At 42.0% G+C, this 72,089-nt stretch overlaps 2 protein-coding genes and 1 pseudogene across 3 annotated transcripts in view; 1 reads left to right on the top strand and 2 right to left on the bottom strand.

The window, feature by feature from the left end:
- Positions 1-9,653: 9,653 nt before the first annotated feature.
- LOC126493540 (lamina-associated polypeptide 2, isoforms beta/gamma-like) lies at positions 9,654-37,635 on the bottom strand (annotated as a pseudogene).
- Armcx4 (armadillo repeat containing X-linked 4) lies at positions 35,805-45,841 on the top strand. Of its 2 annotated transcripts, none has more exons than XM_050130550.1 (6): positions 35,805-35,932; positions 36,440-36,517; positions 37,284-37,373; positions 37,664-37,746; positions 38,034-38,103; positions 38,418-45,841. In XM_050130550.1, exon 6 carries the CDS (start codon positions 38,545-38,547, stop codon positions 45,550-45,552), a length of 7,008 nt encoding a protein of 2,335 aa, XP_049986507.1. In that variant the 5' UTR covers positions 35,805-35,932; positions 36,440-36,517; positions 37,284-37,373; positions 37,664-37,746; positions 38,034-38,103; positions 38,418-38,544; the 3' UTR covers positions 45,553-45,841. The 2 variants fall into 2 exon arrangements, with proteins under 2 accessions (XP_049986507.1, XP_049986508.1); XM_050130551.1 differs by having other exon boundaries at positions 37,284-37,361.
- Positions 45,842-61,955: 16,114 nt separating this feature from the next.
- The window catches only part of LOC126493541 (creatine kinase U-type, mitochondrial-like), an 11,739-nt gene continuing 1,605 nt past the window's right edge, over positions 61,956-72,089 (bottom strand). Inside the window, 1 exon segment of the mRNA XM_050130546.1 lies at positions 61,956-62,551. Within this exon segment, the coding sequence (XP_049986503.1) occupies positions 61,956-62,551 (596 nt within the window).

A 72,089-nucleotide genomic window follows, 5' to 3' on the forward strand; every position in this document is an offset into this window, starting at 1 on the left:
TTTTAGAGCCTGTCCTGGAACTAGCTCTTATAGACCAGGCTGGCCTCGAACTCACAGAGATCCGCCTACCTCTGCTCCCCGAGTGCTGGGATTAAAGGCACGCACCACCACCGCCTGGCACATTTCATTTCTTACCTTTATTTACAGAAGAAGCAGTGATTACTTGCAGCTTATGTCAGTGTCATGTATTTAACATTTTCAAATTTATTTTTAGTGTGCACACGCATTTATGTGCACACTCATCGTGCTTATGGTGGTCAGGGGACAACGCTGTGGAGTTGGAGCTCTTTCTATCTTTGCGTCAGTTCCGGGGATTGAATTTGGGTTGCCAGGCTACAGCAGCAGCCTTTCACGCTGCGCCATCCATCACCTCACTGGCTCCTGGAAGTCGCATCCTTTCTGTGGGGGAGGGAGCAGCTTGGGTGAGGCTAGCAGTTGTCCTGCTGGCTGCCAGGCATTCTTTGCAGATTTGCTCTTAACGTTTTCCCCTTACCACTGTGTAGAAGATAAAGGAGGACAGGAAAGCAGGTTTTAGGAATGGGAAATCAAATAAAAATTTTTCTATTCTTTTCTGAAGCCCGGAAGTAATTAATCTCATAGCACTGCTTCATCTCCAGATACCATCTGCACAGGATTTCCTGTTTACTCCTCGCACTGCTATCACAGCGGGCCTGTTTGGCCGCTTTGCATTGTATCAATCACTCAGATGGTTTTTCCCCCACAAAACAGAGTTCTCAGGACATTCAAGGGTGGAAGAAGAGACCTCTACCTCTCAGTTCTGACTCCCCTAGGGTACAGTTTTGGGACAGTGATGGGATTGAGCTGATTTAAAGTGTAAGGGAAAAGTAATCAGAAATGAAGCCATCAGGGGTCTGAACATTTATAATAAGTCTCTTCATGATACTTCACAGGATGCTCATTGAGAAAATGACAGACTTAGCATGATCTGAGGGTGGAGTATTTGAGGTTCTTGGTACCAAAGGTCGCCAGTCCAATGCTAGTGCAGGTCCAAGTGAAGAATCAAGAGTTTTTACAAAAGTGGCTTACAAAGTAATCTAGGAAACTGTTTCTACCATAGCCAATGCTTCTGATGTTTACAATTAGTGCTATCTTCTTTTTCTTTTTAAAAATTTTATTTCTTATGTATACAGTGCACGTTTGCCTGCAAGCCAGAAGAGCACACCATATCTCATCATAGATGGTTGTGAGCCACCAGGTTGTTGCTGAGAATTGAACTTGGTCCTCTGGAAGCACAGTCAGTGCTCTTAACCTCTGAGCCATCTCTCCAGTCCAGAATTAGTGCTATCTTAATCTTTATTTATTCTCTCTCTCTCTCCCCCCACCATGTGTGTGTGTGTGTGTGTGTATGTGTGTGTGTGTGTGCATGCCATGACATACATGCATGTGGGGGTCAGAGGACAACTTGCAAGAGTCAACTCTTTCCTTCTACCCTGTGGTACTCAGGAATCAAACTCTGGCTTGGCAGCAGCAAGCTCCTTTACCTATGAACCATCTCGTCTGCTGCCCAGAATTAGTGATATTTTTATTTTTATTTTTTAAATATTTATTTATTATGTATACAATATTCTCTCTGTATGTCTGAACCAGACCTCATTACAGATGGTTGTGAGCCACCATGTGGTTGCTGGGAATTGAACTCAGGACCTTTGGAAGAATAGGCAATGCTCTTGACCACTGAGCCATCTCTCCAGCCTGAGACAATTCTTTTAATGCTCCAGCTCAAGACAATTTTTTAAAAAATGTTTTATTTGACTTTTTAAAAAAATGTATATTGGTGTTTTCCCTATATATTTGTCTGTGCACCACGTGCTTGAAGTGACTAAGGAGGCCAGAAAAGGGTGTTCTAGATTTCCTAGAACTGCAGTCACAGGTGATTGTAGGCCCATATTTCTATATGGTATGGCAGCCAAGGTATTAAACCATAGGCCACAGCTGAAGTGGTCATGTGACCTTCCAGACAGGCTGTCGCTAACTTAACAAAGGGTCAGGATGTTGCTGTGCTCCTTCTCTGTAATTTGGAGGATGCCTGAAAAGAGATGCTAATTCAGCCTACGTGACAAATCTCGCATACTGACCAGGAAGACATGACAGCAAGCACAGGTAGATGTGGATGTGACTAAAAGGCAGTCATCTGGTTACCTAGGAAACCGAATGCTAATGACTTTCCCTCAGTTTCTGTTTTGGTATAAAAGCTGTTTTGGAGAATAAACGAGAGGAATTCTTCAGCATGTGAACTCAGGATTTCATGAGGGATCATAGAGAATGTCCCTCCCGATAAAGCCTTGTGAGTTGTGTTTTTATACCCGTGCCTCCATGCTGGTCAAGAGAGAGATAGCTTATGTTGGGGTCTGGTCAAGAGAAATAATTTATGGTGTGGGCTGCCACCAGACCCCGGCAGTGATTGAGCCACTTTGGTTGCTGGGAATCAAACCCAGGTCCTCTAGAAGAGCAGCCAGTGCTCTTAACCGCTGAGCCATTGCTCCCTCCCCGGAATTAGTGATTCCTAAAAACCAATGAAAAACAATGAACTGAAAGAAAACAAAGCTATAGGATTTATTTAGTTTTTTATCCTCATTTTAAGTCACTTTAGTGAGGAGAGGAGTTTAACGGTTCTCTGCCAAGGAGACTGAAGCTCAGGAGAGTATAACGTATAAAACTACCAGCCATCAACAGAAGAAGTTCAAATGGCCAAAAGACACCTAAGGTCATGCTCAACTTCCTTAGCGATCAGGGAAATGCAAATCAAGACAACTTTAAGATACCATCTTACACCTGTCAGAATGGCAAAAATAAAAAACACCAATGATAGCCTTTGCTGGAGAGGTTGTGGAGAAAGGGGTACACTCATCCATTGCTGGTGGGAATGCAAACTTGTGCAACCACTCTGGAAAGCAGTGTGGAGGTTTCTCAGGAAATTTGGGATCAACCTACCCATGGACCCAGCAATACCACTCTTGGGAATATACCCAAGAGAGGCCTTATCACACAACAAACGTATATGCTCTACTATGTTTATAGCAGCATTGTTTGTAATAGCCAGAACCTGGAAACAACCTAGATGCCCTTCAATTGAAGAATGGATGAAGAAAGTATGGAATATATACATATTAGAGTACTACTCAGCAGTAAAAAACAAGGACTTCTTGAAGTTTGCAGGCAAATGGATGGAAATAGAAAACACCATCCTGAGTGAGGTAAGCCAGACCCAAAAAGAGGAACATGGGATGTTCTCACTCATATTTGGTTTCTAGCCATAAATAAAGGACATTGAACCTATAATTCGGGTTCTTAGAGAAGCTAAATAAGAAGGAGAACCCAAAGAAAATCATATAGGCATCCTCCTGAATATTAAACTTCATCAGGCGATGAAAGGAGACAGAGACAGAGACCCACATTGGAGCACCGGACTGAAATCTCAAGGTCCAAATCAGGAGCAGAAGGAGAGAGAGCACAAGCAAGGAACTCAGGACCGCGAGGGGTGCACCCATACACTGAGACAATGGGGATGTTCTATCGGGAACTCACCAAGGCCAGCTGGCCTGGGTCTGAAAAAGCCTGGGTCAAAACTGGTCTCGCTGAACATAGCGGACAAGGAGGACTACTGAGACCTCAAGAACAATGGCAACGGGTTTTTGATTCTACTGGACCTATTGGTTTCGTGGGAGCCTAGGCAGTTTCGTGGATGCTCACCTTACTAGACCTGGATGGAGGTGGGTGGTCCTTGGACTTCCCACCGGGCAGAGAACCCTGATTGCTTTTTGGGCTGACGAGGGAGGGGGGCTTGGTTGGGGGAGGGGGAGGGAAAGGGGAGGCGGCGGTGGGGAAGAGACAGAAATGTTTAATAAATAAATAAATTAATTTAAAAAAAAAAACTACCAGCCATTAATTAACAGGAATGGAAGGGCTGGAAGTTCAGCACAAGGCACTTATAGAGCATGGAAGCACCAACTGCTGGCCCTTAGCCTTGGAGCTTCTGATTCAGATGACCTTGGTCAGACCCGAGGACATACATATGGACCCAGAACCACAGTTTAAAAAATCACTGATATGGGCTGAGGAGATAGCTCAATGGTTAAAATCACTAGCTGCTCTTCTGGAGGACCTGGATTTGACCCCCAGCACCAACCATCTATAACTCCAGTCCCAGGGGACCTGACACCTCTTACAGGCACTGCATGGACATGGGGCATAGACATACATGCAGGCAAAACATCCATATACATTCAATAAAAATAAATAGAGACAATGTAAAAATTACTGATATGAATACCAAACAAACCATAGAAACCAGGTGTGGTGGTTGGATAAGAAAGCTCCCTTCCATCCTTCAGAGATTTGAGTGCTTTGTCATCAGGGAGTCACAGTATTAGGAGGTGTGGCCTTGTTAGAATAGATGTGGCCTTGTTGGAGGAAGTGTGTCATTGGGGGTAGGCTTTGAGGTTTCAGAAGCTCAAACCAGCCCCAATGACTCTCTCTTCCTGCTGCCTGACAATCCAGATGTAGTACTTTCAGTTCCTTTTCCAGCACCATGTCCTCCTTTAGGTTGCCATGCTTCCCACTGGGATGATAATGGACTAAACCTTGAAACTGTAAGTCAGCCCCAATTAAACTTTTTCTTTTATAAGAGTTAACCATGGTCTTGGTGTCTTCACAGCAATAGAACTGTAACTACACATCAAGAAAGTAGAAAGTGAACATTCAGGAGAACAAAAAGAGCTCTAAAGAAGATGCTAATAAAACACAAGTGCTATAATAGGAAAAGGGGAAAATAAGGAGGAGACTTAAGTGGAGAGGAGGATGAGAGAGTAAAGCATATCAAAAATGAGTGGGAGAAATAAATAACACTAAAAATGGCTTAATTTGAATTAACACACATTGAGAGCTAATGCTCTCCCCAAAAGCCATAAAAGCCCAGCCCTAGGTGGGGAATAACTCCCCTTAAGTTGTTGGCAAGGAGTAGTCAAGGCTACTGTCACTGCTCTTGGTTGTTGCCTGCTAGAACTTAAGGATAAGACTTTTGTGGAAGACAGCACATAGTTGGGTCACAGGGCTTAGGAAAATCAAGCTGGTACTGACTATAAAGCCTCCTCCTAGATGGCTAGCTTTTATATTGCCAAAACATGCTATACAAACTACTTGTGGAGAAAAGTTATCAGCAGTCCTACTCACCTAAAAATCCTGTGAACTACTATAGTGACTGGTCCAGTGAGATATGTTTGACAGTGCAATAGTGGCACTAATATCTTGGGGGTAACCAATAGCTCTCTGATTGAACTTAAAGACCACTCAATTGGAAGTAACTCATGCTAGATACTGTAAACCTATTTAAGAATCTGTAGCTGGAGAAATCATGGATCCTAGAAGAGAACATACTACTACCATTTTGCTGCCATTTTTGTTTTCAACTGCCTTCTAAATACTTCTTATCCTTATTTGTTCAATACAACTAAGTTATATAACTTGTATTATACTAACTTATATTGAATAATTGCTGTTTTCATCCATCATCAAAGAAGATTCTTTTTGTAGTAGGTGAAGGCTATTACAGGGATATACAACTGGCCAAAATGCAGAGAGTAAGTGACTGTGCAGTTCTCATCCCTAAATGGGACATCTATGACATAACCCCTACATCCAAGGCTCAGGAAACATCTTGGAAGCAAAATTTAAAAGGTTGCAAGAGCAACCAGGGGGAACTTCTATGAACTAATGTCTTCTGAACATGAAAGGAATGTTGTACCTATAAACTCTCAACAATGTGGTTACTTAAGCAAAATCCTAACAGTCAAGGCTTTATCCTGGTTGAAGAGCTATAGGCAGTTGATGGCTGCTGATGGAAGAGAATGTGTGTGTGTGTGTGTGTGTGTGTGTTGATGTGATTGTGCCTCAGTGTATGAGTGTAGAGGTCAGAGAACACCTTGCATGAGTCCCTTCTCTCCTTTCATCCTGTGGGCTGTGCAGGAGGCAAGGAGGTCTTTGTGCTCACAGATAAACACTAGGGGAATCTGAAATGCCAAACACATAGGGTTGTTCCTTCAAAGGAAGGCGTGCACAACCTGTTATCTGCCCAGAAGGCTGAAAGTGGAGTTGACTAATAGTCTGTTGACCTTCACACTGTCTGGGTCACCAAGACCACGTAGAATCCTCCCCCAGACCCTTATTGTAACCTTGTTTTTGCCAGTCAATCCATAGAACTTGTATTTTCAATCAACACTGGTTACTTAGTTGTATTGAACTGAACTGACTTCTTACTTCCCTCAGACCATCACTCTGCTGGCTGTGGTGGTCTCAGAGAATCCCCCAACTCCACATCCTCCCACCCCCCCCACGTCTCAAGGTTCCAGAGAGCAACCTCATGTCATCCTGTCTGGTGGCAATCTTCTTTACTTGCTTAGCCATCTCCCTAGCTTCACATTTCTATCTGGATGTATTTTCCTAATTACAAGTTTTCCAAGAAGACAAAAAGAGCTATATGTGTAAGCTAAAGCCTGTGTGTCTCGTCGGCCTGACTCTCACACCCTGACTCAAATGTATTTACTGAAAATAGATGTGTGCACTCCAGATGTGTTTCTCTGAGTACAGTCAACACACAAAGGGAAGCATTTAGCTAAAATACATACCATCCAAAATTATAATCATTATATACTTACTCTTTTACATTCTGCCTATTTCACTTACCATTATAGCTCAGATTTTCATTGACATTAAACAACTAGTGCTTTATAGGTCAAAATAGGACTTTCTGTTTTAAATACAGGATCTCTTGTAATCCAGGATAGCTATGCTCTTGAAGATGGCCTTGAAATCAGAACCCTCCTGCCTCCGCATCTTGAATAACAAATATGCATCTCCTTGCTCAGGTCCAAATATTGCTTTAGCTCACCTATCTCTTAGTAAGCCAGTTTGCCTAACATACTGCAAATGGAAACTCAATATAGTTTGCAAATATTCTATTGTTCCCTAACTTTTGACTATTTTCCTGCCATTCACAGTACTTACTTATTTTTTATATTTTATTTAAAATTATTACTTTCTCACAGTATCTCATGTAGACCAAACTGATTTTGAACTCACTATGGAGCCACGGAAAACAGTATAGCAGCTCTTGAAAAATTAGACATAGAGCTAACACATAATCCAATAATTCACCTTCTAGACATATATACTGAAAAGAAAGAAGAGCAGAGATCCAAGTGGGGTAGTTTCCCATCTATGGTCATAGTAGCATTATCTATAATAGCCAAATGACAGAAATAACCATGTAAGTGGACAGACAAGCAGAATATCCACAGTGTGGACTGTTATTGGGACTTCAAAATTGAAGAATGTCTGCTAAATGTTATAACCCACGGGTAAGCCATTTGAAAACTTGCTAAGCAAAAGCAGAAAGACAGCAAAGGACAAACACGTGGTGATTCCACTTCTGTTATGTACTCAGCAGCCAAACTCGTATGAAATGGAAAGTAGAATGGTGGATCTCAGGGTCTGTGGGAGGGAAAACAGGAAATGATCTTAATGAATCTAGACTTCCAGAGATGCAGGATAAGCAGTGGAAAAGAATGGTGATGGCAATTTCACAGCACTGTGAATGTGCTTATTTGTATATAGATAGTGAGGATTGAATGCAGGGCTCTGTCCTCCCCACTGACATACCTCTCCGGGACAATGTGAATGCATTTACTTCCACTGAAGGGTGCTCCTGGAAGTGAGTAAAATAGCCATTTCTAAGGTATTTAGAGTTATAAATAAGAAACGAATAAAACTGACCATAGTATCAGAATTTGAGCGTTCCCTGGGGACCATCCTATGCCAGAACCCAGGACCCAAAGGAAAACCTTGACTGATTCCAGCTTCAGTGGCTGGGCATAGCTTCTCCTAGCTCCCAGGTCCTGGGCAGATAGCAGGTTGTGCACGCCTTCCTTTGAAGGAACAACCTTATGTGTTTGGCATTTCAGATTCCTCTAGTGTTTATCTGTGAGCACAAAGACCTCCTTGCCTCCTGCACAGCCCACAGGATGAAAGGAGAGAAGGGACTCATGCAAGGTGTTCTCTGACCTCTACACTCATACACTGAGGCACAATCACATCAACACACACACACACACAGAGTAAATAAATAATAAATGTAAAAATGATTTTAAAATGTAAAAATAAAAACGTTATGGACATCTATTATATTTTGGAAGTGTGTACATAATATATTGATTTGTTGAACAAAGAATATTTAGATTAAAACCATTATTTTGGTGGTTTATCTTTGGGTGTATTGTCTGTCTCAAACTTCTTCCAACAGAATCGTGCAGTTTTCTCTTCGGTTCAGATAAAAAGCGAAAATCTAGTTTGGGGCTTAGAGGCTGTAGAAAATCTTGTGTTTAGAGCACCGCTAGCAGTGGATTGTAAATTCTAGAAAGATCTGGCTTCAGTCACGAGTCTAAGCCCCCCCTTTTCCCCATTTCAGGATCTGAGCCTTTCAGAACTGCAATTTTTATTTTGACCACCAGGTGGCAGCTATCGTCATTGTCCTTAATTAAAAGACAGGATTGTGTGTGTGATTCAAAAGCAAATATTTATTATTTTTTAAATCAAATCACATCAGAAAGCATATGGTTAAAACAAACAAAAATCTCAACACCACTTCCCAACCCAAAACAAAAAATACATATATTGAGGGATATTTATATTACTAGGAGATGATGCAATAAGGAGTCCAAGTGGAACAGAGGACCCGTGTTCAGTTTCTAACTTTTAAACAAGCTCACCTCACACTTATTTATCAAAACATTTTGATAATAACATGTATTGAAAGGGTATAAATCCCTTACTGTAAATAAAAATACAAAATTCCAAAGACAATCTTAAAGCTGGTTAATAGTGCTCTCAAATCTGGACAGCCAGCTATAATTCTCTAAAACAGGTCTATGTTTTAGAAATCCCTGCTAAAAATCTAGTGTACTTAAGTGGGTCTTCATGAAGTAGGACTTCATTATATGAGAACCATTTTAGGACATAGTATGCCAGGGCTACAGCAGCAATACCGCCTTTGTCAGGGGTAACAGAAGTGCGTACAGCTGTTCCTTCCATGAACAACAGAGCAGCTGTGGTCCGGGAAACGCAACCACGTGACCGACTGCACTTCATTCACATCTGTAACATCTTTCCTCAGCAGAGAATACGCCATCAATCTTTTCTGTAAGAATTCCAAGTCTTGGATGTGCAGCTTTGCATTACGTCACCATGTTTTGCCTTATTTTGCAAGTACACGGAGCAATGTATAAAACCTCCAGAGAAGCTCCAGAGCTAGAGACAGTCGCTCACGAGGCGCAACGTGCTCTCCAAAGGACAAACTGTTGAAATGAAGTCCACCGAGGCATCCCGTTTGCTTTTCAATGCCACACTAACTTTATCCAGGTAAAACCTCAATTTCAGTTCTTCAGCCAGGAAGGGAACACATATGTTTTCCTACACAGTTACTAAAAAGAGCAGGTCAAGTTGAATGTGCCGAAATAACTTTTCTAGGCAGCTATTTTAGCATCTTGAAGAAAATTAGAGAAGGGATTTCCTTGGTTATTTCCCACAGCTTGATAGGCTTAAAATGAAACAAACAAACAAAGAAACAAAAAAACCCCACTTCTTTAAGAACAAACAAACAACAACACTCGTATCCACCGGGCAATGGAGCATCCCTTTTCTATCCTTTCTGACCTGACAGCCGCCAAGGGAGGAAATACTTAGGGACATGTTTAGATGGGAATGATTTTCCCACCGTGCTGTCATCTGCGGCTGCAGTTAGAGCTGCTGTTTTGCAGCCCCTTTGGTAGGTGGTAGGTCTGCAGTCAGTGAGCATGAATTCCTGGGGCATAGATGCTTCACAGGGGAGCCGAATATCCACTTCTGCTCTTCTTTCCTTGGTCTTGTTTTCTCCTCCCTCAGCTCTCCTCAGTGGTTCCTTTGTCTTCCTTCTGGGTGTGTATGAGAATTCAGGGACGGACAACATTGCAACTGCTTGCTTGAAATTTCCTGTCCCCCTCCCCCCCCCCCCCCAAACTGAGACCCTGTTACTAGAAGGCAGTAGAGATTCAGCCATGGGAGTTCTCTCTGAAATCACGGCACCGTCTACAGGAAAGTGTTGTGAGGTTTCTGCCCCTTTCCTGGCAGTTCTTCCGGACCCTCTGGTAGATTCTTTAGGTAATGTCTGCCGAGGTCCCCATTCTGAACATCCATGTGTCCAATTCAGTCTCACTTACTCCAGCTTGAGACCAGCTGTGGCTGTGACCTTCCCTGCTTGAATGTCACCACCATCTTTGCTCAGCCCTGAAGTGGGTCTCCCTTCACAGGCTCGGGCTCTATTAGAGTCTTCATCACCGTCACTGGACCTGACAGGGTCCTTACTTCCGTTCTGTCTCGTATTTTCTGCGAAAGAGGAAAGTTGGTAGAGGATGAGAAAAGTGGGATTCTATTCCTTGTTCCTTGAGTTTCAACAACTTTTTGTTTTTCATACAGTTTCCTAGTCATTCTCATAATAGGGTCAGGATTCACCCTGTATTTCACAAGCTAATCCAGAAGGACTTCCTGCGAATCTCCGTGAGTTCAAGGCCAGCCTGCTTCTACATAGCGAATTCAAAGACAGTGAAGGGTACACAGTGAAAATTTGTTCCAATTTTTTTTTAAACGGAATGCATAGCAAATTTGCATATGCATGACGGCCATGCTAATCTTCTCGGTATTGCTTCAGTTTTAGTGGTGCCGAAGGGAGCTTAGGGCTTAGATCTGTTTTTTGAACAGAACCTAATGCTCTATTTAAAGCTGCTATGATCTTCTCCATGCGCAGACCTTGTTCAGGTAAAGGTAGCTGGTACTTCAGACTAAGCTGGGCGGAAAAGTCCTTTGTAATTTGTAACAAAGACATTCTGCTCATAAAGCTTGACAGCATTTAAATGAATAGGAGAAATGTGTAGATTTTATGATCCGATTGAACACATATTTTTCTATGTTCATTTGAAATGTATGTGAATTTTGCCACTCTCAGTGTTACTAGTCTTCAAGGATTTGTTCCCGACATTGAATTAAAAGGCATGGAACGACACTTACTAAATATGATACATAGATGCCATGCTGGGAACTAAGGCATCCTGTTCTCAGTGTTTTCTATGATATTATCAACACGGACAGCTTCAGGAAACAGAAAAGGGAGCCTGGAGAGATGGTTTAGCATTTAAGAGCACATACTGCTCTCCCAGAAGATCAGAATTCAGTTCCACACACGCACACTGGGTGACTGGCCCACAGCCAGCTGCAAGTTCAGGTCCAGGATCTAAGTCCTCTGGCCACCACAGATACCTATAGGAACATGTGCACAAATCCACAATAGACCCCCCACGTGGTTTAAAGACAAAGAAACAAAAAGTGGATTATGAGGAAAAAAAATCACATGTAAGTTGATATGTATACACGGCAGAATTTTATACAGTTATAAATAAAAACAAAATTATGATGCTTTTCAGTAAAGTGAATGGAGCTGGAAATTATTACATCTGGGCTGGACATAGTGGCACACATCTTTAATCTCAGCAGTCTGGAAGTGAAGGCAGGAGGATGTCTGTGAGTTCAAGGACAGTCTGACCTACGTAGTGAGTTCCAGGCCAGCCAGGGCTACATAGAGAAACTCTGTGTGCCACCTCCAACCCCAAAGAAGATTAAGGACAAAATCCTATTTTCTCTGGATTGTAATTTTTATGTACGTGTGTGTGCCTGTCTGTCATGAAAAAAGAAAGGGGATGGTGGAAAGAGAAGGGGTGGGGGCCTAGGGAGAATTGAGGAGGAGAGGAAAGAAGGCCCAAGTTTACCTGCAACAAAAAAGCAGAAGTGGGGTCTGGGAACAGGAATAGGAAGAGAGGAGGGTCGGGGATGTGTGTGAGTGCGTGGGAAACAAAGATCAACAAAAACAAAAGTATTCATATAAATGTCATAAGGAAACTTGCTACTTCATCAGGTTTGTTAAAAAATGAATAAAAAAGACCAACAGAAAATGATGCTGCAGTCTGTACTTGTCTAGCATGCATGAATCAATCCATAGAACCAAAATGAAAAATGGAAGATGCTACAAAGTGTATTTGGCTATTGGAAATGCTGGAAAGCCTCTCAGGTGTTAGATCAGTACCCTGAAGTCACGTCCTCTGCCAGACAGAACGTTTGCTTCATTATGTATCAGGGTTTCATTCCGTTGCAGTGCGGTCCTGGAACTCCTTCTGTAGACCAGGCTGGCCTCAGACTCACAGAACTCCACCTGCCTCTGCCTCCCGAGGGCTGGAATTAAAGGCGTGCGCCACCATGCCTGGCTGATTGTTTTGAGACAGATCCCCATTAGGTGCTTCAGGCTTGCCTCAAACTCCTATCTGCCTCTGCTTCCCGAATGCTTCCACCTGCTACCTGTTCTCAGACGGGGTTGGATCTCAGGGGAAAACACAGGGGGAGATGCCCATGTGCCATTGCCCTTCTCAAGCTTCAGTTACCTCTTAAGAAGAGAAGACGATTTTTGCCTGGCAATCTTGTTTCCTTCCAATATCAGGAGGATAACTTTATGTTTTTCTTTGGGTTCACCTTCTTATTTAGCTTCTCTAGGATCTCATATTATAGGCTAAATATCCTTTATTTATGGCTAGACTTGGGGGTGGGGATAGGATGGGGGTAAGAGGAAATGGGGAGAAAAAAGTGAGAAGGCGAGGATGGGGAGAGCTTGGGGGAATGGGATGGTTGGGATGGAGGAGGAGTGGATATGGGAGTAGAGAAGTATATATCTTAATTAAGGGAGCCATTTTAGGGTTGGCAAGAGACTTGACTCTAGAGGTGTTCCCAGGTGTCCATGGAGATGTCCCCAGCTAGATCCTTGGGCAGCTGAGGAGAGGGAGCCTGAAATGGCCATATACTATAGCCATACTGATGAATATTTTGCATATCACCATAGAACCTTCATCTGGCGATGGATGGAGATAGAGACAGAGACCCACACTGGAACACTGAACTGAGCTCCCAAGGTCCAAATGAGGAGCAGATGGAGGGAGAACATGAGCAAGGAAGTCAGGACCGCGAGGGGTGCATCCACCCACTGAGACAATGGGGCTGATCTAATGGGAGCTCACCAAGGCCAGCTGGACTGGGACTGATGGAGCATGGGATAAAACCGGACTCTCTGAACATGGTGGGCAAATAGGGCTGATGAGAAGCCAAGGACAGTGGCACTGGGTTTTGATCCTACTTCATGTTCTGGCTTGGTGGGAGCCTAGCCAGTTTGGATGCTCACCTTCCTATACCTGGATGAAGGGGGGAGGACCTTGGACTTTCCACAGGGAAGGGAACCCTGACTGCTCTTAGGACTGGAGAGGGAGGGGAAGAGGGAATGGGGGGAGGAGGAGGAAAATGAGAGGAGGGAAGGAGGTGAAAATTTTAATTAAATAAAAAAAAAGAGAGAAGACTGGGGCGTCCTAGCTCAATTAAGTTACAATGTTGTTATTAGATACTGGGAAAATATTTTTAAAAAGATCATTTTAACTCGCAGCTTCAAGCAGTGTCATCAAAGCAAAGAAATGGAAGAAAATTAGCCGATCTATATTTCTTTCTTGATGAACGTTATGGATTGAGGTCACATCACATTCTGGTTATAGAAGAAACCAACCAAGAAGTAGCTGAAAGCTCTTTGACTAGCCTCCTAGCCCAGGCCACCACTGCCAGCTTCTCTGTGGCCTGCTTCTCTGCTTGTGCACACTCAAGTCACATCCAGTGCAAACAGCCTGTGTTCACCTCCCCCAAATTTTATTATAGAACCTTCCAGACCCTTGGGTCCGGAAGACACTATTTTTCGATTGCTAACTGGCCATGCTGCTAGTGTCTTAAGGAATCTTTTCCAAGAGCAGACCTTTACCCTTGGCCTGCAATCCGTACAGCTCAGAAATCCTTCTATTTGCAGAGACCGCTATATAGCATTGATCTGATTTAACTCTGTCTCCCTCTGCCCCTCCTCCTTCCTCTTGTCCTCTCGCCCTCCCCATTCTCTTCCTTGTTGTTTTAGTCGCAGCAGAGAGTAGATTTTCCCTGGAGAGAATGTGTGAGTCCACCCGCTGTCTCCCTAGTACCATGATCTCTGTAAGGCCTTCTAACCCGTAATTTCCCAGGGCAGTTTCTCTGAAGCTAACTCTGCCATCATTGCATAAACACTCTCAGAGGAAATCTCCTACCTAACAAGGGACTCCAAAATTTTCCCCATGAGCATTCAAGACACTTGAACACACGGATTCAGGTTATGTTTGACGCCCCATCTCCCAAGTGCTCTGGGCTATTGGAAAACCGCATTTTGCCCTGCTTGCTTAAGAGACTCTTGCATTCCTTGTGTACCTCTTTAGCAGGCTGGGGATTAAATGGACGGATTCTAGTCCTTTGTACATGTGTGATGGAAGTATTCATTCAGTGAACTCTTTAAAGGATTATACTGTCGCCATCTCTTTAAAGATGTAGAAACTGAATCTCAGGAAGTATGAGGACCAGTTTTTCTCTTTGGGAATGACACTAGGCTTATAGAGTCAAGATACCTGATGACAACTTGGTAATGATCATGAGTGATATTATTTTGTTTTATGACAATGAGAAATGGATAAGGATCTCTCTTACTATGTGTGGTATTATTTCATCCCCCTCTCCCCCGAGATTGAAATGACACAGGTGCTTTGTAGAACTCTCGGAAAATCCACATAAACAAAAAGAGGCAGAAATAAACAAACACCTACGAGCCTACCCCTTTCTGAGATTTGCTGACACCTAAGAATGATGCAGGAAAGATGCAGGAATAAAAAGACCCAGGAGCCTACCCCTTTCTGGGATTTGCTGACACCTAGTGGTGGGTAGATTAAAATAGGTTGAGATAGGGCAAAAAGAAAAAAGGGGAAAAAGGGAAGGAAGAAAGAAAGAAAGAAAGGAAGGAAGGAAGGAAGAAAGAAAGAAAGAAAGAAAGAAAGAAAGAAAGAAAGAAAGAAAGAAAGAAGAGAAAACCCGGTTCCATCTTACTCTGGCTTCAGAGGGCAACTCCAGCCTCAGCCCCCAGGGCTAGGATTATAGGCATGTGTTACTATGTCTGGAATGACGTTTAGAACGTCACTAAAAGTACACAAGTTATAAATATACACCTTGATAACTCGCCTCAAAATAAACACATTTGTATGGCTAGAGACCAAACTAGGAAAGACAACATTACTAGCATCCTATACACCACACAGATGTCCTCTTCCCCAGCCAGGTGCAGTCATTGTTGGGACTTATAGAAACATAGGTAAATTTTGTCTATTTTTTGAATTTTACTTAAATAGACTCATCCAGAAAGTACTCTTTGTGTCTGCCTCTTTCCCATTCAACATTATCAGTTCATTAATCATCTATCTGGTTGCATGAGGATGTAATTTATTCGCTATTATTGCTGTATGGTGATTTATTGCCTAAATATAATGGGGAATAAAAATTCACCATTGGTAAAATAATAAAACAAAATTAGTGAGAATATAAAATTCTTGACTAGCATAATTCATCATGTTAATATGACTAATGAATACACAAGCCTACACTCTAAAAGTAAATTTTAAAAATGAAAAAAGAATCTACAAAATTGACTGCGCAAAGAATGTAAAACAAGTCTCAACAAACTGCAAAGATTAAAATAGCTCAGAGTATATTCTCTGACCATCATGAAAAAAAGTTAGAAATTAAGCAAAAAGCTAGAACTCACTGTATCTTTTGAAATTAAAAGGTATATTTTTATTTTAGTTTTCTATGGCGTGTTTTGCCTCTGTTGTACGTTTGTGTACTACATGCATACCTGGTACACAAAGAGGGCAGAAGAGGGCATCAGATCCCCTGGGACTGGAGTTATAGATGGCTGTGAGCCGCCAGGTGGGTGCTGGGAAGCAAACCTGGGTCTTTTGGAAGAGCAGTATGTGCTCTTAACCTTTGAGCCCCAAGAAGTATATTTCTAAATAGTGTACTATTCAAAGAAGAAATAAAATAGATATTTGAAAACAGTTTGAGCTGAGTGATAAGTAAAATCATAACATAAGAAAATTTGTGGGATATGAAATTCAAGCAGGCCCTTTTTTTTTTTTGTGGGGTAGAAATTGACAGGCTCATTCTAAGATAGCCTTGAATAGCCAAAAGCATGTAGGGAAAGAACAAGATTGAAGAACTCACAGGATCTGCTTTTGAGACTTATTGTAAAGCACAGGCATGAAGAATGTGATTTGGAGGATGGACGAGATAGGCATACAGATCAATAAGCCAGAATAAAAAGTACAGAATTAGATCCACACATTTGGTCAACTGATTTTCAATAAAGGCATCAAGATAACTCAGCAGCAAGAGAAGAAAAATCGTTTCAACAAATTTGTGGTGGGGACAGAGATGTGGAAATGAATCAGCCTTGATTCATAGCTTATATGAAAATTAACTCAAAATGTGTCACCAACCTAAATGTAAAAGCTTAAATGACAAATGACGCAGAGAGCCTAAGCCATGAATATCCAATAAACTGGATTTATCCAAATTAAAATCTTCTTCTCAAGATACTATTAAGAAAATGAAAAACAAAACCATAGGCTTGGGTAAGGTACTTGTAAAGCAGCAGAGTTAATGAAGGACCCATGTGCACAATATCTAAATGAATGGGGCCTGGGGATGGGAGTTGAGCTGCGATAGCACTTGCAGAGCCCCGCTTGCTTCTGTCCCCTTCCGCGCTGCCTGCACCGGGTGTGCTGGTCCCTGCCTGTAAACCCAGGACGATGACCCGGAGTCAGGAAGCTCAGAAATTCAGGCTTATCCTCAGGTACACGAGGAGATGGAGGCCAACTTGGGTTACTTGAGACCCAGTCTCAACAATAATAATAAATCCCAGTGCAAAATAAGATTGGATAAAGCAAAACTCTTGTATAATTCCGATGGGAACGGAAGATTGTAAGACACGTTAAAAGCAGCTTTTAAATCAGGATTAAATACATCCTTTTCATTGCCTAACAATCCAAATCTTATGTAATTTACACACCAGAAATGAAAATATAAATGAATTCAAAGACTTGTATGCAAATATGCTTAAAGCTTTGTTGGTAATTGGCTAAAACTGGAAAAGATCCAAATGTCCATTAACTGATAATGAATTGGCAAAATTTGCTATCTATACATATATAATAAAGACAAATTAATCTATTCAATCAGTCCCTGATGTGAATGCAACTCAAAAGCATAATATCGAATGAAACATGGGTCATAAATGACGGGCATCATTTATATGATATTTTGAAAACATCAAAATTCAGACCACTAGTTTCCAGGTTGGGGAGATAGGATTGACTCCATGCGACGACATGAAGGAACTGTGTGGGGGTGATTAAATTATTGTGTATCCTGGCTGTGGTAGGAGTTACATGACTTTATACAGTTGTCAGTATTTGCATAACTTAGATGTGGAGGTGAATGCTTATAATCCTAGCTCTCTGGAGGCTGTGGCTGGAATATCACCAGCTGTGCCCATGGGCTACATGGTGAAAGTATGCCTCAAAAACAGAAACCAAAGACCCCAAACTATAAATCAAATATACAAAACAAAAGCTCATAGAATGTTACTATTAAAATGAATTTTAAGGCTTGGGAAAGCTATACCTCAATAAACCCAATTTGAAGACAAGGTTAGCTAGGGAGTAAGCCTTCAAAACATGTCTTTTTTTTTCATTTTTTTTTATTTTTTGAAAAATTCTGCCTGCTCCCGTTTCCCATTTACCTCCCCCTCCTCCCACACATCTCCCCCTACCCCTACTCCCCTACCCCTCTCCCCCTCCCCCCACCCCATTCCCCCTCCCTCTCGAGAATGATGAGCAGTCCAGATTCCCTGCCCTGCGGGAAGTCCAAGGTCCTCCCACTTCTATCCAGGACCAGGAAGGTGAGCATCCAAACAGGCTAGGCTCCCACACAGCCAGTTTATGTATTAGGATCGAAACCTAGTGCCATTGTCCTTGGCTTCTCATCAGCCTTCATTGTCTGCCACGTTCAGAAAATCCGGTTTTATCCCATGCTTATTCAGTCCCAGTCCCGCTGGCCTTGGTGAGCTCCCAATAGATCAGTTCCACTGTCACAGTGGGTGGGTGCACCCCTCGTGGACCTGACTTCCTTGCTCATGTTCTCCCTCAGAAGTTGGAAAGAGATGGCTAGAGAGATGGCTCAGTGGTTAAGAGCACTGACTACTCTTCTAGAGGTCCTGAGTTCAAAACATGGTGGCTCACAGCCACCTGGCGTCCCCTTCTGGCATGCGGTCATACAAGGAAGGAATGCTGTACACACAATAAATAAATAAATCTTAAAAAAAAAGAAGTTGGAAAGAGAACAGCACTTGTTGCTCTTGCAGAGGACCTAGGTTCTGTTTCCAGTTTCCACACAGTGGCTCACAACCACCAGTAGCTCCAGTTTCAGTCTTCAATTCTCTCTCTCTCTCTCTCTCTCTCTCTCTCTCTCTCTCTCTCTCTCTCTCTCTCTCTCGACTTCTATGAGCATTATTCATGCATGTGGTGCACACACATACTTTCAGGCAAAACATTATTAAACACAAATTAATAAATCTAAACTTTTAAAGAAACTAGACCCTGCTAAATTACAGCGTGATACATTGTTGGTGATTGTGATGGCTATCCTTGGTTGTCAGCTTTACTACATCTGGAATTGATTAAAACCCAAATGACTTGGTGTGGGTCCTCTGGCCAGGATCAGAGGTTGTGCACTGGATGCCCCAGGCTGCAGAAGAGTTGGGGAGCAGGGTTTTCGGCGAGGAGACCTGGGAGACTGTTTTGGGGGCAGCTAGTTTATTGAAATGGCAGGGCTAGCTTCTATAGCTGGAGAGGATGTGGGCGGAGGAAGTGCTGCAGCCTGGACAGGGACTCTCCAAGCTTACCAGTCAGATTAGCAGACTGCTGGTCACATGACTTCTGAGAAGCCAGTTTTTTTTTTTTGCGGGGGGGGGGCAGACGACACATGACAAAAAGAAGCTTCACGGACTTTATCATGACATGGCCTTTGTCCCTATGGAGTTGAGTCGGCCCAAGCCTACTTTGGGTAGGGAGCAGTCCCACTCCTGCCGTGCTCTCTGAGAGATGTCCGGTGTATGGTCAGCGCTCTACTGTCCCTCATCTGGCTTGGGAACCTACAACTTGGCACATTACCTATTGTAATTTACCTATTTGTAATTTGGATCTTTGAGGTGGGAAGGTATACCTTTAATCCAGATCTTTTGAGGTGGGAAGATCCCCCTTTAATCTGGACCACACCTTCTGCTGAAAGCCTATATAAAAAACACGGAAGAAAGCAGCTCTCTCTCCTCTCCCACCCCTCCCCGGCTCCTTGCTCTCGCCTTGCTATCAAGTCCATTCCTTCACTGGCATCAGAGCCTACTTCTTTGGAATTCTGTGTATACTGAAGACCAGCTGAGATATCCAGCCTCATGGGCTGAACAACTACTGGCTTCTATTCCTCTAGAGAATCTTGACTAATACAGTGTATAACTCCTCTTTTGTGAAGCTATGGTCTTCCTTCTTGGGTAGCATCTGATGCTTTAAACATCTATCAGATATCCTTGTCTATATTAATCATTTCATTGAGGGCTATCACGAACTGGTTGGTAACTTTTGAATCTGATCATTCTCATATTTTTATTAATCAACACTCTTCTAAATGAGAAGGAAAATATCCCCATCACTGCCTGGACTTTTGGGTTACCTGAAATATGACTCCATCTGGGAAAACACACAACTGCTTGATGGTTTTTCTTTAACAAAACTATTTTCCACTGAGAATGTACTGCTTTTGCATGGTTCAGTCTCACTTTTGCTCAGTTCAACATTTTAGAAAATATAAAAAAATTTTCTCTCAGATAAAACTGTGCCTTTGGATGTCATTTTTTTGGGACAGTGTCTCTCTACATAGCCCTGGCTGTCATGGAACTCACTGTGTAGATTATGTTGGCCTCGAACTCAGTGCTCCACCAATCTCTGCCTCCCAAGTGCTGAGATTAAAGGTATATGCAACCATGGCTGACCCTGGATATCATTTTAAAAATTGCTTTGGGTATGGTACTGGCACAAGAACAGACAGACAAACCAATGAAGCAAAACAGAAGACCCAAACATGAGTATATGTGACTATAGTCATCTGACATTTGACAAGATGTCAAAATACGCACTAGAGAAAAGACAGATGAAATAAAAATGGCCAGGAAATGCCTCAGAAATGTTCATCATTCCTAGCAATCAGGGAAGTGCAAATTAAAACAACTTTGAAATTCCATCTTTACCTCAGTCAGGATGGCTAAGAATAACAAAACAACTAGCAAATGTTGGTGGGGTTGTGGGGGGAAATAGAACCCTCCTTTACTGTTGGTGGGATTGCAAACTGGTCCAGCTACAATGGAAATCAGTGTGGAGAATTCTTTAAAGCTAAAAATGAATCTTCCTTGTGACCCAGCTATACCACTTCTTGGCATATTCCCAAATGAGGTAGCGTCTTACTCCACAGGTACTTGCCAGCAATGGGCATTGCTCTTTTATTCACAATACCCAGGAAACGAAAGCAGTCGAAATGTCCTCCAACCTATGCACCATGGAATACTATTCAGGTATAAAGAGAAATGAAGATTTCAGGTAAATGGATGGAATCAGAAAAGACAGTGTTGAATGAGGTAACCCGGATCTAGAAAGACAAATATTACATGTTCTCTATTATCTGAAGCTCCTAGCTCCACATTTTCAGATATGAGTATAAAATCTGGAATAACGGAAGAAAGCAGGGACGTTTAGAAAAAGGATTATGCAGGGGTGTGGTGAGGAGGGGGACGAGAGAGGAATAGCAGGATATAAAAGATATGAAGGGAGAAAAGGGAAAAATAGAGAGGGGTGCTTTAGCTGGTAAGAGAGGTGAGACAAGGGATAAATAACACTATGGCTGTTTGGAAACATCTTAAGGAAATGTATTTTATATTTGCCCAAAATTAGATATAACATGAGCAAACGTATGTGTATATATAACTAACTTATAAGAAGTTATGCCACTTGGACTGACAGTGCTTCCTCCAAGAGCATCTAATAAAACTCCAGCACCAAACAGGAGAAATGTCTTTTTAAGCTTTTGGTCAGGGAAATTAAAGAGACTCTCAAATTAATATAGGCTGTTGCTGTTGCCCTTGCTCGCCTGCCAGAGATGGACAGTTAAGCCTCTACCGCTAGAGACATCACATACTTCGGACACAGGACTCATAAGATCCGAGCTAGATCTGACCTGAAGCCTCCTCCCCAAGGACTAGCTTCCATAGTACCAGAAGGTGCTATGCAAGCTGCCAAGGACAGGAGTAACCAATATCCTACCCAGGTGTGATGCCTATGAACCACAGCAAGGATTGGCTAAATTCACTTAAAAAGAGATAGACCCAAATTGTATTAAACATAAAATCCAAATTCCATCTATACATTGTAGTAGCTAAGAAAATGGAAGATGTGCCAAGAGAAACTAATGAAAAGAAAACAGATGCCACCTTATCAATAGTGGCCTATATGATGGGGTAGTTTCAGATAGAAAGGTCTAAAATGGGAAACGATAATATATAATGTTAATAAATATGGTTATGTAACTTAGAAAAATAACACATAGTCTTTTTTTAGGTCAGAATCGCACATTATTAAGTTACTTTTTTCATTTTAGAAAGGTTTTATTCTTTTTGAAAATTTCCACCTAACGCATAGTCTTTTACGTAATTAACAATATAGTTTCAAAATATTGAGTTGAAGACATTATATATAGCCAATCTTTGGTATCCATTAAGGTTCACGGTCCCTGTGAAGACATCAAAATCTTCAGGTGTTCAATTTCTATCATCTAAAATATGTGTATGTAATATATGTGAATGATCCTGTCTACTTTAAGTTTTAGATTACTTATAATACTTAATAGTATTGTAAAAGCTATGTAGATAGTTGTGTTGTATTACAGTTTAGGGAGCAGTGGCTAGAAAACATCTATATATGTTCATTAGAGTCACATTTTTGTCCTTCTGTTTGAACAAAGTTGAATCTATGAATGTGGAGTCTATGGATAAGAAGGAATACCAAGAAAAATGTCATCTCTACAATCTTTGTTGAAAAGCTTAATGCAGTTCACCATCCAATAACCCAGAAATTATAGGGAATTTGGCTAGTCTCTCCAGTAGTAACAACTCTGTATACAGCAGAAGATATTTTTTACAAGTGTATTTGGTATAAACCTTGTGTGTGTGCAAGAACAGCCTCATTCAACAATGAAATCTCTCCAATTTCTAAGAAAAAAAACCAATAATCTGAAGCGTCACATTCATTGTTCATAATTTATTCATTCAAGAATGATTTGTTGGGTGCCTATTATATTCCAGGCCCTGCTTTAGGTACTGAAAATGTGATGGTGGAGAAGAGACAATGTCCCTGTTTCCAAGAAGCTAATATCCTGGAGAAAGGAATTAAGTGATGCATAGATAAGCAGGAGATAAATTTTGTAACGATAATGAAATTGAAGGATGTCATAAACACTGGAAGACTTTTTTTGATGGTTAGATCATATTATATTTACTCAGGCTGGCCTTGAGATTAAGCTCTTTATATAACTCAAGCTGACCTACAACTTGACACACTTCTGCCTCTGAGTGGGAATCACAGGCACACACCGCCATATCTGTTTGCTGCATAATTAAAGTTTTGAGGGGACAGTGACATAATACAATGAAATAAAATTAGGCATCAGCACACACGCAAACACTACCCAGTAAGAAAGGCAGCTGGTGATAGCTGTGAGAGGGCGTTATAGCTGCCAGGGGTTGTTTCCACACTCACATATGTCCTTGAAAACAAGGACAATTGAAAATAAATGAGTATAATAAGCACTTAAATCATGGCTATAGTAGAAAAGCAATAAAGGGAATTTCAAGAAAACAGAAAGGAGGACATAAGAAAGATAAAATGAAAATAGAGAAAACACAATCATAGTACTATTGACTAATATTGACTGAGTTTATTTGAGAAATTTTGGCAACTGGGACTAAGGAAAAAAGGAGAAAATAAACAACATTAGGGACTATAATTACATATCTACATGGAAGACAGTTGAAAAAATACAATTTGAATTTTGAGACAGGGTCTCTGTGGTGGTTTGAAAGAAAATGTCCCCCCAAAGGGAGTGGCACTATTAGGAGGTGTGGTCTTGTTGGAGGAAGTGTGTCACTTTGGAGGCCAGCTTTGAGGTCTCCTTTTCTCTTCAGCTTCCCTCAGTGTGACAGTCAGGCGGTTTCCTGCTGCCTTCTGGTCAACCTGTAGCTAGCACCGCCTTTGCCTGCGCATTGCCATGCTTCCCATCATAATGTTAATGGACTGAACCTCTGAAACCGTAAGCCAGACCCAATTAAATGTTTTCTTTAAATGAGTTGGTGTGGTCATGGCATCTCTTCACAGCAATAAGAAACCCTAACTAAGACATAGTCTCCAATGCAACCCTGGGTGTCTTGGAACTTACTAGGTAGACCAGACTGGTGCCAAACTCTCAGAGACCAGCCTCTGCTTCAAGAGTGGTGGGATTTAAGGGTGTACTCCATCATACCTGGCTAAAAATCACAAGTTTTTTTTTTTACCAACTTGAAATTTCAGACAAAAATGAATCATATATTATGAAAACATTAAAATAAAAATTGGCTTAAATAGTAAAAACAAAACCATTGGGGCTAGAGAAATGGCTCAGTGGTTGAGAGTGCCTACTGTTGCTCTTAGGAAGGACTGAAGTTCAGTTCCCAGCATCCACGTGGCTGATTCACTATTCACTGAACTTTAGCTTTAAGCCTGCTTTTGGCCTTGTCAGGCACCTGCATGTACATGCAAACACACACACACACACACACACACACACACACACACATGCGTGCGCAAGTAAACAATAAAATAATCTAAAAAAATTTAAAAAAATTGAACAGAAAAATAAGCATTAAGGAACATCCTACCAAACAACGAAGATTTGAGGTGTAAAAGGAAGATGTCTTAAGGGTGAGCTCTTATGAGCACGTGGCTCTATGGAGGTTTACCACATGCTGCCACTGCTTCTGTTTCCCAGTCTTGCCCCCTCATAAGTGTGTCATTCATTGTTAATGGGCAGCTCACAGCAGCACAAAGGACAGGAATTTGCAGTTGGAATGCAAGAATTGACAGTAGGGCATCCCCACGACAGTCTCCTTGAATTTCAGAAGACCCACAGGGCACTTGAGTGCAGCCTGGAAGCTGTAGATGACTCCAAACTTTTCTTTTAGGTTAGCTTTTCCAACTTGCAAGGAGTAAAAAAAAATCATTGCTATATAAACTATTTATAGACCATAGAATAAAATTCCAGCTAATTCTTTGTGGATGACATCCACATTGGAAAAGTATAGTACAGCAAAAAGAAATGTATAAACTGCCGGGCATGTCTTTAATCTGAGCACTCGGGAGGCAGAGACAGGTGGATCTCTGTGAGTTCAAGGCCAGCCTGGTCTACAGAGTGAGTTCCAGGACAGCCTGTTACACAAAGAAACTGTCTCAAACAAACAAAATCGAAAAATAAACAAAAAAGGTATAAACTGATTTTGTCAGTGAATACCTGACAAAATATGAAACTAAGTTTTAGCAAATTGAAATCTAATAGGTGTTAAGTTGCGAGTGTAGCTCCCAGCCCCAGGCCTGAGAGTTGTATTGGTCTAGACTCCAAATCCCAGCATGCCAGGTCTTGTTTTTCCCGTCAGGACCACTCCCACAGGGTATTTAATTGAACTTCCCAAAGAGGATCCTGTGGTGTCCCGTCCCTGTGTGTCCCCCCTCCCGTCCCCCCCCCCGTTGAGTTTGCAGCCTCCTGGTTCCCTCTGGGGGCCACCTGAGGGTGCAGGAATCCCATTAAACCTGGATATGTCTTAATTTGGCTTGTTGTGATTTTGCTTGATTGTGATTTTTGTGTTGGCAGAGAGCTTGCGTTAGGAAAAATTCCTAACAATAGGGTGTTAACAATAATCATTAGCATGTGAGGTTTATATAGGTAATTCAAGTGTGGTAAGATTATAATGCATAAGATTAAAGTCATTTAAAAATAGAACCACCACAATATGTACCACAAAATTTCTTGAAATTAGGCATCTCCATTCTTTCTTTTTGTTTGCTTATTTTCTTTTTCCAGAACAGGGTTTCTCTGTGTCACCCTGATGGTCCTGGAAGTTGTTTTGTAGACGAGGCTGGCCTCAAACCTACAGAGATCCGCCTGCCTCTGCCTCCCAAGTACTGGGTTTAAAGGTGTGCACCACCACAGCCTGGCTAGGCATCCCCATTCTTTAAAATAAATGTTTGGTTGAAAGTTTCACCTCGGCTCCCTGGCACCCCTTTATCCAAAGAATCTGGAATGTTTGGTTGGGGGCTTCACCCCAGCTCCTGGCAACCATTTTGGAATTCTGAGTGGAAAATTCCATTTCAAGCCCCTTTCCCTGGGAGTTGTTTCATTTCAAACTCCGCCTCTCAGAAAGCCTGTCAAAAGGTGACCCCTCCCCAGGGAGGGTTAGGACCACTCTCATAGGCTAGTTAAACTGCCCTCCAGAGAATGAACACATGGTCGTTTCAGTTCTCCTTTCCCCTCTCCGTGTTTTCTGGGGTGTGTGGGGGCATTCGGGAGTGCTGACATCCATTAAACCTGGGGTGCTGCTAATTTGGTCTGATTTGGTGTGATTTGGATTATTGTGTTGGCGGAGAGGCTTACGGGGCCAAAAATCTTAACAACAACAACAACAAAATTACCATTTTTTGTACATGTGTGTGAATGTGAATGTCTATGCCTTTGGAAGTCAGAGGGAAAATGGGCCAAGTCATTTCTCTTCTTCCATCATAGAGATCCCAGGCCTTAAACTCAGATCATCAGGTTTGGCAGCAAGCATCTTTACCCTTTAAGTTAGCTTGACAGCCTTTAGCATCCATTACTGAGAATGATCTCTTAGCGTTCCTGGAACAGAGAAAATGTCCTTAACTTGGCAAATGATTAGCATAAGAGATGTACAGAATCATACTTGAGGATGAACTATTCAAAGCACTCCCATTATAATCAGAATTTAGATTGATTATACAGATGTCTATAATCTCTTTACTATTCAACATTTTCCTAGAGGCTTTGTTCCATGCAATAAGAAAAAAAATAATAAATGAACAGAATAAAGTATGTAAAAGGCTATGTCTGACCCTAAGGACTATGGGTGAAATAAAATATCAAAAAGGAAAAGTACTAGTCTGTTATCGATATACAATATAATGTCTCTTAAGAAAATCAGAGAGTCAGTTGACAAACCTTTATTTTTTATGTTTTGAGACAGGGTCTTTTGTATCCCAGGCTGCAACTCACTATGTAGCTGAGGAAGGCTTTGAACACTTGATCTTTCTGCCTCCACCCTCAGGTGCTGGAATTAAATGAATGCACCATCATGCCTGGAAAACTCTTCGAACTAATAATAAAGACTTGTTTGTAAGGTTCCATACAACATCACAATTTAGAAAGCATAGCATATACCAGCCATAAACAGCTAGAAAAATATACTACAAGTAGCTTTTGTGTGAGAATAGGGGGAAAAGGCTATCTCAGAGATCCTCTTTTGTTTTTAAAAAATAAAAAAGGCAGGGGTGGGGGAATGGGGCTGGGGAAACGAAGAACAGCAATAAAGCCCCAGGACAAAGCAAAAATACCCCAGGAGTGGAGGGGAGTGGAGTTCAATAGCAACAAAGAAAACCAAGAGCAGCACATCCCACAGGCATCTTCAGAAAGGTCCAGCCTAGAAACAGAAAGAATCCAGAGTGGAAGGTCTGGCTTTGCTCTCACCTCTCTGAAGCTCTGGATTCGATTTAACAGGTCAAAAACAATGAGTCTAAGGAAGAAGAAAATACCCCGAAGAGCAGATGGAAATGTCCAGCAGTACTGTGAGCTATAGAGCAATTTGAGATGAATGTGGACTTAAAACAAGAGATCAAAGATGAGATGTAAAAATCACAGAATTAGCTGAGCAGAAAGCTAGTGGACCAAAGAACCAAACTGAAAAACCCCTTTCCAGAAGTAACAAATGTTCCATTACTGCCGAAACACAGAAAGAAGCTTCAGAAATAATAAATCAGAAACACCACACAAAACAAATATGCGACTAGAAATTGAATTATGGACATATAATGCCTGGAGATAATAATATTGACTGGACATGAAAATGTGAAAGAAATGAAAAGAAACAGGTATATGTATGCCATTACACACACACGAACACATATGCAGGCATATGCAGTCTGTAGGGACATAAAAGCTCCAGGACGCTCCCACAGATATTCAAATCTGTGAATCCTAATGTACCTTATGTAAGATAATGTATTATTTGCATATAACCTAAACACATCAGGCAGGTCTCTTTGATTTCAAAGCCAGCCTGGTCTACATAGTGAGTTTCAGGCCAGCCAGGGCTGTATACTGAGGCCCTGCCTCAAACAAAACAAAACAAAACAAAAACCACACATCATGTGCCTGAGAAGCCTGACACATGCTTGAGAGTTATTTTACATTGTTAGATTCCAAGGAATGTTTTCTCTTTAATTCTGCTGTTACATTGCACCGCATTTCTTTTTCATAATAAGGAAGCAAAATTTTTCTAAAAACATTAAAATATTTTTTCCAAAAAAATGGGAGAAGATAACATACAAAAAGCCACGTTTCACAATCTTAACAAAAAACTATAAAATATCTGGGATTATAGCTAAAAAAAGAAATGTGTCAAATCAATATGAAGAAGACCATACAATTTCCCTGAAGGAAACAAAAGCGGTAGTGAATAAATTTTAGGCAAATAATCTATTGCTGAGACACGTCTCCAGTTTCATGAATAAATTTTAGAAATACTGCATGACTGTGGATCAAAATAGCTTGTTACTAAGATTTCAAGTATTCCCCAAGCTAATCAACAAATTCAATGAAATCACTTTGGCTATTAGTAGTTTGAATTCCTCATATATTCTGAATATTAACCCTTTGTTTGATGTATAATTTGAAGGTATTTTCTGCCATCCTATATATATCGTCTTCTCACTCTGTTGATATTTTTGTGATATAACAGCTTTTTAGACAACACAATATCATTTGATTATTTTTGCTTTTATTTCTTGTGATTTGAGGAATATTTTTGAAAAGAGTCCTTAACCAGAATGACGTCATATAATATCCTTCCTGGCCTATTTTTTATAACAATTTTATAATTTCAGGCTTTACACTCAAGTATTTAACCTATTTTTAACATCATTTCGTTCTTCTTTGTGTGGATCCTGCTTTCCATTTATTAAACAGTTTTTTTCCTTGTCCTGCAACTGCCACATTTTTTTGTTCTGAATTTTATTGAATGTAAATATATAGGCTTCTTTTTCAACTCTCCATCTTTCTATTTTAATGAGATTGTCATGCTGTTTTGCTTACCATAGCTATGTACAGCAGTATTTTGAACTTAGTGTGATGTTACCAGCTTCGTTCTTTTCACTCAGGATTATTTTGGTTACGATGTTTACGATGGCTTTGGCTGGGTACACTCGAGAGGTGGTTTTCTTAATTATTTGTAGTGGGTGAAGGCTCACTTTTTATTTGGATCTTTTGAAATGGGAAGATATACCTTTTATCCAGATCTTCTGAGGTGGGAAGATCCGCTTTTAATCTGGGCCGCAGCTTCTGCTGGCAGCCTGTATAAAGGACATGGCAGAAGGAAGCTTGTTCTCTTTGTCTGCTTGCTCTCACCTTGCTAGCAAATCCATTATTCACTGGCATAGAGCCTACAGAATTCTAGTGTATACTGAAGAGTAGCTAAGACATCCAGCCTCATGGTCTGAGCAACTACTGGATTCTTGGACTTTACATTCATAGGGAGTTATTGTTGGCCTAGCTGGACCACAGCCTGTAAGCCGTCCTAATAAATTCATTCTACACTTTCTGTTCCTCTACAGTCTTTTGTGGTCCTAATGAACAAAGAACCCGAGTAGGATTCCTTCCTTCCTTCCTTCCTTCCTTCCTTCCTTCCTTCCTTCCTTCCTTCCTTCCTTCCTTCCTTCCTTCTTTTTTCCTTCTTTCCTCCCTTTCTTCTCTTCTTGGTATTGCCAGACAGGGTTTCTCTGTGCAGCCCTGCCTGGCTGTCCTGGAACTTATTTTGTAGATCAGGCTGGCCATGCACTCTCAGAGATCGATCTACCTCTGCCTCTGAGTGCTGGGATTTAAGACGAGTGTCACAACCTTCCTACTTGAGTAAAATCAATCTTTCTTTCTTTCTTTCTTTCTTTCTTTCTTTCTTTCTTTCTTTCTTTCTTTCTTTCTTATTTTTTTGAGAGAGAGTGTAACTGGAGGTGTCTCTGTCCTGTCCAGTCCCACTGGGCCAGTTTCTCTCCTACTTGCTGGTCCACACAACTGTTTAGGAAATAATCATTTGGAGGCTTAATATTAATTATAATTGTTTGGCTGATGGCTCAGGCTTCTTACTGGCTGACTCTACATATTAATTATCTCATTTCTAATAATCTGGACACAGCCACATAACCTGTGGCTTTCCGGGAATGCTCTGGCATCTTACTCCTCTGGTAGCTGCTGGTGTCCCTCTTGATGCCACCTCCTTGTTCCCTGTTTTCAGTATGACTTTTCTAAATTTTGCCCTGCCATAGGCCAAAGAAGCTTTATTCATCAACTAATAAAATCAACACATATTCGTAGTATACAGAAGAACATCCCACATCAAGAGTGTTTCTTTGTGTAGCCCTGGCTGTCCCGGAACTACCTCTGTAGACCATCAGGCTGGCCTCAAACAAAATCCTTTTTCATCCTTGAATAATAATGCTTGACCTATATTTATCACATTTTTAGTCATATATCCTTTGATGGATGCTTAGCTTGATTTTGTATCATCACTATTCTGAGTAGTTCTGCAATAAACATGGAGGTAGCCTCTTTTAGATACTGATTTCATTTGTGGGAGATATACTGAATATATCAAATAGTTGAAATTTTAGGTAATTATATTTTTAATTTTTTTACCACTTCCTCTTTTTTAACTTACATTTTATTATTTATTTATTTATTTATTTATTTATTTATTTATTTATTGTATGTGGGTGTTTCCTCTACATGTATGACTGTGCTCCATGTGCATGTCTGGCCTTGGTCGAAGCCAAAAGAGGGTGTCAGAGCACCTGAGACTGCTGTTTAGTGTGGTTTTGAATCACCATTGGGGAGTTGGGAATTGAGTCTTGGTCCTCTAGAAGAACAGCCAGTGCACCTAACTTCTGAGCCATCTCTCTGGCCACCCTCCTTTAAAAAAATACTTATTAGAACATTTAGTATGCCATGCAAAAAATTATTTACAACTAATAGACAAAATGATAGAAATAGCATTTTTTAATGATTCATTTTTTAAAATATGCGTTGGTGTTTTACCTGCATGTTTATCTGTTTAAGGATGCCAAGCCACACAGAGCTGGATTACAAACAGTTGTGAGCTGCCATATAGATGTTGGGAATTGAACTCAGGTCCTACTGGAAGAACATCACTGCTCTTAACCACTGAGCCACTTCTCTAGCCCTAGAAGTAGCATCTTGATTGAGAATCATTACATCAGATAGTCAGTTTTTGATGCACTCCAGTTCTCACCTTTCTTTTTAAAAAATATTTATTTATTTATTATACAATATTCTGTCTGTGTGTATGCCTGCAGGCCAGAAGAGAGCACCAGATCTCATTACAGATCGTTGTGAGCCACCATGTGGTTGCCGGGAATTGAACTTAGGACCTTTGGAAGAATAGGCAATGCTCTTGACCACTGAACCATCTCTCCAGCCCCTGTTTCTTACCTTTCTAGCAGGGAAAGACCAGTCTGTGAGATGGCTTAGGTAAAGGCAGTCACCACCAAGCCTGCTGACTTGAGCTCCACTGTTGAAGCCCGCATGGTAGAAGAGGAAAAACACCTCCTACAAGCTGTCCTCTGGCCCTTCACAAATATGCCATGGAAGCCTCACACCAACACATACACATAAAAAGTAAACATAGAGCTAGAGAGATGGCTTAGTGAGAGTACCTACTGCTTTCTCAGAAGACCCAGGTTCAGTAACCAGCACCCACATGATAGCTCGGAACCATCTGTAAACTGAGTTCTAGAGAACCATGTGACTGCTTCCCACATCCTCAGGTTTTGGGCATGCACATGGTACACATACATACCTACAGACAAAATACACATACACACATATAATAAATAAATCTAAAAAATATAAAGTAAATAAAAGTACCTTTTTTTTGGCTTTTCAAGACAGGGTTTCTCTGTAGCTTTGGAGCCTGTCCTGGAACTAGCTCTGTAGACCAGGTTGGCCTTGAACTCACAGAGATCCACCTGCCTCTGCCTCCTTAGTGCTGGGATTAAAGGCGCGCGCCACCACCGCCCGACTCTAAATGTACCTTTTAAGATATTGGTAAGCAGGTGTTTGAGCTCTCTTCTATATTTCTTATTTTCAGTGCTTGGGGCATAAGCTGTTATAGTACTGTCAAATTGTACTTGCTGTTTTTAACAGAAGGATAAAATATTCCCACACCACCCTTGCTTTGTGTAAGAGATTGATAAATATCCATTTTTTTTAGATTTTTATAGGACCATGCATACTGTTTTCCTAAATAATATACCAAATTTCACTACTAATTCTCTGTAACTGTAAGCAAACCCCTCATTAAACAGTTTCTTTTGTAAGCTGAGAGTAAAACAATGTTTACTTGTGGCTGAGGAACAAACAGATAGGACAGGGTTGGTCAAGATAGGCAGGGGTTGGCCAAGCAATACAATGTTGCATAGATAGGAGAAATAAACCCTGGTATGCATGCTTGAACATTAGAGCGACTGTAGGCAACAATAATGCATTGTACACTTAAAATAGCTAAAAGAGAAGACTTTAGCTGACTTCTTTGATAAATGTTTGAGGAGGTGACCATATTAACTACCTATGCTTGGCATGGTGGTGCAGCCCTTTAGCCTCAGCATTTGGGAGGCAGAGAAGGGCAGATCTCTGAGTTTAATGCCAGCCAAAAGTATATGGTAAAACTTTGTCCCCCAAACGCATAATATTTGAGGATTGTTCCAGACACCAACACTTGCTAGGAATCTCCACCAATTATAAGGTAGTAAGACATATATGTATCATATATATCAGTGGAACACAAAATCCAGCGAAACAGATCTGACCACAAATGAGGATTTCACATAGGATGCATCATCTTTTAAAGTTAGTTGGGGCAGTAATGGACTGCTTTTTGTGAATGGTGCTGACGCTTGGGTGTGTATATACAGTGCCAGGAGCCACACAGGAGACAGTTTAAGTAGTTGATCATCAAATGTCTAACGTGCTGTAAAATTGAGATGATAGTGACAGAATGAGAGACTCTATGGGCATCCTGTATACCAGCACAATAACTAATAGACAAAAATTCACCAGTGCTACAATCCATGAGAAAATGTAGGTGAACAGAGAAAGACGTGAGTAACATTTTCAGACAGGAAGTGCAAATGATAAGCTAGCATATGAAGTGGTGGTCAGGACAATAGCTAATAAATGCAAATTAAGCTGGCTGTGGTAAGACATGCCTGTAATTGCATATCAAGAAGTTGAGGCCAAAGACTCACGAATTTGAGACTAGCTTGACCTATGTAGTAAGAGCCTGTCTCAAAAAGTAGAAAGCAGAGTTAAGCATAGTGGTACAACCTAAAATTCCAACATTTGGAGGACTTAGGCAGGAGGATTGATATGAATTTTTGACCAGCCTGGCCTACAGAGTGAGATCCTATCTCAAAAGGAATAAAGAAAATAAATAAGGGAAAATTATTTACTTGTACTTATAAGAAATAAATAGTAAACAATAGAATTAGTTCCATTGTCCCCTCAGCATACGAGACTTGACTTAAAAAAAAATCATCCACAATATAACAATCTATCATAAGTTTCTTAATCTCTCCCCTATTGGTACTTTTCAAATGATTTACTTATTTTTATTTTCATGAGAATTGATTGTTTTGTCTGCATCTATGTGTGAGGGAGTCAGATCCCGGAACTGGATTACACACAGTTGTGAGCCCCCGTGTGGGTGGTGGTAATAGAACCCTGGTCTTCTGGAAGATCAGCCAGTGCTCTTTTTTTTGTTTTTTTTGTTTTTGTTTTTGTTTTCAAGACAGGCTTTCTCTGTATAACAGCCCTGGCTGTACTGGAACTCTCTTTGTAGACCAGGCTGGTCTCAAACTCACAGAAATCCACCTGCCTCTGCCTCCTGAGTGTTGGGATTAAAGTCGGGGGATACTATGCCTAGTACAGCCAGTGCTCTTAACTACTGAGCCATCTCTCTAACTCATGATACTTTTAAATGTGTGTGTGTGTGTGTGTGTGTGTGTGTGTGTGTGTGTGTGTCTATGTAAGGGAGGCCAGAAGAGGGCGGTGATTCTTCTGGATGTGTGAGTAACATGATGTGGGTGTTGGAAATTGAATTCAGATCCTTCGGGAAAGCGGTAAGTGCTCTTAACTGCTGAGCCAACTCTCCATCCCATTGCACGTTTTGTATTCCTTTAATAATAGTACTGCAAGGAATATCATAGTTGGGTGTGGCAGGATGTATTGATGTCATTCTGTAAGGATACATGTAACTAAATACCAGAGAATAGAATTACCACAGGAAAGAATTGTAGGCTGTTATATTTATCGTTTAATAGATTTTACCAAATTGCCCTCCATAAAAAGATCGAATTAGAATATTCACCTCCAACAGAGTATAGAAATTTCCATATTCACATAAAACATTCAATAGTATTATTGAATTTCTAAATTTTGACATCATAGCTAAAACACAGTAAGTCACAGTTGTTTTGATTCACATATTTTTAAAATCAAGCATCTTTATATATGTTTGTTAGATATTTTCATCTTTTTATTTCTCCTTTGTGAACAAATCTGTTTCAGTCTTTGACATTTTTTTTCTATTTGGGTTATTTTATTAATGATCTGTAAAGATATTTAAATTACACTCTTTTGCCATCCAATGCCTATGCCTCTTTTAAAACATGAACACAGATTTCAGTTTTATGTTAATCAATCAATGAATTCTTTTCGTCAGTAGAGAAAGTAGATTTTGAGTTCTGAAAATCCATTAGTAATGTCTTCAGGCATAATGAGCTCTCTGGCTCACCTCTTGAAAGGGCTGCCTCCAAACAGGGGCCCCTCACCAGGGAGGGCCTCAAGCTGGGGTGTCGTATTTCAACATTCTAAGCGGAGACTGCCTGGACATTTATATTTGGAGTATGATTCCCTGGTGGAAACAGGTGGGCGCCTGGGGACTCTCCTGCATATTTTGTTCCTTAGTTCTGGGTTTTGTGCGGGTGGCGCACTAAAATTGTTTAGGAAGGCAGGGAGAAAAAGCCTCTCTTGGGAACTGCTTGGATTCCTGGACTTTTTTCTCCCATTGGTGAGGGGGGAAAAGAATGCTCACGGCCATGGTGTCCTAACAATATGCAGGCATCCGCAATTCGCAGCCCTTCATGCGCTGGAAATTGCTGAACGATGGCCACCAACACGGTGACAGACAGAACAGAAATGGCAGAACCTGGGGAGACCTCACCAGTGCCACGATAGGATAAAAATTCCACCTGTTAAGCCTCCTTTCTATCTATGTGATAGCAGTTGCTCCTTTTGTGGGTGTGGTGAGACTAATGTAAAAAATCCCCCCCCCCCAAAAAAAAGCCCATTAAGGGCTACAAAACAGGTTAACCTTTGAAGTTAGTTACTAGTATGTAAGGAAGGCACTGGCTTCAACCGAGTTTGGTCTTTTTTAATTATGCAGGGTCCTCCGTGAAGAAGTACTCAGGTGCCTGATAGGCAAAGGTAAGTACAGCCAAAATTTAAAAAGCTTTCAATTATTTCTGTAAAAATATCAAGTCTTGAAAGCCATCTTTTTCAAGATTAATTTGCCGATTGCATTGAAAAACGGGGTGGCTTTGTTTAGGAAAAAATTTGTATTTAAAATGTCAGTAATCGCATCTGTTTCAAAGCTCCGAAGTCGTTTATAGCAACCAGGAAACATTTTTTTAAAGTGTCATAAAATTGTGTAAACGGATGAGTCTTTAAAATTTTTACTACCTGAATATTTTCATGGCAAATGAAAATGTCCTTACTGTATTTTCCCATCACGGTGAGAAAATGATGTTAGCAGAAAAAGGAATACAGACAAAGAAAGTGAAGGCTTCGGTTGCACGGTTTTCCTGTCTCTAGGCGATTTGGTGGTGGGGTTGTTACTAAGGGAGCGCAGGTTGTATAGAGAGCGGGTGGGGAGCGTTGGCATTGTATCCTGAGAGGAAAAGAAAGGATTCCTCAAAGATGCAGAAAAGGCTACAGCCAAGGCCTGAGAGTGGGTGGGGGTACAGACCCTTCCTAGTAACCAGGGACCGGTAAACTCCAACCGCTACATGGTGATGACACTTGTGGGCGCTCAGATTGGAGAGCGCGGAGATGAGTGACAGGGCGGGGCGCGCTGAGGCTCCGCGCTTGGACCCGAGGAGGGGGGGTGCTTGTGCGAGCTGATGGGGGTCCTGTTGACTGCCTTCCGACCAGTGGGGGGTTGTGGGGAGGAGGGCGAGAGATGACGTGCGGCCCTCACGTGACCTGGAGCTGCAGAGCGACGCAGCCTTGGGTGCAGTCGTCACTCGCGTCTGGCTACCAGCTCCCCGTTGCCCTGCGCGCGGCGGGCTGGCATCGGGCCCGGGGGTGAGCTGATCAGGTAAGGGCCCCGGGGCCGCTGCGCCACAGCCCTGCTAGCCGCGGCCTCCGGATTTGGCGGCGCAGCGGAGATGGATTGAGGAGGGGGGTGTCCATGCTGGATCAAGTTCAAGGAGCCTCCCCCCCCCCCCGATTCTCCCGCGTCCCCCAGCCCCTGGCTGAATCTGCGCAAGGGAACCCTGAGCTTTGACAGGGCCGCTGGTGGGGAGAGTCTCTAGAGGGAAATATAGAGGGAGATGTCCATCCTCTTTAATTAACTCCATCAATGAACGTCCGCACAGGTCCGCGGGCTTCCTGCTCCTTTCAGAGGAGGGACGCGCGCCACCGTGGCATTTGCTGAGAAAATGGTGGGCCTTAGTGCCTGGACGGCGGGCTCGGTAGGGGTGGTGTCTCAGAACGAGGGGAGGGACCTTTGACAACCGGATTCCAAAAAGGAGGCTGTTGGGATGCGTGGCCTTGGTGCTGGCCTAAGCACTCAGTGCCTTTACTCTCTCCTTTTGGACAATAGTTCGGTGTGGCACTGTTTGTGGTTGAGGCGAGGGAAAAACGAAGACGGAGACAAGAGAACTGCACAGAATCAATGGAGGTTAGTGTGAGCACCAATACTGAACCACTGAAGTTCTGTATGGATTCTATGCAGCCACGTAGGCACTATTGTATTTGTGTGTGTGCATATATATGTATTTGAATATATTGTATTTATATGCGATTAGGATGTGGGGTGGGGCTAGCCTGAGAACTTTACCTAAGCTTTGTTTCCTTATCGGGCTTCAGGCTTTTCACTTCAATTCTATGGTGAATACCAATAAGGACAAAACTGTATTATAGATTATTTTGATTTGTGTCAGATGATATTGAAAAACGGAAATTATTGTGTATAATGATTGTACTATTGTTTGATATAGCCTTTGGGGGATGGGATAATGATTTTGCAGAAGCAAAAGCCCTCCTCCACACCTTGTATGGTGTGCTGAGACTCCTAGGGATGGCTTTCAGGGAAGCAGATGGCAGGCTATGATTGAAGAATCACGGGATCTGGGGCCTCCATCTCTTCCGTCATCCTCCAATTTCCAGTTAGTCATGCCTACCTGGCCATCTTGATAAAGGAAATGGTGGACTTTTTAGGAAAGATCTAGAATCCTACAGGTGGTTTAAAAATAATTTTTCTCTTTCCCCCCCTTTTCCTTTTCCTTTCTCCCTCTCTGTGCTATTTATTTCAGTGTAGATGAAGCCCTAGGTTATGCCCGAGTCTCTAAGTGCTGAAAGACAGGACTGGGGGACACAGATGTTTCATGCTAGGCTATCAAAAGCACTAAGCACTCACCCTCTCCCTTTTCTTTGTCTGTTCCCAGGCTTTTCATGTTTGAAGTAGGGCTTTTTATTCCTGAAAGCAAAGGAAAAGAGGGGGAGACGGTTTTGGAACTATGGAGGTTGGTATGAAGGTGGGTAGTGGCTGGGGATGACAAAAGAGGGTGGGCTGAGCTTGAAAGGGCTTCAGTGGCTGGCACTTCCGCCTTGTCTCGCCATGGCTGCTTTCCACAATGCTGCAACACAACCTGTTAATTGCAGTAAAGAAAACGGTGGGAATATTTGAGGGAGGGCGGACTGGGCTTTGACAAAGAAGGCTGGAGGTGGGATGGCGATGCAGACATTGGAGCTAAGAATCGGGGTGCTTGTCTGCTCTGCTAGAAACACAGTCTCCATTATCTCCTGCTTATCCTCTTGCCTATAGATCCTCCTGCATGTCTGCTTCGGAGTCTGAGACCACTGGAAGCAAGGAAGCAAAGAAGAAATTCTTCCTGATCACTATAACTGGTAAGAGGGTGCGAATTGTCTAGGTCTGCCTCGGATGTGTGTTAGTGGAGACCAGTGGACATTCCACAGGCGATAAGCTGGAGGAGCTTTTTCTTCTTTTTCACAGCCATCTTTCTCACCATTCCTGCTATTTACCCCAAACCCTGACCTTGATTATGGTATATGGCAAAGAGTCTGATAACACCCAAGGACATTGGGTAAACTGAGGGAGTAAATTGCTAAGAATATGCTGCTCCATGAAAAACAAACTCCTCTAGATCTCTCCCTTTGTCTGCCCTTTCCTCTAGGTCTAAAGGTATGCTTTAAGGTGTTTCACCAGTGAAAGGATAGAAGAGGGAACATCCTCATTCATTCCAGGTTCGTATGAGTGGGAACGAGTCATAACGGCAACCAGAATAGATCCCTTAAAACTCTAGTTCTGGGAGTTTCTGTTCTTCATCCATTCATCATCGGCCTTTCTGCTGTCCTTGACACAATTTATTTTGCATATGAAAATAGCTGGGCGCTGGGGAGGGTAGGAGAAATGAATAAGTGATGAAAAATTGGTTGATCTTCCTCTTCTTCCAACAAGTACATTGTTTCTATGATTTCCTGTTCCTGTTTGTATCTATCTGTATAATGCCGTAGAGTTAGAAGAGACAGTTAAATTAGTTTTCTTCTTCCACTTCTAGGTCTACTTCCAGTGGCAGCTCTACTGGCCTTTAAGGGGCTAAGCACCATTGCCCAGACACACCACCCTCTTTCCTAGCCTGAGTAAGCCCTCTTATACATTGCTCTTGCCTCAGCAGGAGTGATTACATGGGCCGCGTTATAGACGTAGGCTGGGCAACTGCAGGACTAGTGATCTGGGCCGGAACCTGTTACTGCATTTACAGATTAACCAAGGGAAGAGCTCAGAGTGTGAGCAGATTTGCCAGAAATGGGTCCAGAATCGAGACGGAGAGTGTGGCTGGGGTACAGAACCAGACCTTGGCCACAGTTGAAGCCATGGCTGGAGCAGAAACAGAGACTAGAGCCACGACTGAACCAGGAACTGGAGAAGGAGGTGAGCCTGTGGCTGAAGTAGACACGGAGATCCCTATTCTAGTTAGTCCTGATACCAACTGTCAGGCCATGACAATGCTTGAGGAAGAGATAGAGACTCACTCTGGGACTAGTTCCTTGGTGGAAGCAATGGTCATGACAGAGGCAATGACTTTCACTGAAGCCACAGTCCAAGCCAAGGAGGTGACCATGAAAGAGGCAGTCACACAAACTGACGCTGAGCCTGAGGAAGTAGGCAAGAAAGAGGCAGTGACTCAGACCAAAGCTAACACTTGGGCAATGGCTGACAGGGCAGAGGTCAAGAAAGAAGCAATGACCCAGACCAAAGCAGAAGCTTGTACATTCACTGAAAAAGAGACAGAGATTAACAGAGTAACGGTGACGGAGAGTGAGGTCTTGGCAGTGACCAAGGAAGTAGTCAAGATTGGAACCATGAATGAGACTGGAATTGTGGCAGAAGCCACGATAAGAGCACTGGAAGAGCCTGTGAGCGTGACTAGGACTGACTCTGAGGCTAGACGTGATGCCACAGTTGCCAATGATGGACATCCCCATGATATGCCCCTCATAGTGGCTGGAGTGGACGTCAAGTCCTTTGTGCAGCCTCAGACTGTGGCCATAATCCAAAACGATGACATGATGGTTGGTGAGGCTGATGACAAGGGGAATCTTCGAGCTACATCTAAGGCAGGCTCTGGGGTAGATACAAAGGCTTCTTCTCAGTCTCATGTTGTTGCCAGCATTCTGGCTGAATCCTCGCCAGGGGCAAGGGATGAGGCTTGCGCTAATCCAAATGGCATTTGTGAAGCGGAGGCAGATGTGAGAGCCTGTATAATACAGCCTGAAACCGTGGCCACAATACAGGCTGAGGCAACGCCTGGTGCTGTGATTGATGGCGGAGAAGATGCTAGTGTTGTGTTTAAGACAATGACTGGTGCAGACATAACTGATACAGATCCTCCAGCTATAACCAGTGAGCAGACTGAAGTCATGCCTGATGCCAAGGTTAAGGGCAAAGGTCATACCAATGCCACGGCTAAAGCAGGGGCCAAGGCAAACACAAAAAACAACTTGCAGACTGATGCCGGGGATAAAACCAGAAGTGATACCAATGACGTGGCCAAGGCAGAGACTAGTATAGATGTGGCTTTTTGTACTCAGCCCGAGCCTGTGGCCAATGTTCAGGGTGATGACTTGCCTGATGACAAAACCAAGGCTAAAGACAATGCCAATACCATACCTAAGGAAGGAGCTCAGACTGTGGCCCAGAACCAGGGTGAAGCCTTACCTAATACTAAAGGTAAGGCTAGAGGCAAAGCCAAAGCCAAGTGTAAAGCAGGAGCTGCGACGGACGTGAAAACTTGTGCACAGCCTCAAGCTGGGACCAAAACCCAAGGCGAGGCCTCGTCTGAGTCCAAGGTTGATAGCAAAAGTGACTCAAATGCCGTTTCTAAAGCAGGGGCGAAGGCAGACCAGAAAGCTTGTGGTCAGCCGCAGCCTGTGGTCACTTGCCAGAATGAGGCCTTGCCTGGTACTAAGAATAAGTCCAAGGGCAATCAAAATCTTACGCCTAAGGCAGAGCCTGGGACAGCTACAGCAGGCTCTGCACAGACTAATGTGACCAGTTCCCAGGGTGAGACCGCACCTGGTGCCAAGAATAAGGTCAAGGGTAATCGTAATTCTGTGCCTAAAGCAGGGGCTGGGCCAGATACTACGGGATCTGCCCAGTCCCAGACTGCAGCCAATTCCCACAGTGAGGCCTTACCTGGTGCCAAGAACAAGGTTAAGAGCAATCCCAATGTTGTGCCTAAGGCAGAGGCTGGGGCGGGTGCCTGTCCCCAGTCTGTGGCCATTTCCCAGGGTAGTGCCTTGACTGGTACCAAGACTAAGGTCAAGGGGAATTCTAGTGCTGTATCTAAACCAGATGCTGGGGCAGGTACAGCGGGCTCTGGCCAGGCCAAGGCTGTGGCCAATTCCCAGGGCGAGACCTTACCTGGTTCCAAGAGTAAGGCTAAGGGTAATTCTAATGCTGTGCCTAAGACAGAAGCTGGAGCAATTACAACGGACTCTGTTCAACCCCAGGCTGAGGCCTTGCTTGGTGCCAGAAATAAGGGCAAAGGCAATTCCAATTCTGTGCCTAAGGCAGATTCTGGGGCAAGTACAATACTGGCTTTGGCTTCTTCCCAGGCTGAGGCCTTGCTTGGTGCCAGAAATAAGGTCAGGGGTAATTCCAACACGGTGCCTAAAGCAGAGGCTGGGTTGGGTGCAAGGGGCTCTGCCCAGTCCCAGGTTGTGGTCAGATCCCAGAATGAACCTTTGCTGAGTGCCAGGAATAAGATGAGGTCCAATGCTAGTACTAAATCAGGAGCCAAAACAGGGACGAGGAGCTCTGCTCAGCCCCAGGCTGTGGTCAGATCCCAGAACGCAGCCCTGCTTGGAGCTAGGGGTAAGGGTGTGTCCAGTTTGCAGGTAGCAGCCCCTGTAGACAATAAGATCTATGCGAGGCCGGTCGCGGGTGCTGTGCCTACCGCAGAAATGGTGAGCGTGGTAGCTGCTCAGCCTAACATGCACGATTATTACTGGAATGGGATTGGTGTCGAGGACTGGATTGCTGCTGAGCGGTGGATCAAATTTAGATTTGAGACCATAGATGGAGACTGGGAGAGTCTATGGACCGAGGAGGAGAATGCAGCCAGTGTTGGACCCTGGACTGGGGCTAATGATAAGTCTGGTGTTGTTAGTTCCTGGGCCGTGGCTTGTGATGAGACAAGCATCAAGTCCTGGACTGGGGCTAGGCCTGAGAACGAGCTCGCTCTTGGGTCCTGGGTAAGTGCTGGTGACCAGGCCAGTGGAGGTCTCTGGGCAGGAGCTCAGACTAATGAGGGGGTCTGGGTTGGGGACAAGGTCAGTGGAGGTTCCTGGACTGGGGTCGAGAACCAGATCAGTGCAGGTTCTTGGGTTGTCTCTGGAAACCAGGCCATTGCAGGGCCCTGGGCTGTGAGTCAGGTCACTGATGGGTCATGGCCTGCAGTCCAGGCCAGTGGAGTGTCCTGGATTTTGGACCAGGCTACTGGGACCTGGACTGTGGCTGATAACCAGGCTTGGGCTGGAGCTGGCAACATAGTTAGTATTGGATACTGGACTGGGGCTGTAGACCAGACCAATGCGGTGGCCTGGACAGGGACTGTGGATCAGACTGGTGGTGAGGCCAAGCCAAGGTTTGAAGATCAGGCCAGTGAAAAGGTGACCTGGGCTGGAGCTGTTGTCCAGCCCAGTGGAGAGTCCAGTGCAGCATCCAGGCTTGGGACCGTAGATCCATCTGGTGGTGCAGTCTGGCCTAGCACTGGGGGCCAGGCTGGTGGCATATCTACATCAGGGGTTGCAGACCAGTCTAGTGGGTCTTGGGCTGGCGCTAGGAATCAGTCCTGGACTGGGACTGGTGATCAGTCTGATGGTGGATCCAAACCTGGTTTTGAGAACCAGACCGGTGATGGAGGGTCTTGGACTGGCACTATTGCCCAGGCCACTGGAGGGTCCAAGTCAGTGCCTGAGGATCAGTCTGCTGGAAGATCATGGGCAAATTCTGGAGACCAACTCAGTGGAGGGTTCTTGGTGGGGCCTTTGGACCAGGCCAATGCACAATCTCAGCCCGGGTCTGGAGAACTGACTGCTGGTGGAGTAGGTCAGTCCAGTGCAGGAGGATGCTGGGCCGGCTCTGGGGACCAGTCTGGTGCAGAATCTAGGATGGGGTCCAATGCAGAGTCTTGGCCTGGCCCTGGAGACCAGACCGGTGGATGGTACTGCACTTACACTCCGAGTCAGACCATTGGAGGAGGCTCCTGGAGTGGGGCCAGTGGTCAGGATGTTGGAGGGTTGAAGCCAGTGCAGGTGAACCAGTCTAGTAGCGGGTCCTGGCTTGGCACTGGGACTCAGGTCAGTGGTGTGTCGTGGACTGGTGATCAGATTGGTGGCTGTTCCAAACCTGGATATGAGGATCAGGCCATGGGAGGAGGATTCTGGACTGGTGCTGGAGAGCAGACTACTGCAGGGTCCAGGCCAGCTGTGTCTGAGGATCAGTCTAGTGGAGGAGTTTCCTGGGGTGGAGCTGGTGGTCATGTCGTTGGAGGGTCCTGGGTTGGGTCTGTGGATCAGACTAAATCTGGATTTGAAGATCAAGCATGTGGAGGAAGCTCTTGGCCTGGTGCTGGTAACCAGACTAGTGGAGAATCTTGGCCTGGATCTAGGTCTAGTAATGAAGCAGGTGGAGGATCTAGGCTAGATACTCAAGACCAGGCCAGTGGGAGATTCCTTGTCAGTGCTGAGGTGGAGGCCAATGAAGGATTTTGGTTTGGGCCTGGGAGTGAGGCCTTTATAGGGTCTTGGTGCTGGACAGAGGAGGCTACTATTTTGCCTGTAGCTGGTTTTAAAGATGAGACTAGTGACTCCCCCACGTCAGGGACTAGGGAAGAAAGCATCATTAGTTCTGGGTTGACGGATGAAAAGAAGCCAAGTACCGAGTCTTGGACCAGGTCTGAGGAGACAGCTTTGACAGGCGCATGTGTTGGAGGTGAGGCTGCCAACGTGACTGGAGCTGAGGCTGATGTTGACACAGAGGCCAAGGTTGGAACTGAGGCTGGAGCTGGGCCTGAGGCTGGAGTGGAGACAGAGCCTGTGGCAGAGGTGGGAGTGGAGGCTAGGCCAGAGGCTGGGGCAGCAGCTGTGGCTGCACCTGAGTCTGAGACTGGTGCTGAGGCTGCTCCTAGAGTTGAGGCAGGTGCTGGGTCAGAAGCTGGAATGGAGTTTTGGTCCTGGGATGGAGATGCAGCCACTAAAGGGTCTAGGCTTGGGGCTGAGGCAGAGGCTGGAGTTGGGGGAGGGGCTGAGACTGAAGCTGGGACAGAGAATAGCATGGGATTTTGGTTCTGGGATGGAGATGCAGCTACTAAAGAGTCTAAGCTTGGAGTTGAGGCAGAGGCTGAGGTTGGAATTGGGACAGAAGCAGGGGCAGGGGCAGGAGCAGGGACAGGGGCAGAGACAGGGACAGGGGCAGGGGCAGGGGCAGGGGCAGGGGCAGGGGCAGGGGCAGGGGCCGAAGCTGTGACTGAGACCAGCATGGGATTTTGGTTCTGGGATGGAGATGCCGCCTCTAAAGGGTCTGGGCTTGGGGCTGAGGCTGAGGCTGGAGCTGGAGCACGGACTGAGGCTGTATCTGAATCTATGGCTGAGACCAGCATGGAAATTTGGTCCTGGGATGGAGATGCGGCCTCTAAAGGGTCTAGACTTGGGACTGAGACTGAGGCTGGGGCTGGAGTCGTGGCCGAGACAGGGGCTGAGACCAGAATGGGGTTTTGGTTTTGGAATGAAGACTCAACCACCAAAGGGTCTAAGCTTGAGACTGAGGCTGGCGCTGGAGTTGTTGCAGAGGGTGGGACTGAAACCAGAATGGAACTTTGGGCCTGGGATGGAGATGCAGCCTCTAAAGGGTCTAGGCTTGGGACAGAGGTAGAGGCTGGCTTAGGGTCTTGGACTTTTTCTACGAATGTAAATGATGATGATGATGAAGAGGAAGAGCTAAGTAGAGAATCCAGCCCTGGTATTGAAGAGATCAGTCTAAGAAACTTGTTTGGGGCTGACAATGAGGACAGTAATGACCTCAGATCTACAAATGAAAACGATGCCAATTCTGAATCTGGGACTGGGGATAAGGCCAGCACTGCTGATGGAGTTGACATACGGTCTTGGTTCTGTACTGGTAATGAAAACAGATGTGACGGTGATGAATCTACATCTCAGGTGAAAGCCAAAAGGTCAGCTGAACCAAGCGACATTTATCCATCCATGGTACCTGGGGCAGGAATGGGTGTATGGGATGGAACCCTAGTTTGTTCAGCAAGCAAGCTATTACACCAAAGCAGCTTTCCAGGTGAAGATGGCTTCAGAAAGGCCGGTGCCGGAGACAGGGAGCATTCCTGCAACTGCCGCTGTAGACGGGATGCTAATCTGGATCCGGAAGATCTTGAAAGACTCATTTGCATGGTTGAAATGACTGAAGATCCTTCTGTTCATGAAATAGCCACGAATGCACTGTATAACAGTGCTGATTATCCTTATCCCCAGGAAATTGATCGGAATATGGGTGGAATTTCGGTCATCCAAAGCTTACTGAGTAATCCCCACCCTACTGTCCGGCAAAAGGCTTTAAATGCTTTGAATAACATCTCAGTTGCTGCTGAAAACCACAGAACGGTTAAGACATATTTAAGTCAAGTGTGTGAAGATACTGTCACCTATCCCTTAAATTCAAATGTGCAAGTAGCCGGACTAAGATTGATAAGACACTTGACTATTACTAGTGAATATCAGCATATGGTTACCAATTATATTTCAGAATTTCTCCGTTTGTTGGCTATGGGAAGTGGAGAAACTAAAGACCATGTTTTGGGAATGCTTGTGAATTTCTCTAAAAATCCATCCATGACAAAAGACTTGCTCATTGCCAATGCACCAACAGCACTGATTAACATTTTTAGCAAGAAGGAAACAAAAGAGAATATTCTTAATGCTCTTTTACTTTTTGAAAATATAAATCGTCATTTTAAAAAAAGAGCAAAAACTTATCCCCAAGACAGATTCAGTAAAAGTTCCCTTTATTTCCTCTTTCAACGACCTAAAGCCTGTGCCAAGAAACTTAGGGCCTTAGCAGCAGATTGTAGTGACCCAGAGGTGAAAGAAAGAGTTGAGGTGTTAATAAATAAACTCTGATTATCTATCTGTTCCCCTTAAAGTTTGAGTAACATTTTAATTTTATACCCTGGACATGCTGTACATTGTAAATTGCATTAGAACTTTGAAACTAAATGTTGCCTATGAGAGTCTATAGCTGGACAATTTTATGAACACCAAATGAATTCAAGCTTGTTCTGGAAATACATATGTCAATTTTTATCTTGTCTGGATTGAGATATTTTTAGTATGCTTCATGAGCAGAAACCAAACTGATTCTTCATAAGTAAGGTAATCTTCAGTCCTTTGTGTGGACTTATGTTTATACATTTGAGACTTTATTTTTATGTCATCAATAAAGTTGTGTGTTTTAAGAAGCAAAAAAGAGCTATTGTTTTCATCCTTGGGTTTATGGTCTGTTTAGAAAGATAAGGTTACACGGAAGTAAAACCAGGAGTCTTCCGGGCCCCAGACAGCTGCTTCCCATCTGAAGTTTCCCAGCAGAAACTTCATGCTCAGGGAATGCTTTATGGAAAAGGGGGTCTTTTTAAGCAAGCTGTGCTTGAAGAATACACCACGGAAGGTCAAAAAGGTCATCTGAGGAGGGAGAATTGGCGGAAGAAAGGCGAGGAAGTGGGACAGCCAGCTCAGGATAACCTTGGTAGAATGATGCAGGAAGGCCACGAGAGGAGGTCAACTGGTGAAGACGTTAGCATAAATTCTTTATGGAGCACCTCTGATTGCTAAAGTGTCTGAACATTATATTTATCCCCGAAAACAGCAAGGACTTTCACAATCAGAGGATGAAAGAAAAAGAATGTGGTCGATTTGTGTTCAGGATGAGTCCAAGTTGGCTTGAGGACTGGACTGGTGACGAGAAATAGGGAAACAAGCTAGGGAGTTACCATCATCGGGGAAGCATGAGACGATAAACATCTGAAATGCCATTAGTTCCTGTGGCGATGGTAAGGACAGAACATAAGTGAGACTTCTCTTCTGTGACTTACTATGTAGACAAGGCTGCCCTTGAACTCCTGGTAATCCTTGAGCCTCAGTTTTACAAGCATTGGGAATGTAGGCCTGAGTCACTCACTGTGCCTGGGGTCAGAAAGCCTTGTACCTAGTCAGTGTTCCAGCTTTTTCTGGGGACATATAAAGAAGATTAGTTTTATTTCAGGGTTGTGGAGTCCATGGAAGCATGCACTCTTTCGTGGCCAATTTTGGTGTCTATATAAGTGCACAAGAAAATTGTTTTTGAATTAATAAGTTAAAAAATATAGTTGAAATAATTAAAAAATAGTTGAAAGAAAAAATAAATTTTAGTTTTTATACCAGGATTTCTTTAGTAAGGTTGGTTGGAGTTGATTTTCACGGTACCATCAAGAGTGATGTTGGGATCCATAGGGGAGGAGATGCAGTTTTCTTCCACCTCACAGTACTGGCGAGGGCATCTATATATGTGTGTGAGCATTCAGACTGTGTGGCTGGCTGCATATAGCGTATGCTACTGAGCATTTCAGTCCTTATCTACTGCCTTAGTTTCCTTGTATTCAAAAGAAAATGAGGAAAAGGAAATTAGTAGGGGAAAATAGCTTTTAAAAAACAGTTTTGTTTAGTTTGAGGGTGGAGGATGTATGTGGGATTCTTGCAGTTTATAGAAAGCTGAATTACCTTTATATGTGTGTGTGTGTGTGTGTGTGTGTGTGTGTTGGGAGAAGGAGCTTGCCATGGTGCACATGCAGGCGTCACTTGTAGGAGTTAGTTCTTTCCTTCCACCGTGTGAGCTCTGGGGATTGAATTCAGGTTGTCAGGCTTGGCAGCAAGTGCCTTTACCCACTGAGCCACCTCACCAACCCTGTGTATGCCATTTCACCCAATAATTCTATTTGTAGAAATCTATCTTTAGGGGCAAATAAAATAATAGGCTTGCAGTAAGTTGTGCATCTTCAAACTGTTTTGAAGGGTGAAAAAGTATAGGGTTATTTCAAATAGACATCTGCATTTAGGGCAGAGAACTCTGCATGTAATCCTCAGAAGGAAAACAGATTGTAAAAGCATATATGCTTTTCATGAAGAAAAAATGTGCATTTGAATTATCCCTAAGGGACTGGGGAGAGTGACTCAGCTATGGGCTTTTGGTGCAATCATGGGGACCTACCTGAGTTTGGACCTCCAGTACTCACACAAAAAGCTAAACTGGCAGATCTTTCCTCTAATCCCTGTACTGCAGACTCAGGAACAAGATGATCCCTGGGGCTTGCTGCTCAGTCAATCTAGACAATCGTGGGGTCCAGGTTCAGGGAGGGACAGTGTCTGAAAACAACAACAGCAACAACAACAACAACAGCAACAACAACAACACATCTCAATGCGGAGGACTGGTGAGATGGCTTAGCCTTAAGGGTACCTGTTGCTCTTGCAAAGAACCTGAGAACATTTCTCAGTATCCATGCAGGGTAGCTCACAACCATCTGAAATTCCAGCTTCAAGGGATCTGACACCCTCTTCCAGCACCCATGGAGACCCACACACCTATGGTGTACTTTCAGATATACACATATACATGAATTTTAAGAAAGTAAATTAGTATTAAAAAATACCCCCTCCACCACCAAAAAAGGAAGGAAAACCAGTCTTCTTGGAAGATACCCAAGATGACCTCTGGCCTCCTCATGCACACACACGTAAACACACACACACACACAATAAAATGGCCTCTGAAATGAACTGTTATATATTATGAGAACATTAATAATTTTTATGAGAATTAGACTGATGAGATATTTTTATCTTTTTTAAATATTAAAAAAAGATTTACTTATTCTTTATTTAGTTTTGAGACAAGGTCTCACTGTGTAGACCTGGTTTTCCTGGAACTTGCTATGTAAACAAAGCTGTCCTTGGATTCACAGAGATCCATCTACCTCTGCCTTTTGAGTGCTGGGATTAAAGACATTTGCCATCACAGTTTCCTTTATGTTTATATGTGTGAGTGTTTACCTACATGTATGTATGTGCACCATGTATATGCCTATTGCTCTCAGAAGCCAGAAAATGGTGTTGGATCCTTTGGAACTTGAGTTACAGATGGTTGTGAGCCACCATGTATGTGCTGGGACCCAAACCAAAGTCTTTTGCAAGAGCAGCAAGCACTCTTAACTGATAAACCATCTCTTCAGCCCCATCTGTTTTTTTTTCTTAAAACTCATCTGTATTTTTATCATTTTTATATAGTGAATAGTCATTTCTTGTATAGTTTAGCCCAAGATCAAAGAATTTATTTTGGATGGGTAGGACTGTCAGTCACATTTGAAAACCTTAAAGCAAAAGGCTAAATAAAGGTTCACATATTATATCAAATTTTTGGAAGGTATAACTTAAAGGTTTACATAAAACTGTATCTGTTTAAAATTTTTGTTCTCTTTATTATGTAAAGAGTAAGTATTATTGATTCATGTTCAGTGGTCTATACTTATTGTCCTGGCTAGCCAGATGACTGAATCAGAAAGGCTGGACAAAGAGTGAGGCATTATAAAAACCAAACCAAACCAAAGCAAAGCAAACAGTTCTCAAATCTACTGTTTGAGAAACACCAACATTTTACTGTAAAGAAATGATATCACAGGCTAGGCATGGTGGCCCACACCTTTAATCCTAGTACCTCAGAAGCTGAAGCAGGAGGATTTCTGCAAGCTTGAAGCCAGCCTGGTTTACATAGTAAGTGCCAGGACAGCCAGGCCTATGTAGAGAGACTCTGTCTTAAAAAATGGTATCACATTATGATGGATTCTATTATCTGCTGCCTGACCCCCCCCTACAGGAATAAAGTGCTTATTTCATTTGTTAGGAGTGATGTTAGAAAGCTCTCAGCTGTCATTGACGTTCCAGAAATGCATCAGTTGAAGAGAGCCACCTCCCCAAGATCATACCCCCTTCCTGGGGGCATTTTGTGTCCAGTGACTGATAGACATGACTTGAGACAGCTTATTGGCTCTCTCTGTCCATCCCTTCTTCCTTTTTTTCCCCATTCAGTGAATGCTTATCCCATGGGATTCCCTAATAAAATCTTTCATGCTATTCTCTGTCTTTGTCTGCTCCCTGGAGAACAAACTTTCAAAAAATCGATACAAAAAGTTGTTCAAGAAAGCAAACACTGGGAGGAATTATTCTAGACAGATTGCTTGCTGACCAGTTGTCAGCGTGAACCCCATCATTGGTGGAAAGTTATGTAGGTACAAATATGGAATGAGGTGGCACAGGAATGGCTAGAGGGAGTTTGCTGGTGAAAGTATTGTCTGGTACCATATGGCAAAACATGAAAAGTGGGTCTGGAGACAAGGCTCATTCACAGCACTTGTTCTTGCCGAGGATCGAAATTTGATTTCCAGCCCTCATGTGATAGTTTATAACTATCTGTAAGTCCTTCTCCTGGGGATTCAATGCCCTCTTCTGACCTCTGTGGGCACCAGGCATGTACATGGTGCACATACATGCATGCAGACAAAACCCTCAAACATAAAAATATATAAATCTAAGAATAAAATTTTAAATACTTTGACAAACATGGTATACATTTTATATGTAGGGAAAGCTATTACGTCTGATTGATATTTTAAAAACTGGAAAAGTAACTTAAATAAATTAAAACCTAAGAGCTATACATTGAGCCTATAATTCGGGTTCTTAGAGAAGGTAAATAAGAAGGAGAACCCAAAGAAAATCATATAGGCATCCTCCTGAATATTAACCTTCATCAGGCGATGAAAGGAGACAGAGACAGAGACCCACAATGGAGCACCGGACTGAAATCTCAAGGTCCAATTCAGGAGCAGAAGGAGAGAGAGCACAAGCAAGGAACTCAGGACCGCGAGGGGTGCACCCACACACTGAGACAAGGGGCATGTTCTATCGGGAACTCACCAAGGCCAGCTGGCCTGGATCTGAAAAAGCCTGGGTTAAAACTGGTCTCGCTGAACATAGTGGACAATGAGGACTACTGAGACCTCAAGAACAATGGCAATGGGTTTTTGATCCTACTGTACCTATTGGTTTTGTGGGAGCCTAGGCAGTTTGGATGCTCACCTTACTAGACCTGGATGGAGGTGGGTGGTCCTTGGACTTCCCACAGGGCAGGGAACCCTGATTGCTCTTTGGGCTGACGAGGGAGGGGGACTTGATTGGGGGAGGGGGAGGGAAAGGGGAGGCGGCGGTGGGGAAGAGACAGAAATCTTTAATAAATAAATAAATTAAAAAAAACCTTACAGAGACCCATAGGGATGATCAACAGCGCTATAGATGGAGAACGGGTTAAGTGTAACACAATTAACAAAAACCCAGAGACAGAAATTGGGGTTCAACCTGAAGATCAGAAAAACAATACAGCCACTGACTCTTACCTCTACCTCATTCCGTAATGGCGATCCTGCCGCCAGGAATCCCCAGAATGAGACCCAGTCTGAGAGCTGTCTCCTCCCATCTCATATTCCACTCTAGGGCTGGGATTAAAGGCGTGCACCACTACCGCCTGGTTTCTGTGGTTACTGGGATTAAAGGTGTGTGTCACCACTGCCTGGTCTGTAAGGCTGATCAGTGGGGCTGTTTTACTCTCTGATCTTCAGGCAAGCTTTATTTATTAAAATACAAATTAAATATTACTGCAGTTAAGGCATGATTAATGAGGCATACACAGTCAATAATCAGCTAATAAGCCACTCAAAAGAAATCAAAGGTGGTTGGGAGTCTGAAGAAAGTTGCCTTAATAAAAAGTTAGTCCCGTACCTAGACAACAATGAGGACCCTAAGAGACATACATACATGGATCTAATCTACATGGGAAGTAGTAAAAGACAAGATCTCCTGAGTATATGGGGAGCATGGGGACCATGGGAGAGGGTTGAGGGGAGGGGGCAGGAAGGGAGGAGAGCAGAGAAAAATGTAGAACTCAGTAAGTAAAAAAGCTAGTCCCTGTCCAGTTTGCGGTCCTAAGTTGTTGAGGTTTTGCTATTGGAATGACTATCTCTTGATGACCTTCATAGGACTTCATAGGAATGCGTCCTCAGTTCTTTTTGATGACTTAGGTAGCTACATGCTAAGGAAAGAAGAATGACCAAATATTTTGAGGACAAACATTGGTTTTCAATTGCCTGCTACAGATACTCAGAGACCCAAAATGTCATTATAGTCCCGAGGTTCCCATGAAAATATGGACATTAGGTATTAAACGAGATCAAGTCCCAGGTCCAGCACACAGTAGGTCTACTGAGTTCAGAGCCTGACCCAGTAGCTACTTTTGTGATCTCTGAAGTTTTATTTGGTCCCAGCCCCATTGTTCTTTGGCCTATCAGAGCAGTGCTATTAGTGGAGGAAAGGACCAAGTGACTGCTTCTGAAATTGTTTATGCTTTCCCTAGCCAACTTAGTATTTATATGGAGGGGGTGTGGCACAACTTCGTGCCTCTTCTAAAGACCTAGAAAATATAGAGATGCAATCTCCATTATGCTTTCCTTTAATTAGCCAGTATTGTGGCCTGAAAAATGTGGATGGTGCCTGGAAGATGATAGTAAATTATTGTCAACGCAACCAAATATTAAGGCAACTCTAAACTCATGTCAGATATTTGAAGCATTTTGGTTAGAGGCGATTATCATGACCTTTGCACATAGCATTCAGTTCTTTGAAAAATGTGCTTGTCTTCCTATCATTAAAACCAAAAAATGCTTGTACTCACATAGAGTGGGCAACCCTCCATTTCTCATTTCTTCCCAAAGCGCTACTAACTCTCATATCTCCCGCTTTAAAGGAGTCTAAAGGAGTCTGCACAATGCTTTCAAAAGAGGTAGCTTGTTGGTGGCCTTGGCAAGACACATACACTATACGAGATAAGAGCCAAACTCCAGAAAGGACCAGAGACTGACCATATTAAGTGTGACTTTTAGTGTTTGAGTGGTCTGGGGAATGTTAGGAATCCTGCTACATGAGGGACAAATTCCCAGAGTTCTTCACAAAGAAAGCATCTCACCATCTGACTGGCCTCTTAGGTTCTGGAAGGAGCACATTCCTCCCTTTTTCAGTTTGCATATTGGGGAACAAAAGAAACTTCCAACGTTAAGTGGGGCCTGGAGTGGAAGAAGGTTTTATGGCCCCAAGTAAAGTTTCAAGCAGTCCAGACACTTGGCCCACACAAAAGACAGACCCTCTGGTATGTGGTATCAGCGTGGCATGTGTTGATAAAGAAAGCGTTAGTGGAGAAGTTACAGTCTAGCTGAGTTTCTGGAGCAGAGCTCTTTTACATATAGGGGAGGATAGCAGACCTTGTAAAAACAGTGCCTGGTATGCTACCACATGCTGGTAGAGATGGAATACATGCACGATTACAGGAAACCAAATGGCTAATTTGAGCTGGGCTACGTCAGACCTGTGAATGAAGAAGGCTGATTAAGCTCAGGTCTTCCACACACATCTATCGTTGCTATTCTAATACTTTTCTTTCACCTTGTTGCCTATGGCCTCATTAACATCCTGGGGGCTGGAGAGATGGCTCAGAGGTTAAGAGCACTGGCTGCTCTTCCAGAGGTCCTGAATTCAATTCCCAGCAACCACATGGTGGGTCACAACCATCTGTAATGATATCTGGTGCCCAATTCTGGCCTGCAGACAAACATGCAGACTGAACATGTTATACATAATAAATAAATCTTAAAAAAAGATACCTTTCCAAGAAAGGAAAAAAAAAACAACCAAGTGCTGTTCATAGATTAGTAAGCTTATTGTATAGGTACCAGACAATGTAGGAACTTTCGCTTGAGAGGGCAATGTGTTCAAGAAGTGAGAATCTGGTCACATAACCCAAATTCTAAGAATGATGTTGATCTATATTTGATAGCAACAAACAGAGGTAGCTATTTGTAGCTTTGAGACAATGTAGAGACGGGGGATATACTTTGTCCTTAGTTTCACCTGATCCTTGAGGAACTGATCACAGAACTTATACAAAGTGATCTAGAATTTACAAGAAGAAGAGTGTGGTACTATTTAAAATTCCCTTCATTTGTTGGAAATGTTGCCACCAAAGAGAATGTAGCTGACAGAACTCTTCGGGGACAGCCTCAGCTGAAGAGTGTTTTCTTATTTACGAGTAGATCCTATTCACAGGGTGGCATATATCTAGTGACCCACTGATGCTGTCATAAACTGTCCCACTGATGATGCCAGGACTCAATTTGGAGCATCTATGAGGTTTTATCCCATTCTTCAGAGTTCTTGACAGAGTATGCTGAGAAATTCCACTACCTGTGCAACGAAATTTGATTTCTCTTATAGTTTATCCCTGTTTCCTTTTCATAATGGTTGATTTCAGTATTCCCTCAAAATATCATCTCACAATCTGCTCTCTGGGGGAACACAATTTGATAAAGTTTTACCAGTGTTAACTATCATCTATCTTTCTGTCTGTCTGTTGATTTATGTATAGATCCTAAAATCAAGAGTTACACAGGGTGTTTAATATTGCAAAATTTTCTTCAACTTTCCTCCATATATTGTAAATATTGCACCAATTTTGATTGTGCAAGAAAAGCTGGAAAATGCAGAGAAACAATAAAAAGACACTGTACATTATTAGGGAATGATAGTTTATTAAGCAAAAATGCTTCATGTTCATAAATTTTTGGCTTTGGAAAGTTAGCTAGTATTTTCCTTAAATCTTTCACCTTTTGAATTTTTGTTTCCTGCAGCATGAAATAATGTTTATCTTTTATATGAGGAGTGACATAATTCACAAATCTTGATGCCATTTGGACACAATTGCCTTTTGTTTAGATATAAAGAGGCATTTCCCTAGAGCCTAAACAGTGTGTCAAAGTGTAAACGTTTAGAGTTACGAGTTGCACTGTGCTAACAATGAGCATCAGAATCCACATGGCACAGGCATCCATGTGTTCCTTTATAATTGTGTGTGTGTGTATGTGTGTGTGTGTGTGTGTGTGTGAGAGAGAGAGAGAGAGAGAGAGAGAGAGAGAGNTTTGTGTGTGTGTGTGTGTGTGTGTGTGTGTGTGTGTGTGAGAGAGAGAGAGAGAGAGAGAGAGAGAGAGAGAGAGAGAGAGAGAGAGAGGCACACACAGAGAGACACAGAGACAGAGAAAGAGAGCACAAAGCATGGAATTTATTAAGGCTTCCATGACCAGTCCCAAGGGTTTTAAGTGTAACGGTGAGGGAGGGGCTTAGACATTCGTGGACAACATTCCATGAGAGTTAAGAGAGTCTGTATTTAATACTGGTTTCAGACCCCTAGGTTTTACTTTAATGTTTCAGTAATAGCCTTGGTTTCAGGGCTTAGTTTAAGGTTTGGTTTATTGGCTTTTGTAGGATTATGCACATGTGAGGAAACATTTACTATCACTTATAAAGATGAAAATGCCCCGGGTTCGATTCCTGGCCAATGCACAGTACCCGCCTTGGGCTGGAGAGATGGCTCAGAGGTTAAGAACACTGGCTGCTCTTCCAGAGGTTCTGAGTTCAATTCCCAGCAACCACATAATGGCTCACAACCATCTGTAATGAGAACTGGTGCCCTCTCCTGGTCTGCTGACATACATACAAACAGAACACTGTATACATAATAAATAAATAAATCTTAAAGAAAAAAGATAAAAATGCAACCCTCCTTCCTGGACAAGAAGGACTTCTTAAGGGAATCATGTGAATTAATTTTTTCCCTCAAAGAAAGGGCTGGATAACCTGGAGTTGTGGATGAAGGATTTGAATATTTCTCTTTTGTTTTTTATGAATTTGACTACTGCAGGAACTTCATGTAAGTGGGGTCATACATTTTTCTGTGATCAGCTGATTTCACCTAGCATAATGTTTTTGAATTTATCTGTTCAGGTTACTAAAGCAACATATAATGAACTGTTAGTTTAAACAACAGAAATTAATTTTTGGAAGTTGGGAAGTCTGAAATCAAGATGTCAGCTGTTTCTAGGGAGGGCTTTCTTCAAGGCTGCCTTCTCACTAAGTCCTCATACAACTTTTTCTTGATGCACTGGGGAAAGACAGGACAAAAGAAGAGGGGGGGGGGAGAAAAGGAGCTCTTTGGTGCTGTGAGACAATGTTTTTGTATTGTTTTAATAAAATGCTAATTGTCCAGTAGCCAGGCAGGAAGTATAGGCAGGGCAACCAGATAGGAAGTAGAGGCAGGGTGACAAGAACAGGAGAATTCTGGGAAGAGGAAAAGGCCAGTTTTGCAGTTGTCACCAAAACTCAGAGGATACAAGGTGAGAATGCCTGGACTAATTTAAGATGTAAGAATTAACAAGAAGCCTGAGCTAATAGGCCAACCAGTTTATAATTAATGTAGACCTCTGTGTGTTTCTTTGGGACTCAATAGCTGCAGGACCAGGCAGGACAGAAATCTCTGTCAACACTTTGGTGTCTTCTTTTAGAAGAACATAAAGGCAATTGAAGAACCAGCTTGCCTCCATCTTAAGCTTAAAAGCCATCTTATAGTAAAGAAACTAGGTTCATTCCTGTTTATCATTAAACCTCTGTTTCTCAAGGGTTGGACTATGCCCCATCTGTAAGCAATCTTAACTACAAAGAGTTTTGTACTGCCTATCACAGGAACAGAAGTATGTTTTTGTTTCGAAAGTTCTTTATAACCCCTTGCAACCCTCCCTCTGTTTCAAAGGTTATATGACCAGCTATGACTACTTGCTGTGATCGCCTTGTTATGCCCACTTTGCGACCATGTCTTTGTTTCAGGAGGTCATCAGCACTAAGTTGTTATGCATATGTTCTACTCCTGTCACCCTGCCTATTTTGTGCACCAAATCCCCAATCTGAAAACCTTCTACCCCTGAGCTATCAAAGCCTTGTCTTCCACACATCCAATGCTGATCTCTCAAACCCTGCCTTTGGGGGAGGCAGCCTATGTACACAAATAAGAAACTTACTTTAATTAATTTGAGCATGATGATTTGAGTTGCTAATCTTTTTCCTCCATTCTTTGGGATTAACACCATCTGTGTGCAATCCCTGGAAGCCATGTAAAGATGGAAGGTGAGAACTGACTCCTCAAAACTTGTCCTCTGATTTCCGCACAAGTGCTGTGGTATGCACACCCACCCCTCACTCACAGCCAAATACATAAGAAACAATTTTAGTTTTGGTGGGGAAGTGTAGGGAGGCTGGTGGAGGAGGAGATATGAAGCTTACATATGAAAATACCACAACAAAAACCATTATCTTTTATGCTAATCTAAAAGGTCATTTAAAAAAACTTCTATATCTGGAAAAAAGAGATTGCTAGGTGGCTTTTAGCTTTAACATGTTAGCATTTCTATGAAAAATTGTTTAATTCTTACCAGACATTCAAAAACACAAGTTTAAAAAGTGTGTGTGTGTGTGTGTGTGTTGGCATGAATGTGGATGTAAGAAGATAACTCGTGGGAACTGGTTCTCTCCTTCTACCATGTGGATCTAAGGGATCTAACTCCGGTCAACAGGCTTGGTGGCAAGCACCTCTATCTGCTGAGTCATTTCTCTGGCCCTCAAAAAAATATGTTTTAACATTGAGGTATTATATGTCTAAGACTCAGAAATAACTCAGTATACATTCCATTAGTGCCCTTGACAGCATCAAGTAAAATCAGTAAAATCAAGTAAAATCAGTAAAAATGTCTATTCATAAATAGTTATATCTTGTTGTGGCTAGACTTTTTTTTTCAAGATAGGGTTTCTCTGTAGCTTTGGAGCCTGTCCTGGAACTAGCTCATGTAGATCAGGCTGACCTCGAACTCACAGAGATCCGCTTGCCTCTGCCTCCCAAGTGCTGGGATTAAAGGCATGGGCCACCACTGCCTGACATAGTTATACCCTTTTAAAATTTATTTTTTTACTTTTAAACAATTTCACACTTGCATGTAATCTAATGTATTTTGGTCACTTCCTCTCCTCATTACCCCCTCTCATCTCCTTCCTACTGCTGTGGAACCCCTTCTCTTCAATGAGTTCCCCTCTAACTTTCATGTCTTTATTTTATTATTGTTGTTTTCTTGTAACCCGCTGAGTTAAATTAGGTAGTTACATGAGCATGTGTGTTGTTAATTACTTGAGGGCAAGCAATTACCAGTGACTACGTTCCTGAAAAAAATACTGAAAAAAAAAATAATTTCTTCTTTCCAAGCAGCCATTAATTACCCAAAGCTCCTCAAGGTGGGAAGGGCTCATGAGCTCCCTCCCTATCCATGATGGGTTGTTGATGGACCCAGTGGTCTGCAGGTAACCACAGATGCTGAGTTCATGAGTGCAATGGTGGGCCTAGGGGTTGAGGGGCTGGGGGGCCGGCGGGCAAAGGGTTGGGCTCTACATTGATCATCTCTCACTGTGTAAAGAAATTTTTCTGACCAAGGCCAAGATCATAACTGTACCATTACATGTATATGGTGGGAATGCATGTGTATCTACTCATATCCACATACACAAATGTAGTGATAGTTCATTTGTATTAAGAGCATTGCCACACAGTGAGACAAGGGGGATGTTCTATTGGGAACTCACCAAGGCCAGCTTGCCTGGGTCTGAAAAAGCCCGGGTTAAAACCGGTCTCGCTGAACATAGTGGACAATGAGGACTACTGAGACCCCAAGAACAATGGCAATGGGTTTTTGATCCTACTGCAACTATTGGTTTTGTGGGAGCCTAGGCAGTTTGGATGCTCACCTTACTAGACCTGGATGGAGGTGGGTGGTCCTTGGACTTCCCACAGGGCAGGGAACCCTGATTGCTCTTTGGGCTGACGAGGGAGGGGGACTTTATTGGGGGAAGGGGAGGGAAATGGGAGGCGGTGGCGGGAAAGAGACAGAAATCTTAAATAAATAAACGGAAAAAAAGAAAAAATTCTAAAAAAAAGTATTTCAGTAACCAAAAAAAAAAAAAGAGCATTGCCTGCTCTTCCAAAGGTCCTGAGTTCAATTTCCAGCAACCACATGTAATGGGGTGTGGTGCCCTCTTCTGGCCTTGAGCATACACACAAACAGAATATTGTATACATAATAAATAAATATTTTAAAAAAATAAAGCTTGCCTGAAGAACAGAATGCAAAACAGACACACTAGTCAGCCATACAGGCCGGGCAGTCGTGGCCCACACTTATAATCCTAGCAGCCACACTAGCCAGCCCTACAGGTCAGGCAGTGGTGGTGCACGCCTTTAATCCCAGCACTAGAGAGGATTATAAAGCGGAATGAGACAGGAACTTGCTCTCTTTTCAGTCTGAAGATTTCATAGAGGTAAACTCTCTAGTGGCTTGGATGCTTTGTTTTTCTGATCTGCTACACAAAAACAAAATAAAATTCTAAAATATTTTAAGGGGAACAAGGGAGCTGAACACTATCATTCTGAATTGGACAAGCAGAACACAAAAGAAAGTGACTGACTGCCAAATATTGTCAAGACAAGGAGGAACAGCCCTTCAGTATATCATGCTTCACAGAATAGTCTGTCGAGTATGCCAGGCCTGTAGTCTGAAGATCGATGTCCTGAAACATTGTAGAGGAATTTTGGGTGACTGACCAGGCAGTCAGCTGTTTCTGTGATTTCTCACATGTTTTTTGGAAGTCACTTGCTCATGCTTACTCATTTCTTTCTTGGGTCTCTTATGGAGTTGAATATTAAATATATTATAGTTTTTCTTGTTTACCTGACACAGAAATCAAGTTATGATAGAAAGTAAATTAGGTACAAGACTTGGGACTCACCAAGATAGAATAGATATGGAATATTTTATCTGAATGTGTCTTGATAATGTTTGCCAGTCAGTCACTTTCTTCTGTGTTCTGCTTGTCCAATTATGATAGCATACTGTCAGCAGTTGAGGCAAGGCCATTTTCTTTCCCAGTGGTTTATTTTCAACACAAAGAAAGTAAACTCCATGTGGAATTTCTTCAATGCCCATTATCTTCTCTGAAGTAGATTGGTGCTGCCAGGAATAGACAAGTCTCATTGCCAAAAAAAGAATCTAGGTTATTAAAACATCTTAAAAGCCATATTTAGTAGATCTCTGAAGTGTTTGAAGATGACCTATCTAAAATATACCTTTGTTTGACCTTGAAAACATACCTAATGTGACTACAAGTTCGTGACTAACTACTAATCTATATTTTCTTCTTATCCTAAACAATTGGGTAATAATTTTCAAAGATTAGAAATTTGTATTACATTGTTAGATGAGTTATATAGGTACAATACCATGAACAAGAGTGGAAATGTATATAAAGTATGTTTTAACAAAATTAATCTCAAATTTATATCAATATACAAAATTTATATACAAGATGCAAAAGTCCAATCCAATGTAAAACATTTAAAACTGGCAGTTGCTTTTTAAAGTAGATTCAACAATCTATCTTTTTATCTTATCATATCTATATTCTCCCTTCTTTTCAGAGTAGATTCAATAATCTACCCTTTTATCCTATTAGAGCTAGGTGTGAAAATAAAAAAATACAAAAATAACATTCTGACTGAACAGTCTGTGTCTATGAAAATATCAGTCACATTTTCAAGGAAAATGAAATAATGAGCTATTTAGTTAGGCAATCAAATGGCTTATACCAATTTTTACATTTCAAGATTCTCCTAGGTGACTGACAATCCAGACATATAAAGGATGGAAGCAATAAAAATTCTGTTTTCATAATTCCAGGAATTTGAGTCCACAAACCTTAAGAACCTACTCTCTGAGACACTACTTTCACCACAATACACAAAAACTTATCTGTAAACTAAAATTTGCATAAAAATTTCAAAGTGTGTGTAATTATTTGAGCACTTATACAGAGATACTTTGCTTGGGGGGCACATTTTTAACTGTCATAAAACCAGTTTTATTTTACTTTTTCTGATTTTATTCTTTCTGGACTTTTACTTACTTTGGAGCTGAACACTCACACTTTGAGTTAAGATCTCATATTTCAGAAAGAAATTAGTAATTTACTTTTGGGTTTTGGTCACAGAAACTTGTCAGTATTTAATAAGTCATTATTTAAAATCTCAGAGGATACTTGGCTACTCCAAAGCATTGTCAGGTCTAACCACTTAGCTATGCAGAAACTATAGTAGAGTTTAATAGGACTAACCCATGTTTCGTAGGAATAAATGCACAGAAGTGGGGAAAAAGCAGCGAATTAGAAATCATATGGCAGTGGCCACCTATCAATCTACAGAGGACGTTTTTGTAAGATACCAGTGGATTATTAAAGCCATAAACATAATCAATCCTACATGTATTTGCATATATATAACATATAAATATATATGCCACACATATTATGAGTATAATATATTATTAAGTATCATAAAGAGATTAATAACAATAACAAATCATAAAGTAAAAATATATTGGAGGCTGGAGAGATGGCTCAGCAGTTGAAAGCATTGATTTCTCTTCCAGAGGACTTTGGTTTTGTTCCAAGCATCCACATGACAACCCACAATTGTTTGTAATTTCAATAACAGCATATTCGACACCCTCACACAGACATACATGCAGACAAAACACCAATGCACAAGAAATAAATATAATAATATAAAATGTAACAATGATAATTTATATCATATAATATATAAATATATAATTGCAATATTTTATGACAAAACTACTTAAAACCTACAGGTGGAACTTTGCATTATATTTTCGAACTATAGCAGGACACAATGAAAGTAAATGTTAAAACCTACTCACGGGTCCATGAAATATCAATATTGAAACTGTAGATGAGAGAGAAATACCATTTTAAATAAGTAGACTAATTTTGTCCAAACCAATTCTTTTGAGAACTGTATTTTTGGTTGAAAAATTGAATCCTCTCTGTATGGGAAAGAAAAAAAGCCTATATATATATGTATATATATATATTTAACTGTTTTGTTTTTCATTTAATGAGTTTTCCAGCTCAAATAAAGTGGATGTTTTGACTGTGGACAGGCACTTAATATTTATATTTGTTAAAATATAAATAAAATACCACTAGAGTGATTTGTTTCTTTAATATAATGCAAATATTCTCTGCACCACTGAAAATGCACTGAGGCTTTTTCCAGAGTATACAAAGTCCTTGGGTGATGTTTACACTTCCCTTTGCTATCCTGTAACCTAAATAGCAGGATATAAAGTTAATAAACCTCATACTGTACAATAAAAATAATAAAGGAGGGATGGAATCAAACATATTTGCTCTCTATACCGTTATAATAAGGAAGAGCCACACACAGGAATCATGGCCCTCATTTCTGCAACTAGTTGTGGTTATTGCCGGGTTCTGTAACTATTCTACCTATTCTTTTTTTTTTTTTAAATATGGAATCTTTACTAGGACAGGGAGTGAGGGGCAAGTAGAACAGGCCACCATTAAATATGCTTATTTCATTTGCTGGGGATGGGGAGTTAATGTTTGCCATGGACAAGAGGTGCGGGGATCCGAATATCCTGTCCTTTCTCCAGACGCCGTTCGCAGTCAATCAAATAGTTCACTCCGTCGATGACCAGCTGCATCAGCTCCACCTCTGACTTGCCAAGTCGGTCCAAATTAGAGATGTCAAAGACACTGCCTGTGGCAGCGGTGTCCACGCCTCCTGTTCCGCGCTTTTGGAGTCTTAAGTTCTCCAAGATCTTTGGGAAACGGTTATCTTTGCTTAGCAGGGGCAGTTTGATGTGCACTCCTGCCCGAAGTCCAGTGCCCAGGTTAGATGGACAGGTCAGGATGTATCCCAAACGTTCATTCCACATGAACTCCCAGCCTCGTTCCTGGATCAGCCTCTCCACCTATTTGAGGCCCCGGCAGAATCTTTCAAACACTCTCTTCATGTTGCCTCCTTTCTCCATAGAGATGACCCGTGTGTGGTCCTCCTCGTTCACCCAGATCAAGAAACTCTTCTCATTGTTGTGCCTGATTCCCCGGGCATCTGGCCAGTCTCGAGCCATTCCTGCTGCGGTCAACAATAGGGACACAGGCTTATCAAACAGAAAATGGTCGACGGAGGCTGAGCAGCAACAGATTATTCTACCTGTTCTTTACTCTCTCTCTGCCCTTGGTAAGTACCTCAACTGACAATGGTTCTTGGGTAGGTGAGGTGGCCTAAACCTTCATTCTTGATGGGTATGAGCCTTTAATCCTCCATGGATTAGATTACCTATAGTTTTCAGCCAATTCCTTATGAATAAGGATCAACAACACAAGGTAGTATCACAAGTCTTATTGAGTGAGAGGCATCAGGAGGCCGAAGTTGTAGGTGGCAGTTATAATGTCCAGTTCACCGGAGTCACTGTTAAGTTTGCTGCTGAAAGCAGGATATAGCATTTAAAAAAACAAAAATTTACTAGCAGAGCAATAGAGATGATAGAGCTGTCGCTCCTTGATTCCAGGACCCATGAAATCCGGTTATTAGAAAAGCAGCACCATAAATTTGATACTGATTCGCAGCACATTCAGCTCCTTGGATAATATTACTCTCATATGGAAGTACCTGTAAGGAAATGCCACCCAGTTTGTACTGTAACTGAATCCTCAAAAAGCCATCCCACTTTGGCGTGAATTCCACAAGCATGAGCCTGTTGCTATTCCTCATCTGCTGTACAGTGAGTTCCCTGATTAGAAGCAATGTTATGTCGAATACTATAATGATGCACAAGGAATTTTGCAAGTCTGCAGATGATTGCTTTGCAGGAGCATTGAAACTAGGGAAGACAAATTCATATGCAGAGTGAGCATCTGCTCTAGTAAGAATAAAAATACATGCTCTTTCAGAATGATGGCTATAGTTCAATGTAATAAGCCTGTCACCTGGTATCTGGCTGGTTATTCTGAGGGAAGAAGCCATACATTGGACTCATTATCAGTACATAAGGATTGGACAATCAGTAGTGGCTATAGCAGGGCGGTCTTTGGGAATATAATCCTGTGTTGCTGAGCCCATGTTTACCACAGTGGCAGTTCTGTGAATAAGCTTATTGCAAAACACCTAAGAGAGCTGCAGAAAGAGGCTGATTGGTACCAACTGAACAGATCAGAATGTCCACTGATTATTAAGGCCTTTCTCTGCTGTGGTCACCCTTTCGTGAATGTTCACATGGGTCACAAATACCTTCGTATCTCTCTAGTCCACTGAGAAAGGCCTATGTGCATATATGTCCCCAGAATTCTTAGCTATCAGCTTTCCAACTGTGTTTCTTTGAAGTTCCTACCACTCAGCAAAATCGATGGAAACACATAAATTGTAACACAATATATCACATGGACATTTTCCTTTTCTCTCTTTTAAAAAACATTTTATTACTTATTTAAATATTTTTATTAATACTTTGAGAATTTCATAATCATATCTTGATAATAGTCACCCCTACTTGCCCAACTCTTTCCAGATCCACCCTCTTCCCCCTTACCTCCCTATCTACCCAACTTCAGGTTTTCTTCTTTTTCAAACCTATCAAGTACAATTTGTATTGCTAAATTAACTGGAAGAATTGGGGCCTTGCTCACATCGAAGAAAAGTGACTCTCCTTCACTTAGCGGCTATCAAATGCTAATAGCTCCCCAGGCAGTGGTGAGATTTCATGGCCACACTACCCTCATGCTGACATTTGTCTTCCTTGAGCTTGCATAGGCCTTTCACATGTTATCACCATAGTTATGAGTTTACATGTACAGCGCCTTGTTATAGCCTGAAAGTACTGTTCCGTTGAAGTTATTCAACACCTCTGACTTTTACAATCTTTCTACCCCCTCTTCTGCAATGATCCCTGAGCCTTAGGGTGAGGAGTGTTACATAGATGTCCCATTTTTAGGGCTGAGCATGGCACAGTCTCTAATTCTTGGCATGTTGACCACTTAATGTTAGTTGCCATTTACTGCAGGAAGTTTCTCTGATGAGGATGAGAAATGTTCTAATCTATATGCATAGCAATAAGTAATTAGGAGTTGTTTTAATAGCATGTCAGTTAGCAGAATAACAGTATTAAGTTCTCTCCTATGGTATGACCTATATAGCCACAAGTTCTTGCCCCGTTAATGCCAGAAATGGGTTTCATTTCATGGAGCAAACCTTAGATTCATCAGAAAGTGGTTAGTTAACTTCCATTAACGTTCATGCCCCATTACAATAATGGGGATATTGTGTGTAGGATCAGTCATTATTGCAGGCCACAGGATTCACATCTGAGTAGGGCTGCTAATTGTTCTCCCCCTCCCCATAGTGGTCATGGCAGCTATGAGCACTATGAAGCTAATGAGCAGCGATGAAGCCTTTAGTTGAGTACCAGATTGATTTCTCCGTGTTCTATAACTCAAAAATGTGGTATCTTCAGCAATAAGGTATTATTGTCAAATTCTAGAGGGTACCAGAGAGCACTGGTAATAGCTTGTATTGGCCATAATTTTTCTTTCTGAGAAAAAGAAACAACCACGAGCACTGCTTAAGTTCTACCCACAACTTAACTTCACAGCTCCCCTTAGAGATTGTTCAAGAATGGACCTGTCTAATTTTCCTTTCCTGTTGCAGTGATAGAAATGCTTTGACAAAAGCAACTCATGGGAGAAAGGCTTTATTTGGCTCGCAGTTCCAAGTAGCAGTCTATCATGTCAAAGACGTGGCAGCAGCAGGAACTTGAGAGAACTGCTAACATCGCATTCACAGTCGAGACTTCAGAACAGTGGATTAATGGATACCAGTGTTGAGCTAGCTTTCTCTTTTTATTTATTTATTTATTAAAGATTTCTGTCTCTTCCCCACCACCGCTTCCCATTTCCCTCCCCCTCCCCCAATCAAATCCCCCTCCCTCATCAGCCCAAAGAGCAGTCAGGGTTCCCTGCCCTGTGGGAAGTCCAAGGACCACCCACCTCCATCCAGGTCTAGTAAGGTGAGCATCCAAACTGCCTAGGCTCCCTAGCTTTCTCTTTTTATTCAGTTCAGGAACCCTGTGATTAGGGAATGCTACCACCCACAGTAGGCAGGTCTTCTCACTTCAATTAACATAATCAAGATACCACTCCTACACACACAGACACGCTCACTGGACAACTGGATCCAGACACTCACTCACTGAGATGCCTTTCCAAGTGAGTCTAGATTCTGTCAAGCTGACAATGAACCCTAACCAACACAGTATCATCATGTACAGGTCTTACAGCTATGGGGGGTACTTGAAGATGATGCACACCCATTTGTAACCTAGACAAGCCTTTGTTTTTTCTCAGTCAGTCAATTGTAGGGAAATCTCCATGAGGCCAGGTACAGGTTAGGAAAGATGGTGTAATGAATTAACTAGAAGTGAGAACCATGAACATTTGAACAACCTTCTCATATAACTTTTACTTTATGGGCCTGGTGAAGCCTTATTTTCATATAGCATACTAGGTCATACAGCATTCAGTTCACAATGGGCAATTCAGGTTATATTGTGGTGATCCATGATTTGATATTCAGTTTCCATTAAGGCCCACTGACAAGTCAGAATCTATTTCTTTAAAGGAAAGTTGCCATCTGCAGAAGGTCACAGGGTTCTTCCCCAAAGCTGCATGAGTTTGGACTGTTTTATGTCTATAATATATCACAACAGCAGCAGCAGCAACAATGACAATAAAAAAACACCCACAAAACAAAAACCAAACCAAACTAAAACCCAAACCTTACATCTGCACTGAAAATTTGGAGCATGACTTGACCTGCTAGATTGTAGATTCTTTATTATTTTAATTACTTGATGATAAAAACAATATTGTTACTTAAATCATACGAATAGGGCATAATTAAAATTTTGTTAGTTGTATCTCTTTCACTTCTTTTAAATTTTTTTCAGCTAAGTATATAAAGCACTGGGTGTTATCACAACATCTTCACACATATATACTTGGTTCTCACCTGTTTCCCTCCCTCCAGCCTTCCCCTTTCTCCTTGTCCCTTTCTGTCTGGTTACCTTCCTACCTCTAGCTAACCCTCTTTTCTCCTTTCTTGTCACAAGTATTCCATTACCCTCTCTGTTTCCCATTTCCCTCACAACTCCTTCACCCTCTTCCTGATCCCCTAACATCACCTCCCCACACACACTTTGAAATCTCAGTTCTTCATATAAAAGTAAATATGGTAGCTCTTTTTTAATCTTGATTGCTTTGACTAATGTAGTTTCCATTTCCATCTACTTACTTGTAAACAGCATGATTTCATTTTGTAAGGTGATGGGGGAGAGTCTTCTGTTTTGTGTTAATTTCATTGGTTAAATAAAGAAACTGCCTTGGCCCTTCAATAGGACAGAAAATTAGGTATAGGTAGGCAGAGTAGACAGAGAGAATGCTGGGAGAAGCCGAGTCAAGCAGTCACCATGATTCTCCCACCTGACACAGATGCAGGTTAAAATCTTTCCTGGTAAGCCACGTGGTACTACACAGATTATTAAAAATGGGTTAATCAAGATGTGAGAATTAGCCAATAAGAGGCTGGAACTAATGGGCCAGGCAGTGTTCAAAAGAATGCAGTTTCCTTGTAATTATTTCAGGTATAAAGCTAGCTGGGTGGTGGGATGCGGCCCGCTGCTCCTCATACTACAGTAAGGTCACATAAAATTCCATTGTGTACAAGTTGTAGGAGGCCACTTGTTTGCTTCTGGCTGCTCAGCCCTGAAATAACCACAAAGAAACTATATTATTTACATCATTGCTTGGCCTATTCGTTCTAGCTTCTTATTGGCTAGCTCTTACATTCTGCATTAACCCATCTCCATTAATCTGTGTATTGCCACATGGCTGTGGCTTACCGGGTAAAGTTCCGTCCCTGGCATCTGTCTCAGGTGGGGCTACATGGTGTCTCTGACTCTCCCTTCTTTCTCCCAGCATTCAGTTTAGTTTTCCTCACCTAGATCTACTCTAACCTATCACAGGCCAAGCCAGCTTCTTTATTCATTAACCAATAAAAGCAACACATAGAAGAACTTCCCACACCATGTACATGTATCACATTTTATTTATCCATTCCTCTGTTGATGGGCAAGTAGACTGGTTCCTTTGAATACTTGTATTGATCAATGAAGCAATAAACATGGATGGGCAAGCATTCCTGAGGTGTGTTATATATGTTTCACACTTTAGAGAAGGAAAGTAAAGGAGAGTTGCATTTCAGCAAAATTTTCAGAGTGTGGAAATATATTCAAAGAGCATCTACAAATATGCCTGATAAAATTTCCTTCCTATGGTTTCTTCAAACATCCACAGTTTAATTATCCTTCTTGCTATTTCCTCTTTCTGCTTTCATACAGAACCTAGGACCATATGCCCAGGGATGGTACCACCCACAATGCGCTAGGCCCTTGCCCATTGATCACTAATTGAGAAACTGCCTTAGAGCTGAATCTCAGGGAGGCATTTTTTCAATTGAGGCTCCTTTATCTCTGATGATTCTAATTTGTGTTAAGTAGACATACAAAACTAGCCAGTACAGAAATATTCTATAAAGTTTGATGTAATTGTTGAGAAAGAACTTCTAAAATTATAGTGATGTACTATAATAATATAATGATATTATTGTGCCTCTATACTCAAAATGATACAAACAAATTTGCAATTGGAATTAGGATACAATATTAAAAGACATATGTTGAACTGAAGAAATGGCTTGGCAATCAAGAGCAACTATTGCTCTTGTAGGTACCTGAGTTTAGTTCCCAGAACCCATATGTGGCCAATGACAATTCTTTTTAACTCTAGCTCCAGGGATATCAGAGACTTCTGACCTCTGAGGGCGCCTGTAGTCATACACACATGTGCTATCCTGTTGTAATAAGATTGGCGGCGGGTCACTTCCTGCCACCCGGCCGCCCACACGGCTAGCTTTACGCGAAATAATTACACGGAAACTGTATTCTTTTAAACACTGCCTGGCCCATTAGTTTCATCCTCTTAACCCATTTCTAATAATCTATGTAGCACCATGAGGTGCGCTTACCAGGAAAGATCTTAACCTGCATCTGTCTGGAGTGGGAGAACCATGGCGACTCCTTGACTCAGCTTCTTTCTCCCAGCATTCTGTTCTGTTTACTCTACTCACCTAAGGGTTGGCCTATCAAATGGGCCTAGGCAGTTATGAAAGCAACAGATTAGAAAGAAATCACTCCCACATCACTATCCCCAACAGTAATAATAATAATAACAACAACAACAACAACAAATCTTTAAAAATCATATCTTGCTGGAGGTTAGGGTAGTTGTGGATAGTGATTAAATTGTGATATTGGCAGAAAATATGTTTACATGCTTGATGAAAATATAATTGTTGCTGGGAAGTGATGATGCAGGCAGATCTCTGTGAGTTTGAGGCCAGTCTGGTCTACAGGTAAAGTTCCAGGATAGTGAAAGCTATACAGAGAAACCCTGTCTTGGAAAACCAAAAAAGTATGTGTGTATGTATGTATATATTAATAATATTATATTAAATATAATATTAAAAGTATATATAGCCGGGCAGTGGTGGTGCACGCCTTTAATCCCAGCACTCGGGAGGCAGAGGCAGGAGGATCTCTGTGAGTCTACAAGAGCTAGTTCCAGGACAGGCTCCAAAACCACAGAGAAACCCTGTCTCGAAAATCCAAAAAAAGTATATATATACATACTTTTATTATTATACTTATATATGTGTGTGTGTGTATGTATGAATGATTGTAACTACCAATAAAATTATTCTATAGTATAGAAGTTTTCAGTGGTAAAAGGGAAAGGCACATATCAGGAAGAACCCATAAGATGCAACAACAAAAAATTGTACAAAATAGAAAACACAACATAAGATGTCAGGGATAAGGCCTCAAATATGCAATTATAATTAATATGGATGGCTGAATCCCCCAACTAGAGTACTTTCAGTTTGATTTTATAGAAAACTAAACTATGCTTTATAAGACACATAAAAATAGACATAGAAAGACTGAAAATGAAATGGGAAAGGATCAAAGGCATGAGAATTTAAATAGGATTGTTAAAATTAATTTTGGATAAACTAAGCAAAATGAATTAATTAGTACAAAAAGTTATTTTGTATTTTAAAATATTATGATTCAATAAGAATATATAACAGGAAACTTTGCTAAATAGTATAACATTGAAATATACAAATAATAGTTCTTGGGAATGAAGCAGATAACCGCAATTTGGACTAGTAGCTAATTAGCTAAAGGGAAAATAAAGCTTGTGAGAAAATTGCAAAATCCATGATAGTCATTCTATTTTAACTTGTGATATATAAAATTCACATTTATTTGGCTAAATGTGACAAAGGTATTTTTCCTTTGACTGTGAGTCTTTTGGTCAGCTTTACACAGTTTTAGTGAAGAAGCCATTATCCATGATGTATTATCCATAATTTTCAGTTCTGTTCATTTTAGGAACAATGTTGTTCAGTAGAGCTCTAAAACTTATTCATGTCATATAACTGAAGCATTTTGCCTATTTAAGAACAATTTCCTATTTTCCCTTCTGTTGAGCCCCTGACAAACTCTTGGAATCTATGAGTTTGACTGTTTTAGATCCCACACTATTTGTCCTTCTGTCAGCTTGTTTTACCTAACATGATCTTTCTAAGAGCTATCCATATCATCACATATGGCAAGATTTCCTTCTTTCCCTAAGGCTGAATACCCTGCTATCCTGCTGTGTATTCTACATTTTCTTTTCTCAGTCATCTGTTAGTTGTTGCTATATTGTGGCTAATGTGAATGATGCTCCAATGAACATCAGAGTGCAGGCAGACATCTCTTTATCTCTTTGCAATCTCTTTCTCTCCCTTGTATATTTATGTGTGTGCATGTGTGCATGTGTGTGTGTGCATGTATATATGAGTGCATGTGTGCTAGTTAGTTGTTTTTGTCCACTTGACACACATCTAGACATATTTGTGAAGAGGGGACCTCAATTGAGAAGTGTCTCCATCAGACTGACCTACAGGCAAGCCTGTGGAGCTATTTTCTTGATTACTGGTTGATGTGGGGGGATCCAACCCACCATGGAGAGCAAGCCGGAAGGTAGCACTCCTCCACGGTCTCCGCTTCAGCTCGTTCTTGCCTCTAAGTTCCTGTCTTGAGCTCCTATCTTAGCTTTCCTCAACTACCTGAAAATTTGAACATGGAAAAACACTTTCTTCCTCAAGTTGGAAGTTAGTAAGTGTTCTTTTTTGTTTGCTTTTTAATAACATACAATGACTTTGTTGACTGCTTTTTTTAGTCAGTGTTTTATCACAACAATGAAACATAACTAAGACAATACTTACACTTTTTTGACTGTTGGAAACAAATTCTTACTGATTTCTATAATTGTTACACTATTTTCTATTCCTCAGCAGATTATTGTACCAGGGTTCAAATTCTCAACATCCTTCCCAGTAGTTGTTTTTCTCTTTTTGAGAAGAGAAATTCATACTTAAAATGAGGTGATGTCTCAGCTTGTTATTGAGCATTTTTCCATATAATCTGTTGGATATTTCAATCTTTTTTAAGTAAAAATGTCTGCTCAGATTCTTTGTTCCTTTAAACAGTTGGATTATTTATTTTATTTTCCCCAATTTCTGAATTGTTTGAGTTCCTTATGTTTTCTTGATATAAATGTGTTACAGAAAGGCTCCATTTTAAAAAGATGTCACTTCTCAAATTAAAATGCAGGTTTATTGGAAGTGCTGCATCAACTTTTTTTCTGTAGGTCATTTAATTCTTTCTATTTGCACAAGGAAAAAACCAGGGATGTCTCTATATAGTATTGCACTTTTGCACAGATTTAAAGGAAATTAGTGTTCATAGGATAAGCAAGTCTATGAGGGAATATATATCTATATTTTTTGAGTGGTTGGGTTTAGGGGTTTTCCAGTTGTTTGTAACTCGTAAGTGTCTGGTAAAAGCTCTTACTCTTTTCCCTATTAAAATGAACAACTGTATGCACAGAGTCTCAACACAACTTTAGGTAACAGTTGTCCAGATGAAACTGCCTGCTCTAGGTTAAGTGTGGTCAGTGTTGGCAGTAGGCCTGGGAATACATTTGGCCAAACAGTCATCAATGTGACTGTGAACTTGTCGGCAGTGACCCTGAAATAAGCTTAGGTTCTTCCAGGATCTCCGGGACTTCAGGAGGCCAGAGAGGCCTAGCAAGCTGTATTCTTAGGTACTGCTAGCAGCAGGACCAGGAGCACCATGAATAAGGGCAGAGAGGGAGGCGAAAACAGTAAGGTCTCCTGTGCAATGCCTAGATACTTATTGGGAATTTGGGGAAAGGCATTGCAGGAGCCAGATATATTCACTTAAGTGTGCTGTCTGAATAAAGGTGACATATATTATTATAGTTACCCATGCGTGTATGCATGGGTATGTGTGTGTGTATTTGGACTGAGCAACAAACAGCTGCTCAAACACAGGGAACGAGAGGCTCTGGAATGTAGGAGGCAGCACATTCCTCACTTGGTAGGGCAAGGAGAATGGGGACCCCCCCCTCACTCTCAGCTGTCTCAGCTTCAGTAGACTGCAATCTAATCCAGGGGCAGGTGTTTAGCGCCATCAAACCTT

Source organism: Alexandromys fortis, unplaced genomic scaffold (genome assembly GCF_014885135.2).
Source record: "Alexandromys fortis isolate MF-2015 unplaced genomic scaffold, M_Fortis_MF-2015_v1.1 scaffold_324, whole genome shotgun sequence".
In the NCBI taxonomy this organism is placed as follows: Eukaryota; Metazoa; Chordata; class Mammalia; order Rodentia; family Cricetidae; genus Alexandromys; species Alexandromys fortis.

Coding starts and splice junctions, on each gene's coding strand:
- Armcx4 (XM_050130550.1), top strand. CDS start 38,545: ATGGGCCGCGTTATAGACGTAGGCTGGGCAACTGCAGGACTAGTGATC.